The sequence below is a fragment of the Saccopteryx bilineata genome, chromosome 3 (assembly GCF_036850765.1).
Source record: "Saccopteryx bilineata isolate mSacBil1 chromosome 3, mSacBil1_pri_phased_curated, whole genome shotgun sequence".
In the NCBI taxonomy this organism is placed as follows: Eukaryota; Metazoa; Chordata; class Mammalia; order Chiroptera; family Emballonuridae; genus Saccopteryx; species Saccopteryx bilineata.
Genome location: NC_089492.1, coordinates 212875945 through 212936892, shown reverse-complemented (window position 1 = coordinate 212936892; position 60948 = coordinate 212875945). Strand labels below are relative to the sequence as shown.

The window sequence follows — 60948 nt, the reverse complement described above, 5'->3', positions numbered from 1 at the left end:
TGAGCATCAACTCTGTGGTTTGGAGCATGCTTCATGATTTGCTTGAAGCCCCAAATCCAGAGATCAGGGAGAGGCAGGGATAGATGAAAGAGAGGTCAGTGAGGGAACTCACTGCTTAGGACTGCAAGACTGCTTAGGACGTATCTGGTAAATACATGGTCCCTTATCTTCTCCAGGAAATCACGGTTTCCCTGGGGTTGCCAATGCAGCAGCTCCTCCCATATCTTGTAAAGCATATTAATTCTATGACTGTACAGGTACCTCATAATATCCCTGAGGGAATAGAGTGAGGGTATGGGATGCTGCCTAAAAGGGCAGAGTCTGGGCACAAATGACAAAGCCTCTATATTGGGGAAGTTGCCTGTTCAGATTACAACACAAATTATGTGCCATTCTATTTTCATTTCTTTTTTGGGTTTCTGATGAATCCTGGTTACTTTTTCTTTAGAACTATATTTCCTTAAGTCATCATCAACAACTTTTACACTGACCCCCTTCTTCCTCTTAAAAAAAAGAAACAACTTATAATACTATTTACCTTATAAAACAACATTACCTTATGGTAAAGTACATAAATCCATGGGCTCTGGGGTGGAAATGCTGGTTTAGACCCTAGCTCTGCCATTTACTAGCTATGTGATCCTGGCAAGTTACTGAAACTCTGTGTGCCTCAGTTCCCCATACTTAATGAAGATAATATTCACGCTTAACCTTAGAGAGTTGTAGTGAGGATTGAGTGAATCTCTGCCCTGGTTAGCACCAAAAAATATTAAATATGAATATTATTTACATTGCTTTAAGAGAAACCAGCACATTACCAGACTCTTTTTAAAAAATTATTGTAAGGTTGGTGGATAATGGGGGATGGTCATGTGGCCCTCCAGGCCCTCCAGGAAACTTTGGCTAGGACCGCCCACAACCAAGCGTGCCAAAAGAAACTTCCCAGGAATTCTTTGGGAAAGAGTGACACCTCTGTCAAGCCAGTGAGATTTCACCACGTCATATTAGCTCAACCACCCTAGGGACCCTTTAAATATCTCTCACGCGAGTCACCCCTTGCAACTCCTCTGGTCTTTTTCCCCTGGGACCAGAGGACCTCGTCAGGTGGGATGCACTCTGTACTCAATAAAGCCTTTTATTATTCCACACTTTGTGGCTCTGACCCCTTCCTTCTTTCTTGGTGGGGAAAAATACCTTACAATTATTCTATCAGATTTTTTTAAGTGAGATGAGGGGAGATAGTGAGACAGACTCCCAAATGCACCTAGACCAGGATCCACCCAGCAACCCCTCTATGGAGCCAGTGCTAAAAACAACCAAGCTATCCTCAGCACCTGGGGTCAGTGCTCAAACCAACAGAGCCACTGTCTGTGGGAGAGAAAGAGAGAGAGAAGGGGAGAGGTAAGAGGAGAGAAGTAGATGGTCACGTCTCTTGTCTGTCCTGACCAAGAATGGAACCTGGGACATCTGCATGCCAGGCTGACGTTCTATCCACTGAACAAACCAGGCAAGGCTCTATCAGAATTTTTTGATAGGCTTGTATAAAAGTAAATTTCATTCATTCTTTACTGGGTAGGAATTTTATAAAACTTACTCTAGTAACTTCAAGTCTTCCTTAATATCAAAGTATTTAAAGTTTTTAATTTATACTTCAAAGATATTTTACTTAATTTGGTGTTATTTATATTTAGTAATCTTACATTCTCTTCCATTATTGATGCCCTTAGTAAATAATCTAAATAACAATTAAATTGCTTTGTAAAACTGAAAAACATTAACATTATTGTTTCTATTAATTTTATTATGAAATTTTATTAATTTTCACATTTGCATTCTACAGAAAATATAAAGTATATATCCACATTTAGGAAATTAACCAAAATTAGAAAATATAGAAAAAGCTTCCCAAGTTAAAAATTTGGAATTTATTTTATGAAAAGTTCTGATCACTTTTACAGTAATGTACAATAAAATGATTATATAAACTACAGACAAATCTTTTCCCAAATATGTAACTCTGACCTTTGGGCCATAATCAGCCACACCTACAAGGTTTTAGAGTATATAAACATATGAAGAGAGAGGTGATAGCCAACCCTCTTAAACAAAGCAACACTGAGGCCAAGAACAAGTCAAGAGGAACAATGGTGCTATTCAAAAGTTTTGTTTTCCTCTTAGTCCTATACTTGCTACAAGAGTCCAACACTTCTCTTGTTCGACTGAATAGCAATGGCTATGAAGACTTGATTATTGCTATAAACCCAGATGTGCCAGACAATGAAACACTAATTGAAAAAATAAAGGTAAGAAATGAGATTTTTTTCTGTCTGAATTAAAGAGAAGAAAATAAATTAGTTGTTAATAATTATTGTGGAAACTTTTGAACGCTCCAGAAAGTTGAAAAGCAGCATAGTGCAAGGAGGTCAGTGCCAGACTCTCCAGGAGAAATCAGAGGGAGGCTGGAAACGGGACTTCCCCTTGTCTCAACACAAGACCCAAGACAAGGCATGGCCTTCTAGATTCTCAGTTTCTTCTTCTGTAAATGAGCAGTTGGACTTCTCTGGTATTTAAACAATTAATGCCTGCTTATAGCAGGACAACAGTAAGTAAAAGAGTGCCTTCCCTCGTGCAGTGTACATTCTTTTCAGATACAGGTAATAAAAACGTGTACCTGTATAGAGGACAGTTGGTAGTAAGTTGTTATGGGGTAAAATAAATTAGCAAAGGCGGGTAGACTGTGTTGGTGTGGCTAGCGTAAGGGGAGAACATGGGTTACTCTTCCTGTAGGGTAGTCAGAGAAAGCCTCAGCATTGATGTGACATCTAAGCAGAGACCTGAGATGAGTGAGGGAAGAGCCCACTGAGGATTTGGGGAAGGGAATAGAGGAAGCAGCAACATGGAGATGATAGCATGCTTGTTGGGACCAATGAAACAAGTGGAAAGGAGCAAGAGGAAGGGTGAAAGAGCTGAAGTTGTAGAGGTAGCAGGACCCACACCAGTGGAAAGACTTGAGCTTTTAGTCCGAGTGGAATAGGAGTTCATGGGAGGGTTCTGAGCAGTGAAGTAATGTGCTCTTTCATGCATTATCTAGGATCCCACTGACTGCAGTGTCCAGGAAACTGTAGAGGGCTTTCATTTCTCACTAATCCCATATAAACTCTGCACAGCACAGAGGTATAGAAGGAGACCAGGTAGGAAGCTGTTGAAGATAAGAAGTAATGGTGACTAGGAACAGGAATATTTTGGTAGAGATCATGAAAGTGATGAGATTCTGAACATATCCTGAAGCTATAATACAAATTTGTTGAAAGTTTATATGTATGTGGAATAGGCAAAAGTAGGAGGAAGAGATAGGAGTCAAAAAGACTTCAAGGGTTTTGACCTTTGCACTTGGAAAGATGGAATTATCATCAGCTGGGAAGGGGAAGACTGAAGTGATTATTTGGAAGCTGAAATATCAGGTGTTAGTTTAGGACATTTTTGAATTTGTGATGCTTATTAGATACCCTCATAGATGGAGATAGGAATCAGAATTCAGGAGGAAAATCTGGGTGGAGAAGAAAATTGGGACATCATCAGTGTGTAGATGAGATTTAAAGCCATGAGAATAAAAGAGTTCATTAGGTAGTGCAGGCGGTGAAGAGAAAGGCACCAGAACTGAATCAAGACGTATTTTTAAAGTTTCTTTCAGCTGTAACATTCTTTATAACAAAGAGATTGGTTTTGCAGCCCTGTAAATTTGTGTCCTGCCCCTGACATTAACATCTAATTCCTCATATTCAATTCCTCCACTACCTCGCCCTTATGCGTACTGTTTTAGCCTTCTGCATGGGTGTTGTTATTCATCAGAAGCAGATAGATAGGCATGACTTGAGTTGTGAGCAGGTAAATCTGTGGCTCCCATTTATCACTCATTCTGTATAAACTCTTGCAGCATAGTGATGTTCACTTACTGATACCTTTTGAATTCCAGGGGAAGATAAAGATCCCTTTACTAAAGAGTACAGGCTTGGATAGCAGTTAATATAGCTGATTCCAAATGATGGCCTCTTAGTGTCCAGGGACAGTCAGATTCAAATACTACTGAACCTTGGATATCGGCGTTTGGAAGAATTATTTATAGGGGTAAAAAAAATTGCTAAAATAGTCTTCTACTGAAACTACAAGTAAAAATTCAATTGTTATTAGAAATTCCTAGATTATACAATGTTCCTTGACAATCTCTCAGCTTCTTCAAAGTGCTTGTATTTTTTATATCGGACAACTGTGTAAAATACTGTCATCCACATTATAAAGAAGAGAAAACTGGGATTGGAAGAAATTAAAAGATTTTTCAAAGGTTTGCTGAGTAACACAATCAGAGTGGAGAATCAGCACATGGGCTTTGAAAACTCACTTACAAACCAGAGTTTGAGTTCTGGCTTGTATAAGATGACAAAAATCAGTTGTTGTTGTTGTTGTTTTGTAACTGGTGAACCAATGTGTGGATATTACTTTATTTCTGAGATACTATCTGATCGCAATAAACTTTATGATAAATTAATTCGTAATTTGTACCCTAAGATGTCAATTGTCAGCTTTCCTTATTTCTATATTCACGTGTCTTTCTAGTTTGAGAGTACTTTGAAAACATTGATATCTCAACCTGCTCTGATGCAACTAGAATATTACAAGAATTCTGAGAAACAATTTAGAATGAATATATAGCTTGAAAAGCCTGTGGGAACAATTATTAGCCACCCTACTAGGCTCTAGGAGATGACAGTTATCTGATAATAGGGTCTACAAAAAACCTCTATAAAGCCTGACCTGTGGTGGTGCACTGGATAAAGCATCAACCTGGAAACACTGAGGTTGCCGGTTCAAAACCCTGGGCTTGCCTGGTCAAGGCAAATATGGGAGTTGATGCTTCCTGCTCCTCCCCCCTTCTCTCTCTCTCTCTCTCTCTCTCTCTCTCTCTCTCTCTCTCTCTCCCTTCTCTATAATGAATAAATAACATCTTAAAAAAAAAAAAAACCTCTATAACCTGAGAACACACCACTACCCTAGGATGTCCAAAGGGCCATAGAGACACCAAAGTAAATGAAATTTCTTAGACTTATACAATACACAACCCACACAACTGTACACCATCACCGCACTTTTCAAATTGGTACTAGAGTTCAAGCTACTATATATACCTTTTTTAAGTTTTTAAGGCTGACCAGTGGAAGCACAGTGGATAAAGCCTCCACACAGAATGCTGACATCACCAGTTTGAAACCTTGAGGTTGATGGCTCTGAACATGGGCTCATCAGCAGGAGGTTGCTGCCTTGAGCCCAAAGGTCGCTGGCATGAAAAAGCCCAAGGGTCACTGGCTTGAGCAAGGAGACACTGGCATGGTCCCAGTCAAGGCATGTACAAGAAGCTCAATGTACAACTAAAAGGAAAACAACTACAAGTTGATACTTCTCACCCTCTCTCTCTTCCTCTCTCTCACTCTCTCAAAAAATTTTTTGAAATATAATTAACATATGATATTAGTTTTATCTATACAATATAATGACTTGATATCTATCTATATATATATATTACAAAACAACCACCAAAATAAATCTAGTTAACATCCATTACTATATCACAGTTACAAAATTGTTTTACTTATAAGAACTTTTAATTTCAGCAACTTTCAAATATACAAATTGTATTAACTATAGTCACCATGCTGTACATTATATCACCATAACTTATTTATTTTATAACTAGAAGTTTGTACGTCTTGACTGCCTTCACCCACTTAGTGGACCCCCCCCCCTAAAGCTCTGGAAACCACCAACTTGCTCTCTGTATCTATGAGTTCCGTTTTTGTTTTTTTCTTCTCTCTCTTTATTTTTTTGATTTCACATATAAACGAAATTGTTTGTCATTGTTCCTTCTCAGTCTAACTTATTTTACTTAGCATAATGCCCTCGAGGTCCATTATCTTGTCAGAAAAGGCATAATTTCCTTCTTTTTGCAGCTCAGTAATATTCCACTCTTTATATATACTGCATCTTCTTTATCCATTCATCTAACCATAGACAGGATGCTTTCATGTTTTAGCCATTGTAAATAATGCTGCAGTAAACACAGGGACACATATATCTTTTTGAAATAGTGTTTTCATTTCCTTTGAATAAATACCCAGTAGTAGAATTGCTGTATCAAATGCTAGTTTTATTTTTAGTTTTTAAAGAAACCTCCATACTGTTTTCCACAGTGGCTTCTCCAATGTACATTCCCACCAATCCCTTTCCGCATATCCTTGTCAATACTTATTATTCTTATTTTTTACACATATATAATATTATAATGGGTGTGAGGCAATATCTCTTTGTGGTCCTGCTTTGGATTTCCCTGATGATTAGTGATATTGAGCACCCCATTTTTAATATATCAGTTGGCTATTTGTTTGTCTTCTTTGGAAAAATGTCTTTTCAATTCTCAGACCATTTTTTAATTAGATTGTTTGGGAAATTTTTGTTTGTTTTTTGCTATTGCTTTTGCTTTGGTATCAAAAAAATTTTGCCAAGATCAATATCAGGGAGCTTATGTTTTCTTCTGGGAGTTTTATGGTTTCAGGTCTTATGTTCAAGTCTTTAATGCATTTTGAATTAGGTTGTTTTTTTTTTTTCCATAGTGTAAGATAGTGGTCCAGTATCATTCTTTCGCATGGGACCGTCTGGTTTTCCCAACACCATTTATTGAAGAGATAGTCCTTGCTTAATGGTATATTCTTAACTCTTTTGTCATAAATTAATTGATGACTTATGCGTGGGTTTATTTTTGAACTTTCGATTCTGTTCCGTTGAACTATATATGTTTTTATGGCAATACTATACTCTTTTGATTACTACTGTTCTGTAGCATAGTTCAAAATCAGGGAGTGTTATGCCTCCAGCTTTGTTCTTCTTTCTCAAGAATGGTTGGGCTATTCAAGATCTTTTGTGGTTTCATACAAATTTTAAGATTGTTTGTCCTATTTCTGTGCAAAATACAATTGGCTTTTTGATAAGGGTTGCATTGAATCTGTAGATTGTCTTGGCTAGTATGAACAATTGTCTTGGCTAGTATTTAACAATATTGATTTTTCTAAACTACGATCATGAAATATCATTCCATTTATTTCTATCTTCTTTGGTTTCTTTCATTAATGTCTTCTTGTTTTAAGTGTACAGAAATTTCACCTCTTGGTTAAAATTATTCCTAGACATTTTATTCTTTCTGATGTAATTGTAAATAGGATTGTTATCTTAATTTCTCTTTCTGATAGTTCATTATTAGTGTACAGAAATGCAACGTATGTTTTATATTGATTTTGCATCCTGCAACTTTACTGAATTCATTTATGAGTTCTGACAGTTCTTTTTGGTGGATTATTTAGGATTTTCATACATAATGTCATGCCATCTCCAGATAGTGACAGTTTTACTTTGCCATTCTGATCTGGAAGCATTTTATTTCTTTTTCTGGCCTAATTACGCTGGCTAGGGATTCCAATATTGGGTTGAATAAAAGTGGTAAGAATGGGCATCTTTGTCTTGCTCCTGATCATAAAGGAAAAGCTTTCATTTTTTTTTTTACCATTGAGTATGATGTTAACTGTGAGTTTTTCATATATGGCCTTTATTGTGTTATGTTCTTTCTATACCCATTTTCCTGATAGTTTTATCATAAATAGGTGTTGAATTTTGTCAAATGCTTTTTTTGCATCTATTGAGATGATCATATAATATTTATCCTTTGTATTGTTAATGATGTTGATTGATTTGCAAATGTTGAACCATCCTTGCATCCCCGAAATAAATCCCACTTGATCATGGTGTATGACAGGGGTAGTCAACCTTTTTATAGCTACTGCCCACTTTTGTATCTCTGTTAGTAGGAACATTTTCTAACCACCCACTGGTTCCACAGTAATGGTGATTTATAAAGTAGGGAAGTACCTTTACTTTATAAAATTTACAAAGCAGAGTTACAGCAAGTTAAAGCATATAATAATAATTACTTACCAAGTACTTTATGTCAGATTTTTGCTGTTTGGCAGAATAAATCTTTATAAAACATCTTTTTATTTATACTTTGGTTGCTCCACTACCACCAACCATGAAAACTGGAACACCCACTAATGGGCAGTAGGGACTAGGTTGACTACCACTGGTGTATGATCATTTTAATGTATTGTTGAATTCAGTTTGTTAATAGCTTTTTGAGAATTTTTTCATGTATATTCATTAGGAATATTGGCTTGTAATTTTCTTTTTCTTGTGGCATCCTTGTCTGGTTTTGTTTTCAGAATAATGCTGGCTTCATAAAATAAATTTGAAAGCATTCATTCTTCTTTTATTTTGGAATATTTTGAGAAGGGTTGGTATTAATTCTTCTTTGAATGTTTGGTATAATTCACCAGTAAAGCTGTCAGGTCCTGGACAGTTTTTTGGGGGGTCAGGGTTTTGAGGGGATAGGAGGTATTGATCACTGATTTAATATCCTTACTAATAATTGGCCTGTTCATATTTTATGTCTTCATGATTCAGTCTTGATACGTTATATATTTCTAGAATTTTTTTAAAAATTTCTTCTAGGTCATTCAAATTGTTGGCATGTAATTGTTCATAATATTCTCTTATAATCCTTTGTATTTCTGTGGCATCAGTTGTAATATTTCTTCTTTCATTTCTGATTTTATTTATTTCAGTCCTCTCCCTTTTATTCTTGGTGAGTTCAACCACCATATACATTTTTATCTCATAGGCACAGAGAGCCATCACTTCAAGCAAAGGTAACAACCTGTTGAGACCTGAATATCTCAAAACAAAAAGAAAGGGGAGGTATTCTTAGGGAACAAGTAGAGAATTCTTTCATTGCTTTAGGCCAGTGAGGAAATAACCTCCAACCTACCTTGGGAGCTCTTCAAAACCCTTTTCCTGACTTCCAGATTGTCCTCTGGGTCTTTATTTTTTTTTATTTTTATTTTTTTTTTACATTTACATACTGTCTTTACCAGTTATCTTTACTTATTCACTTAGTTTTTGTCTAGTAAAAACTAATACAAACCTCTTATAGGGCAGGTCTGCTAACAATGAATTAGCTGTTTTTATCATAAAATGCTTTTATTTTTTTCTTAAATTTTTAAGATAGTTTTGTTGACTGTGTAATACATAGTCATTAGTCTTTTTCTCACAATATTTTAAAAATGTCCCATCTGTTGCCTTTGGGCTTCCATAGCTTCTGTTGGAAAACAAGCTGTTAATTATACTGATGGTCTCTGGAACATAATGTTGTGGGGTTTTTTTCTTCTTCATGTCTTTTTTTTTCTGATCAGATCTTAATTAAACTAACTGTTCAAGTTCAACTTTGAGTTAGTTCACTGTTTCTTCTACCTGCTCAGATCTGGTGTTGAGCCACTTTAGTAATATATTTATTTTAATTTATGCTATTGTATTTCTTACTCCAGAACATCAATTTTTTTCCATTTTAATGTCTCTAATTATTAATATTTCTATTTGGTGAGACATTCTTATCATACATTCTTTTAAATTTTAGACATGTTTCTTTTAGTTCTTTTAAGGTATTTACAATATATAGTAACAAATAAAATCATGTTTTGTCTACTAGTACAGCCATACTTAAAGACAGTTTTTTTTTTGTTTTTTTGTGTTTTTTTTTAAATAATTTTATTTTTTTAATGGGGTGACATCAATAAATCAGGATACATATATTCAAAGATAACAAGACCAGGGTATCTTGTCGTTCAATTATGATGCATACCCGTCACCCAAAGTCAGATTGTCCTTTGTCACCTTCTATCTTGTTTTCTTTGTGCCCCTCCCCCTCCCCCCTTTCCCTCTCCCATTCCCCCCTCCCCCCCCCCCCGTAACCACCACACTCTTATCAATGTCTCTTAGTTTCACTTTTATGTCCCACCTACGTATGGAATAATGCAGTTCCTGGTTTTTTCTGATTTACTTATTTCGCTTCGTATCATGTTATCTAGATCCCACCATTTTGCTGTAAATGTTTCGATGTCATCATTTCTTATGGCTGAGTAGTATTCCATAGTGTATATGTGCCACATCTTCTTTATCCAGTCATCTATTGACGGGCTTTTTGGTTGTTTCCATGTCCTGGCCACTGTGAACAATGCTGCAATAAACATGGGGCTGCATGTGTCTTTACGTATCAATGTTTCTGAGATTTTGGGGTATATACCCAGTAGAGGGATTGCTGGGTCATAAGGTAGTTCTATTTTCAGTTTTTTGAGGAACCACCATACTTTCTTCCATAATGGTTCTACTACTTTACATTCCCACCAACAGTGTATGAGGGTTCCTTTTTCTCCACAGCCTCTCCAACATTTGCTATTACCTGTCTTGCTAATAATAGCTAATCGAACAGGTGTGAGGTGGTATCTCATTGCTGTTTTGATTTGCATTTCTCTAATAGCTAAAGAAGATGAGCATCTTTTCATATATCTGTTGGCCATTTGTATTTCTTCCTGGGAGAAGTGTCTGTTCATATCCTCTTCCCATTTTTTTATGGGATTGTTTGTTTGTTTGTTGTTGAGTTTTATGAGTTCTTTGTATATTTTGGATATTAGGCCCTTATCTGAGCTGTTGTTTGAAAAAATCATTTCCCATTTAGTTGGCTTTCTGTTTATTTTGTTATCAGTTTCTCTTGCTGAGCAAAAACTTCTTAGTCTGATGTAGTCCCATTCATTAATTTTTGCCTTCACTTCTCTTGCCATTGGAGTCAAATTCATAAAATGCTCTTTAAAACCCAGGTCCATGAGTTGAGTACCTATGTCTTCTTCTATGTACTTAATTGTTTCAGGTCTTATGTTTAGATCTTTGATCCATTTTGAGTTAATTTTAGTACAGGGGGACAAACTGTAGTCCAGTTTCATTCTTTTGCATGTGGCTTTCCAGTTTTCCCAGCACCATTTATTGAAGAGGCTTTCTTTTCTCCATTGTGTGTTGTTGGCCCCTTTATCAAAAATTATTTGACTATATATATGTGGTTTTATTTCTGGACTTTCTATTCTGTTCCATTGGTCTGAGTGTCTATTTTTCTGCCAATACCATGCTGTTTTGAGTGTCGTGGCCCTATAATAGAGTTTGAAGTCAGGTATTGTTATGCCCCCAGCTTCATTCTTTTTCTTTAGGATTGCTTTGGCTATTCGGGGTTTTTTATAGTTCCATATAAATCTGATGATTTTTTGCTCTATTTCTTTAAAAAACGTCATTGGAAGTTTGATGGGAATTGCATTGAATTTGTATATTGCTTTGGGTAATATAGCCATCTTGATTATATTTATTCTTCCTAGCCAAGAACAAGGTATATTCTTCCATCTCATTATATCTTTTTCGATTTCCCTTAACAATGGTTTATAGTTTTCATTATATAAGTCCTTTACATTCTTTGTTATGTTTATTCCTAAGTATTTTATTTTTTTTGTTGCAATCGTGAAGGGGATTATTCTTTTGAGTTCCTTCTCAGTTGTTTCATTGTTGGCATATAGAAAGGCTATTGACTTCTGAATGTTAATTTTGTATCCTGCGACCTTACTGTATTGGCTTATTGTTTCTAGCAGTCTTTTTGTGGATTCTTTGGGGTTTTCGATGTATAGGATCATATCATCTGCAAAAAGTGATACCTTGACTTCTTCTTTTCCGATATGGATGCCTTTTATTTCTTTGTCTTGTCTGATTGCTGTGGCGAGAACCTCTAGTACCACATTAAATAAGAGTGGAGAGAGTGGACAACCCTGTCTTGTTCCTGATTTAAGGGGGAAAGCCTTCAGTTTAGTGCCATTTAATATGATGTTAGCTAATGGTTTATCATATATGGCCTTTATCATGTTGAGATATTTTCCTTCTATACCCATTTTGTTGAGAGTCTTAAACATAAAATTGTGTTGTATTTTATCGAAAGCCTTTTCTGCGTCTATTGATAAGATCATGTGGTTTTTGTTCTTTGTTTTGTTGATATGGTGTATTACGTTAACCGTTTTACGTATGTTGAACCATCCTTGAGATTCTGGGATGAATCCCACTTGATCATGATGTATTATTTTTTTAATATGTTGTTGTATTCGATTTGCTAGTATTTTGTTTAGTATTTTAGCATCTGTATTCATTAGAGATATTGGTCTGTAGTTTTCTTTTTTTGTGCCATCCTTGCCTGGTTTTGGTATGAGGGTTATGTTGGCCTCATAAAATGTGTTTGAGGGTTATGTTGGCCTCATAAAATGTGTTTGGTATGAGGGTTATGTTGGCCTCATAAAATGTGTTTGGAAAAATTCTTCAATTTTTTGGAAGACTTTGAGTAGAATAGGAACCAAGTCTTCTTTGAATGTTTGATAAAATTCGCTGGTATAGCCGTCAGGGCCTGGACTGTTATTTTTAGGGAGGTTTTTAATGGTTTTTTCTATTTCTTCTCTACTGATAGGTCTGTTTAGGCTTTCTGCTTCTTCTTGACTCAGTCTAGGAAGGTTGTATTGTTCTAGGAATTTATCCATTTCTTCTAGGTTGTTGAATTTAGTGGCATAAAGTTTTTCATAGTATTCTACAATAATTCTTTGTATATCTATGGTGTCCGTGGTGATTTCTCCTCTTTCATTTTGGATTTTGTTTATATGAGTTCTTTCTCTTTTTTCCTTGGTAAGTCTTGCCAAGGGTTTGTCAATTTTATTGATCTTTTCAAAGAACCAGCTCCTTGTTCTATTAATTTTTTCTATAGTTTTTCTGTTCTCTAATTCATTTATTTCTGCTCTGATTTTTATTATCTCCTTTCTTCGGCTGCTTTTGGGTTGTCTTTGTTCTTCTTTTTCTAGTTCCTTAAGGTGGGATGTTAAGTGGTTCACTTGGGCTCTCTCTTGTTTGTTCATATATGCCTGAAGTGATATGAACTTCCCTCTTATCACTGCTTTTGCTGCATCCCATAGATTCTGATATGTCGTATTGTCATTTTCATTAGTCTGTATAAATCTTTTGATCTCTGCACTTATTTCTTCTTTGACCCATTCATTTTTTAAAAGTATGTTGTTTAGTTTCCACATTTTTGTGGGATTTTTTTCCTCTTTTTTGCAGTTGAATTCTAGTTTCAAGGCTTTATGATCAGAAAATATGCTTGGTACAACTTCAATTTTTCTGAATTTGCTGATGTTGTTTTTGTGGCCCAACATATGGTCAATTCTTGAGAATGATCCATGTACACTGGAGAAAAATGTATACTCAGTCCCTTTGGGATGAAATGTCCTGTAGATGTCTATCATATCCAGGTGCTCTAGTGTTTTGTTTAAGGCCACTATGTCTTTGTTGATTCTCTGTTTGGATGACCGATCTAGAGCCGTCAGCGGTGTATTGAGGTCTCCAAGTATGATTGTATTTTTGTCAGTTTTTGTTTTAAGGTCAATAAGTAGCTGTCTTATATATTTTGGTGCTCCTTGGTTTGGTGCATATATATTAAGAATTGTTATGTGTTCTTGATTCAGTGTCCCCTTGGCCATTATGAAATGGCCATTTTTATCTCTGAGTACTTTTCCTGTCTTGTAGTCAGCATTATCCGATATGAGTATTGCTACACCTGCTTTTTTTTGGATGTTATTTGCTTGGAGTATTGTTTTCCAGCCTTTCACTTTGAATTTGTTTTTATCCTTGTTGCTTAGATGAGTTTCCTGTAGGCAGCATATAGTTGGATTTTCTTTTTTAATCCATTCTGCTACTCTGTGCCTTTTTATTGGTGAGTTTAATCCGTTTACATTTAGTGTAATTATTTACACTTGTGAGTTCCCTATTGCCATTTTATATCTTGCTTTCTGTTAGTTTTGTGTCTTGTTTGATCCTTCTCTTTCGTTTTTCTATCTTTTGTTTTTATTTGGTTGTATTTCATACATCTCTCCTCTGTTGCTATCTTTTTTATCTCATGTGCTTCTGTGGTGGTTTTTTCAATGGTGGTTACCTTTGAGTAATGAAAAGGGTCCCTACCCTGTTCATTGTAGCAAACTATTTTGTGAGTACTTTTGCACTCCATCGTCCTTTGCTACTGTTAATCTCCATCTTCTCCCCCTCTTTCTTTTTGTTGTTGTCACAGTTTAAATTTGGTTTTATTGTGTTCTTCTTGGAGCTTTTACTTGTGGCTCTGTTTTTTTTTTCTTTGTATCTGATTGGAGAACCCCCTTTAGTAATTCCTGGAGTGGGGGTTTTCTGATGATAAATTCCCTCATCTTTTCTGTATCTGTGAATGTTTTTATTTCTCCTTCATATTTGAAGGATAGCTTTGATGGGTATAGTATTCGTGGCTGAAAGTTTCTCTCTTTCAGGACTTTAAATATTGGGGTCCTCTCTCTTCTAGCTTGTAGAGTTTCTGCTGAGAAATTTGATGATAATCTAATGGGCCTTCCTTTATATGTTGTATTCTTCTTTTCCCTGGCTGCCTTGAGAATTTTTTCTTTGCTGTTGGTTTGTGTCAATTTCATTATGATATGCCTTGGAGTAGGTTTGTTGGGGTTAAGAAAACTCGGTGTTCTGTTTGCTTCTTGAATTTGAGGCTTTAGTTCTTTCCACAGGCTTGGGAAGTTCTCATCTATTATTTGTTTGAGTATATTCTCCATTCCATTTTCTCTCTCTTCTCCCTCTGATATACCTATTATTCTTATGTTATTCTTTTTGATGGAGTCAGATAATTCTTGTAGGACTATCTCATTTTTTTTAATTTTTGAGTCTCTTTCTTCTTCTCTCTGTTGTGCCTCAAGTTGCTTGTCTTCTATTTCACTAATCCTCTCTTCTATCTGACCTGTTCTATTAGCTAAGCTTGTTACTTCGTTTTTCAGCTCGTGAATTGAGTTTTTCATCTCTGTTTGATTTGTTTTTATAGTTTCAATTTCTTTGGACATATATTCTTTGTGTTCATTGAGTTGTTTTCTGAGCTCCCTAAATTGCCTTTCTGTGTTTTCTTGTATATCTCGGAGGATTTTTAGGATTTCTATCTTGAATTCTCTGTCATTTAGCTCCAAGGTTTCCAATATATTAAATGTTTTCTCCATAGATTTTTCCTCATCTAGCTGTTACCTCTCTTTCTTTTGTATCCTTGATATTCAATTTTCTCTTCCTTAATGGCATCTGAGGGTGGTTTTGTTGATAGTACTAATGAGATTTAATAAAGAATAAAAAGTTAAAAAAAGTAAAAAATCAAAGAGTTGTTTTTTTTAAAAAAAATTAATAATGAAATAAAGAAAAATAAAATAATAATTTTTAAAAAAAGGAAATTATTCCCCCCCTCCTTTTTTCCTCTCCTCTCTTCTTTTTCTTGAGAAAATCTTGTGGTGAACTGTGAATTATAACAAACAATGCCTGTGATGGAGGTCCTGAATTGGGGAAAAGTAATAAAGGGGCAAAAAAAAAAAAAAGAAAAAGAAAGGGAAAAAAAAAGGGGGGGGGGCGGTATGGACCCACAAAAAGCAAATAAGGAAAAAATTTGGGTCAAGAATAAAATGATTTGCTTTTAGGTGTTGGTGTTGTCTAAGAGTTATGATGAGAGGAATAAGAGAACAGAAAAATGGGGGGACAAATTAAAAAAATACTATTGTATTTAGTGGAACAAGAACTAGATAAAATGGAGAGCCAGGGATGGGAGCACTGCTAGTGAGTTAAAAAGGTGAAGTAAAAAACCCCCAAAATGCCACAAACATAAGTTTGAGTCCCAGATAAGATAATTTGTTTGTTATTGAGGTTTGAATGAGAGGAGATGTAAAGGAGAAAGGAAGAAACTAATATAGAGGGAGAAAAGAAAGAGAGAGAGAGAAAAAAAGAGGGAACCAGTAAATGAAGAAAAAAGAAAGGAGAGAGAGAGAGTTAAGGGTTTTGGAGTGCAACCCTCATAGAGAGAAAGGAAGAGGAGAAAAAAGATAATGGGAGATGTAACACTTATGGGTAGTGTAGTTCAAGGAGAGGAGAGGGTAAGACCGGCAGAGAGTTAATCGGCCAAATTGGAGGAGGAAAAAAAGTATCAAGAATGAAGATAAGAGAAACAAACGAACAAATATAATAAAATGGGATAGGTTATAAAGCCTGCAGATTATTCTTGATTTTGAGAGGTTCTCTTCTTGTTTTTTCTTTTCTCTCCCTCTTCCTGGTCGGTGACTCTGTACCCCAGGTTCTGCCCCTTTGGCATGCTCAGGTAGAGGTTTGCAGTTGATAAGTCTCTATGGCAATGTCATGTATTGTGCTTTAGTCTCGTTGGGAGTCAAGGCTCATTAGCTTTCATAGGCTCCGACAGTGAGAGAGTCCGTGTTCCTGGAGCCTTTCTCCTAGTCTTTCCTTCCTTAATTAGTAGCCTGATAATCCAGCTATGGGGTTGTTGCTGCCTCTGCCTGGATAGTAAGAGGTTCAAAGAGCTGGCAACTCCCCACTCTATTTCCACTCAGCACAGGGCTCTGGGTAAGGCTCAGTCAGTCAGAGCTGCTAGCATAATCAGGCGGGCTTTCCGCCCACTCAAAGACCTCTGGCTCTGCCACTCTGTCGGGTAACACAGGCGTGCACCCACTTCCGGGGTGCTTGGAGGAAACTCTCATTCACTATCTGCACGCACAGACCAGGATATCCGGCCAGTAGTCTCACGCTTTGAGTGAAACCCCCAACCGCATGGAAATTTGCAGCGCTGGAATTCGCTCTCGCTCCGTCCCCGTGCGCGGCTTTTGCAAGGGGCTGGGGTGGCCCGAGATTCCGCTTTTGCCCACACAAAGGCCCCTGACTCTGCCCCTCTGTGCGATAACACGGGCGCGCCCTGCCGAGGCACTCGGAGGAATTGCTCACTACCTATCTGCGCGCGCACACCAGGATATGAGGCCGGCCGCGTTTCCCTGAGTGAAACCCTCACCAGCACGGAAAATTTCCACCGTTGGAATTAGTTCTCGCTCCCTCCCGTGCTCGGCTTTCCCAGGGCGCTGGGGCTGCCCAGAGATTCTGCTTTCGGCCCATAGAAAGGCCTCTGACCCTGCCTCTCTGTGGGGCAACACGGACACCCACTTCTGGGGCTTAGGAAGAGATCTCTCGCCCACTAACTGCGCACCAACCAGGAGAACGGGTAAAATGGCTGCCCCGCTTGTCTTTCTTTGTTTGGGTTTGGCGCGAGTGTTAGCTTGTATTGCCCGGCTTGCCACAGGAACAGTTTTTCCTCCCCTAGGATCTCCGTGCCACAGCCTGGTTCGGCCTTTTGTGCGCGGCCTGGATGTATTCACCCCCTTTGCCCGCCTCAGTTTCTATATTCACAGTTACCAGAGAAAGCCGCCCTGTTTAGGTTAGTGAGGAAGGCGGAGCATTTCTTACTCCCTATTTCCTTCAGGATTTGGTTATATATTTAGCCAATTTTTCACTCGACCATACCTTCGGGTGTATTGTGAAGCATCTGGAGGCTCCAAGTATAGGTTTTTCTGTTTCTGGTTGAAGATCTTGTTGAGTTTTGGGGGAGATTTATTGGTATTGCTTCCTACTCCGCCATTACTCTGACGTCATCTCTCCCCTCTGGGTCTTTAGATCTCTGAATTCATGGTTCTAAACCCAATCAGTTTTCTGTTCTCTTCAGTGCATATAAGTCATCACACCTGCCTGTCTTCAACAGAACAGAAAAGAGCTGTGAAATTCCTGAAGCAGGACAGTTCTATTTGGGCTTCTGCTAGTTTAGGAATGTCATGGAGAATGAGAACTTGCCTTGAAGAAAACAGCAATCTAGACTGGTATGTTGCAAGCAAGATGAAGAGGTTGACATCATCATCTAGCACCCAGGATCTCCAATTACTCAGTGGGTTTGATCATGCAGATTAGATTACCATAATGTCTTTGTATACATCTGTTTCTCTTATCAATCATTGTATTTTTAGGTTCAGGATACTGAACATTATAGGATGGCATTATTTTCAGCTTGATAACAGAGTAACAAATTCTGACTGTGATTAAAAAGCTCTACCTCTACTATAAATTTTTCATCACCCCACCTCCAGGCTCCAATCCATCCCAGCTGCTTCTACTGGAGGAATGGTTGCATAATGGAAAACCTCTCTATGACACATGCCTACAAACTGCTCTAAGCTTGTATCAACTAAAGCTGTTCTCTATTAGACTTATAAATAGTAATGCTGCTTCCTCATCCACCAGATTTATCACTGTCTACGTGTAGAGTACTTTATAACTCATTTCATGTTTATGACAGCCTTGATAGGTAGTAATAGTCCATCTAAGAAATGAAAAAACCAATCTCTTGAGAGCATTATGTAAAGTGGCCAAGGTCTATCACTAAGAAAGTGCTAGTGCCAGCATTGGAACCAAGAAGATGACTCTAAAGTCTATGCTCTTTATCATGTTAACAATCTGTTAACACAAAATAGAAGCATTTGCTTTTTGAAGAAGAATTATGGAAGACTCAAAACCTTTAAATGTGGCCCTGGCCGGTTGGCTCAGCGGTGGAGCGTCGGCCTGGCGTGAGGGGGACCCAGGTTCGATTCCCAGCCAGGGCACTTAGGAGAGGCACCCATTTGCTTCTCCACCCCCCCCCCCTCCTTCCTCTCTGTCTCTCTCTTCCCCTCCCGCAGCCGAGGCTCCGTTGGAGCAAAGATGGCCTGGGCACCGGGGATGGCTCCTTGGCCTCTGCCCCAGGCGCTAGAGTGGCTCTGGTCGCGGCAGAGCGACGCCCCGGAGGGGCAGAGCGGCACTCCTGGTGGGCGTGCCGGGTGGATCTCGGTCGGGTGCATGCAGGAGTCTGTCTGACTGTCTCTCCCTGTTTCCAGCTTCAGAAAAATACAAAAAAAAACAAAACCTTTAAATGTGCAGGATTAAGTTATAATTTTGGACTGAATGGTGGCAGAGTTGCTTTTTCTATCCATTCTTTCTTCTTCTTCTTCTTCTTCTTCTTCTTCTTCTTCTTCTTCTTCTTCTTCTTCTTCTTTTCTGAAGCTGGAAACGGGGAGAGACAGTCAGACCCCAGCATGCGCCTGACCGGGATCCACCCAGCCAGACGCTCTGCCCACCAGGAGGCGATGCTCTGCCCCTCCGGGGTGTCGCTCTGCCGCGACCAGAGCCACTCTAGCGCCTGGGGCAGAGGCCAAGGAGCCATCCCCAGCGCCCGGGCCATCTTTGCTCCAATGGAGCCTTGGCTGCGGGAGGGGAAGAGAGAAACAGAGAGGAAGGAGGGGGGGGTGGAGAAGCAAATGGGCGCTTCTTCTATGTGCCCTGGCCGGAATCAAACCCTGGTCCCCCGCACACCAGGCCGACGCTCTACCGCTGAGCCAACCAGCCAGGGCTTCTATCCATTCTTAATCCAGAAATGCCTGTGATGAACCTATGCCCATTTAGTTCCCTGTCACTTGGCCATCCTCACATATTTTTTCCTTTTCTAACAGGACATGGTGACTACAGCATCTACTTACCTGTTTGAAGCCACAGAAAAAAGACTATTTTTCAAAACTGTATCAATATTAATTCCCGAGAATTGGAAGGAAAACCCTCAGTACAAGAGGCCAAAACTTGAAAGCTACAAACATGTAAGAATCAAAAAACTTTTCTTTCTCTCATATATATAAAATATATATATATTTCTTAAGTGAGAAGCATGGAGACAGAGAGACAGACTCCCACATGTGCCCCAACCAGGATCCACTCATCAGGCCCCCTACTGCACAATGCTCTGCCCATCTGGGGCTGTTGCTCTGTTGCTCATCAACTGAGTTATTTTAGCACCTGAGGCGAGGCCATGAAGCTATCCTAAGCTCCCAGAGCCAACTTGTTCTAATTGAGCCATGACTGCGAGAGGGGACAAGAAAGGTAGAGAGAAAGAAGTGAAAGAAGTGAGAGGGGGAAGGGTGGAAAAGCAGATAGTCACTTCTCCTGTGTGCAATGAGTGGGAATCAAACTCAGGACATCCACATGCCAGGCAGATGCTCTACCACTGAGCCAACCAACCCAGACCAAAAAACTTCTCTTAAAATATTACATTTTCTGATGTTCCTCCATTGTGTTGCAAATTGACTGTTTCAGAGGTTTTTAGACTAAATGCTAGCATTTCTATTTCTGATGTTTTAAAAATCTTTTTAAACATTCTCAGGCTGACGTTATAGTTACATTACCTGCCCTGCAAGGTAGAGATGAACCATACACGAAGCAGTTTAAACCCTGTGAAGGAAGAGGAGAATATATTCATTTCACCCCTGACTTCATACTTGGAAAAAAACAAAATGAATATGGACCAACAGGTAGGAATTTCAGTTAACATATATTTTGCAATGATCCCAATAAGTCGCTCTGTACCCAAGTTAAGTATACAAGCCTTAGAGCCAAGAACTGTCTCTATAGGTTCAAATCCTGACTCCCTTAATTACCAGCTCTGTGTTTTACTGGACAATGAGCAAGCCTCTCTGTGTTTATTTCCTGTGAAATTGTGAATAGAGGAGTTCCTACTTTATAGAATTGTTGTAAATATTAAATAACATAATCCATATAACTGTACTCAGTAGAGTATCTACAGAAATTTGAACATAGGGCAACAATAATTAATCTTTTTCTTAAGGTATACTTTTCAAATCTTAATTTTCCAGCCTGACCAGATGGTGGTGCAGTAGATAGAGCATCAGACTGGGACTCAGAGGACCCAGGTTCAAAATCCTGAGGTTGCTGGCTTGAGCAATGGGCTCATCGTGCTTGAGAGCAGGCTCACCAGCTTGAGCGCAGGGTCACTGGCTTGAGCGTGAAATCATAGACATGACCCCATGATCGCTGGATTGAACCCAAAGGTTGCTAGTGTGAGCCCAAGGTCTCTGGCTAGAGCAAGGAGTCACTTGCTCTATTATAGCCCCCTGGTCAAAGTACATATGAGAAATTAATCAATGAACAACTAAAGAGCAGCAACAAAGAGCCACAACAAAAAGTTGATGCTTCTCATCTCTCCCTTCCTGTCTGTCTGTCCCTATCTGTTCCTCTCTCTGTCTCTCTCTCTGTTAAAATAAAAATTTTAATTTTCCAGTTTTCCACAGCTAGATAGATATTACACATATGCCGTCTAGATGGAAGGCAGATGCGTGAAAAGCTCTTTTCAGCATCACGATGACCATTCCTGGCCAAGAGAAAACACTCATGGCCTGTAGTTGCTGAGATTATTATTCAACTTATTTGGTTGAACTAAATGTGCTTGTATATTAGTGAGTATTTTTACCTATTAAAAAATAGCAATTTCATCTAGTTCAAGCTAAAAGTTAAGATTATTGGTTTAAATGAACTAAGGCATATTATTTCACACAAGAAAAACATTCCTGAATCCTCATACCCCAAGATCACTTTCTCTTCTTCCATTGTCCCTTCAGTGGGCACTCATTAAGTCTCTTGTTTCTGTCAAACATTCAGTTAACCCTGGTTTTCATCATTACCTGAACCTGCTCCCCACCCTGGTCTTGAAAGTTCCACCATCTTATCCCATTTCAGACTTAACTCTCCCCTGTACCTTAGTCTGATCATGTTTGGTCTACTAAGCACCTTTAATCTTTTGCTCCCTTCTAGCTATAACTTTTTATCTACCTGGCAGGTCCAGCAAAGTATAAATAGCTCAATTCCCTTACCACTCTTATTTTTATGTTTCATTCCACTTGCCAAATGCTCTCTCCTGCATTTGCAGCCGGTTTCCTTTAGCTTCTAATGTTTCCAAGATTGTGAAAGAAATTTAAAAAATGAATGGATATCATTACAAAAACACCTTTTTCAATCTTAGTGAGCCCTCAAAGCTACTCAGCCATGTTGAACTTGCCTCTTCTCAACTCCCTTTACCATGCCCCAGTAGCTGTTCTAACACTTTTATCATTTTTCTCAAGATCTCTAGCCACTTTTTCAATCCCATTAATCAATAGATGCCTTGACTTGGAGAACAGAACCCCTACCTTCTTCTTCTCTACTTCCAAACTCATGCCCACCTTCACCTACCTTAGATGAGGAGGATTTTCTCCAATTTTTCAAGTCAGCATCCCCAACTGAGCTCTTGTTCTTTCCCTACACCCCCACTTCAGCCTCATTCCATAATTGACAGTCCTTATGCCATGCTTAGACAGGAGTTTCTCCTATAATATGATACATGTGTTTGTGAAAAACTCACGTTTTGAAAAATAATGTTCTAAAAACAACATGGCTCTTGAAAAATAAAGTTAAGAAAAGAGTCTTTAAATGTATGCAATTTGTAATAAAAATGATAACAATAATAATAGGCACCTGGAAAGATCATTTGAACCATCTTGATAGTAGCTCAGTTTGGCTGAAAACTGCCATCACAGTAGATATTAAAAGTACACACACACACACATACACACACACAGAGCGAAATGCTATTACAAATGAGAATCTGGTTAGTGGAAACTAGGACAATGATATAGATGGAAATGGAATTCTAAGTCAGAGGGGCTGCTTTTCTGGCAATAAAAGTTGTATACTTTTAAGATGTGCAAGATGATGATTTGCTATTCTTACTGAATAGTAAAATGATTACTACAGTCAAACCAACTCCATATCATCTCAAGCATGCACACGTGTGTGTGTGTGTGTGTGTGTGTGTGTGTGTGAAGACCTGAAATCTACTTTCTTAACTAACTTAGGTGGGTATGAAAAGCAGGACAACCTACCACGAGCTGAGCATAAAGCAAGTCTAAGAGTGGACCACTGTAAAAAGGGAGTCACAGGCGCCATACTAAATTTTCTTAAAATTAAACAAATTCCTATGATATGAGGAGTTTAACTGATATGAGGGATTTTTCCTTCTATACCAAAGGTTATATATAATCCTACAATTGCTCATCTGACTCCATATGCCTAGGAAGTCGTAGACCAGTGTTTTTCAAGTATAATGTGTGAAGGAGTAATTTAGGGATTCGATTCTGATGCAGGAGGTTTAGAGTAGACCTAAGATTGTGCATTTGTTGTTATCTCCCAGGTAATGCTGACACTACTGGGTCAAGGAACACATTTGGAATAGTAAGGACTTAAAGAAGAAACATGAGTTTTGCATAGTACTGACATTTTCTTCCTATTTTAAGATCTCATGAGTTAATTTGAGTTAGATAAATACATTGTAGCAGAATAGACTGTTCCCAACTTCCCCTTCCCTATTTTTACTCTCTTTGAAGTATTTTCTAATGTTGTTAGAACAAAAATTCTTCTTGGTATTTTTTTTGGGTTTTTTTGTTTTGTTTTGTTTTTTGTTTTTTGTATTTTTCTGAAGCTAGAAACAGGGAGAGACAGTCAGACAGACTCCCGCATGTGCCCGACCGGGATCCACCCGGCATGCCCACCAGGGGGCGACGCTCTGCCCACCAGGGGGCGATGCTCTGCCCCTCCGGGGCGTCGCTCTATTGTGACCAGAGCCACTCTAGCGCCTGGGGCAGAGGCCAAGGAGCCATCCACAGCGCCCGGGCCATCTTTGCTCAATGGAGCCTCGGCTGCGGGAGGGGAAGAGAGAGACAGAGAGGAAGAAGAGGGGGAGGGGTGGAGAAGCAGATGAGCGCTTCTACTGTGTGCCCTGGCCGGGAATCGAACCTGGGACTTCTGCACACCAGGCTGACGCTCTACCACTGAGCCAACCGGCTAGGGCCTCTTCTTGTGTTTTTCCCTCCTGCATGTCAAGCTGTGGATTTACCCTTATTCTTCCATTTACCCTGAAATTCTTAGATAAAATAATATTTTTATTTTGACTCCTCTCTAAGCTTATCCTAGTAAAGGAATATATCTCATTCATCTTTATCTTTCCTAGTACCTAGTATGGTTTTGAATATATAATTAATAGCCCTGGCCGGTTGGCTCAGTGGTAGAGCGTCAGCCTGGCGTGCAGAAGTCCCGGGTTCAATTCCCGGCCAGGGCACACAGGAGAAGCGCCCATCTGCTTCTCCCCCCCTCCCCCTCTCCTTCCTCTCTGTCTCTCTCTTTCCCTCCCGCAGCCGAGGCTCTATTGGAGCAAAGATGGCCCGGGCGCTGGGCATGGCTCCTTGGCCTCTGCCCCAGGCGCTAGAGTGGCTCTAGTCGCGGCAGAGCAACGCCCTGGAGGGGCAGAGCATCGCCCCCTGGTGGGCAGAGCGTCGCCCCTGGTGGGCGTGCCGGGTGGATCCCGGACGGGCGCATGCAGGAGTCTGTCTGACTGTCTCTCCCCGTTTCTAGCTTCGGAAAAATACAAAAAAAAGAAAAAGAAAAAAAAAAGAATATATAATTAATAATAATTATTTTCACATAATTAATGCTTGTATGTGTTAAGTAATATAAATAATTCACTTCATTTAGATATCTCCAACATTATATAGGACCTACAGCAATGTTTTTAATCTTTAATTTTTCATTATCAAATCCCTAAGGAACATTTATAGACATTTTTTTAACATTTAATTTTGCTGTCGTGAAATTTTGGTTCCACATGTTTTACATATTTGTTTATGTTGTTAGTAGAAGTGAACTTCATAGAAACAAAAAACATTGTGATAGGTAAGATTCTTTTGCTCCCCACCAGCCAAAACCTGAAGCCCAGTCTAGTCTGTCTATAGCATATACATACATATACGTACATATATACATACATACACACATAAATGTTTCATTGATTTAACATGTTATAGAATAAAAAGATAATATACTACATATCACATTATAATTCAATGCAATGCTATATGCTCTCTTAAAAAACAAAAATGTAGGCCCTGGCTGGTTGGCTCAGTAGTAGAGCGTTGGCCTGGCATGCAGAAGTCCTGGGTTCGATTCCCGGCCAGGGCACACAGGAGAAGCACCCATCTGCTTCTCCACCCCTCCCCCTCTCCTTCCTCTCTGTCTCTTTCTTCCCCTCCTGGAGCAGCGAGGCTCCATTGGAGCAAAGATGGCCCGGGCGCTGGGGATGGCTCCTTGGCCTCTGCCCCAGGCGCTAGAGTGGCTCTGGTCGCGACAGAGCGACCCCCCCGGAGGGGCAGAGCATCGCCCCCTGGTGGGCAGAGCGTCGCCCCCTGGTGGGCGTGCCAGGTGAATCCCAGTTGGGCGCATGCGGGAGTCTGTCTGACTGTCTCTCCCCTTTTCCAGCTTCAGAGAAATAAAAAAAAAAAAATGTAGGCCCTGGCCAGTTGGCTCAGTGATAGAGCATCGGCCTGGCTTGCAGGAGTCCCGGGTTCAATTCCCAGCCAGGGTACACAGGAGAAGCGCCCATCTGCTTCTCCACCCCTCCCCCTCTCCTTCCTCTCTGTCTCTCTCTTCCCCTCCCACAGCCAAGGCTCCATTGAAGCAAAGTTGCCCCGGGCGCTAAGGATGGCTCTATGGGTTCTGCCTCAGGCGCTAGAATGGTTCTGGTTGCAACGGAGCCCCAGATGGGCAGAGCATCGCCCCCTGGTGGGCATGCCGGGTGGATCCTGGTCGGGCGCATGCGGGAGTCTGTCTGACTGCCTCCCTGTTTCCAACTTCAGAAAAATACAAAAAAAAATAAATAAATAAACATTGGCATTTATTTATAAAACAAATATAATTATTTTTATTTAAAAAACATTTCTTAAATATTTGAAGAATAAATTTTGTCACCTGAATTATGATCATGTTTTTAAAATACTTTCCTACAGGTAGACTGTTTGTCCATGAGTGGGCCCATCTCCGCTGGGGAGTGTTTGATGAGTACAATGACGATAAGCCTTTCTACAGCGCTAAGTCAAAAAGAATTGAAGCAACAAGGCATGGCCATTTAAATTTCTTTAAATTTTAATTCAGGATGTACCTTTCTATTTTCTCTAGTTTGATTTATTTGAAATACCAATTATTCATTTTGTTCCAATGCAGATAATAGATGCTATATCACAAAACAGTGCTTTTCTGTTTATTTCTGATTTATTCTAGAAAATATATCACAAAGTAGCTCATCGCCAGTTGAAAATATATATAACTTCAAGAACATTTGGGAGCCAAGTTGACATATTTTTAAATGATTCCGGGACACATTTACACTGAAGCTGTGCTCTGTGTAAAGGGCTGTACTGTATGCTGAAAGATCAAAATTATTTACATTTTACATTACACAGGAATGAAAATAAAACTGTTAATAAATAGTGGTAACTGCTGGCTGAGTAAGAAAATCAAGCAGCTTCAAGGAGCCAAACAGGAATTTCTTGGGATTTATAAAATTCATTTTAAAATGCCAGTATAACATCACAGTTATTAATAGACAATCCTCTTTGTTCTGAGGCAAAGAGAACAGAATGGTTAGAGAAAATCTATCTAAAATTATGTGCCATCAGTTAAATCAACTCTAAATGACCTGCTGGGGCTGGGGACTTATCAAAAATTTACAAACTCAAAGAATACCATTTCAATGAAGACCCTTTATCAGCCCATAGCACCATTTTCAGGACACATATTTTAAAGAGTACTAGATTGGTTCCTTTTGATTATATCATATTCCCCTAAATGTCTCATTTCTACTGCCAAAAATTCATGATTGCTAATATAGATAACATGATTACATTCACTGAGTTCTGAGGCAATAGGAGCATACATATATGTAGGAGATTCCCTAAATGGCTGAATGAAACCTAGCCATTGTTTCTTAAATATGAACTGGAAACACATTGAAAAGACCCCAGCATGTTATAATTACTGCCACCTGTGGCCAATTCCATGCAATAAAACATAGGTCTAAAATGCCTCCACCACTCTTTACTGCCTTAGCAGTACTTCCATGTTTCCTTCAGACCACATTTCACTTTGGACTAAAATTCTCTTTGAATAATCAAAATACTTGTAGTTATGCCACATTCTATTCTTTTGGAGAGCCCTTCTTTGAAAAAACAAAGAACTTTAAGTTAAGGTGTTACCGAGGGTAAATGATTTCACAAGTTGCTTTGTTCAGATGCCTGCAATGCATTTACTACCACACAGCTACCACGAGAGATGGTTGGAAAAGGGGAACCCACAGCCATTTGTGTAAGCAGGTCAGCAGCAACTTTAATCTCAGCAGATAACTCAGCCATTGCATACTGGAGATGCCACTTAAAATTCCCTCTGAAACTTCTTGGGAAAGTGCTCTGGTAGAAATCCTTAACCTTTGTTGTCAAATAAGAATAAAGACCTTGATATAAGGATCATTCTGAATAGAAACACTTAAAATTTTCAAAAAACTGTTAATGGGTAGGTTGCCTCAAAGACTGTCACATATTTTCAGGTGTTCCGCACATATTACTGGTGTGAATAGAGTTCAAACGTGTCAAGGAAACAGCTGTATAACTAAGATGTGCAGACCTGATCCTAAGACAAAACTGTATCAGAAAGAGTGTCAATTTTTCCCTAATAAAGATCAAACTGAAAAGACATCCATAATGTTTATGCAAAGTATCAATTCTGTAAGTATGTCAATTATTTCTTCATATTGTATATTTGAAATCAAAGGACATGTTATCATGTTTAAAAAATACCTGTGCAGGTGACCTGAGGGATTATATGTATTAATACATAGCTCTTTGAACATTGGCACATTGTAAGCACTTAACTAATGTTACTTGTTATTGCTATTATTGAAAATCCACCTTACCATTATATGAATCCTCAATGAATCTTATGTCATTAAATAAATAGTATATTTGCAGAGCAGATTTTCTGTGTTTATCAAATTTTTAGTTGCATTTTTAAGTGTATCATATATAAAACATTTTCTTTCATTTTATTAACCTTTTAGGTTGTTGAATTCTGTAATGAAAAAAACCATAACCGAGAAGCGCCAAGCCTGCAAAACGAGAAATGCAGTTACAAAAGCATATGGGAGGTGATCAGCAATTCTGAGGACATAAAAAACAGCATGCCTATGGTGCAATCACCCCCTTCACCTGTCTTCTCATTGCTGAGGATCGGAGAAAGAATTCTGTGCTTGGTTCTTGATAAATCTGGAAGCATGGTAAGTCAGTCCATGGATCCATATTTCCTAGACATAGTGGCTAACGATGACTGAATGCCTAAGAACATGCTGAACATTATCTTCATCTGGGTTGTTCTAACTTGCTTGGTGGCATAAGTCCCATCACATCTTTGTAATCATGACCTCAGGATAGGCAGTAAATATTGTAATGAAAAAAGAGTGGCACAAAAATTTAAAAGACATAACATGATAGACTTATTTTCAGAAAATGGAGGGTTTTTTGAGTAGGACTTTTAGGCTCATTAGTAAAGATTTAATTTAGAAGATCAGAACAAGAGATAAAAATATAGAAATGTTTTCTCACCTTCCCCATTTATCTACTGGAAATACTTGACGTACAGGAGGACAGAGTGGATTGCTGAAGTCCATTCAGAGTCAGTCTTATTTATCATCTATATAAATACCTCTTTATGATTAAAGATAGAAATGGAAAGCATCACCATAAGGAAGATATAGTCCGATTCAGCCACTCATTCCTCCCCCATCATTTAGTAAATGGTAGACTTTAGGAATAGAGAACCATAGCCTTAAAGCGTTTGCAGCTGCATAGAGAAACTTTCTCTTCCCCATTACTTAGTTAACTCATACTTCTCCTTCAAAATTTGGTACAGGCACCTATCTACTCCAGGAGAGGGGCTGGTCTTCCAGGTTGGGCTAAAGGCCCTTCTGCTGGTCTCTCCTCCTATACTAGGAGCTCCTCTAGTGCTTGAAACCATATCCTCTAGGAACCATGTCCCCTAGGACTTGAAACCATGTCTTATTCATCTTTGTCTCACTTTTGCCAAGAACAAGGTTTACCACATACAGGTGCTCAATAAATAATTATTAAAATAGTGAAATACAAAAGAGAAGATGTAATATGATAAAGCACCCAGAAGGGGGGCACATTTGAGCCAGAACTGAGTATGCTAAAAATCAGAAACAATGTATTTGACAAATAGGGGATTATTTGGTTACTGAAAAGGGTGGAGAATAATTCACAATAGTACAGGGTTTTAGAAAGAACATCAGTGCTAGCCACCGGCACATCCGAGTGTGCTGGGAAGTTTCGGGAAGGAGAGATGACAGTCTATTTAGGTGAACATCTCCTTGGCATTTGAACTGTTGATTGCATTGTGTGCCATAACCCAAAGTCAACTAATAATTAAATTTTTACAAACATATTAAATGAGATTTAATCAAATATTTAGAATTGAGTTGATTCAGCCATATTTAAATAATTTTATTTAAAATGTTGCTGTATTCATGTATTATTTTTATTTTGTCTCTTAATTATAATAGATAATATAAATATTTTTAAAACAAACTCTTAAAATATACAAACTATAATTTAAAAGTTATGTTTGCTTTAACTTACATTTTGATAAAAATATACTCAAATATTAAGCATTTTGAATACAATTGCATTTTATTTGTAACCTTTTTTGTTATTACTGTTAGTTGAACACAAATTACATTAAAATCTTTATTTTAACAACATAATTAGTGTTTTGCCAAAATCAAGAAAATAAAATATTGTGGAATAAAATAATTTCTGAAATATTGGTCTTTTGTTACTCATACAAGATGTTAATAGCTTATCCAAACATGCAAAAACAATTAAATTCAGCCATCTTGATATTTCATCATATAAAGACCAAAGCTTTATTAATGTCTTTTTTATTTTATCATTGATTTGTCAAGATAAAAAGGAAACCATATTTTATTTTAACATTTTTAAACATTTTTAGCAATTTTTGAATGTGAGCGTGTAGGGCACATGGGAGCCCTTCTGTTCCCTGCCTCACCTGCTTCCAGAGGGGCCTAGGTTATCCGAGAAAATCTAAGGGATGAGCTAGGGAGTTTGGGGGGAAGCCCAAATCTTTGCCTTCTCCCCCAAAATAATAAGTCCAGGAATCCTTTGGGCAGCCATACTTCTCTGAGCACACTTAAAATTCACCTAAGAGGGAAAGTAAATCAAGCCCCTAAAACCTTGAAGATGAAGCCATTTCATGAGTCTTTTCCTTGGAGTGAAGGAGTTGGGGCGGGGGGGGGGGACAATGTGCCCAAGTCTCGTCCCAGTTCTACAGACCAAAGCAGAAAAGCTTGCCAGTGGGGGTGAAGGGGGCAGTTCAGCCCCACCTCACAGAGTTCCCTTCAGAGCTGGAGGATGACCTCACCCTCAGGAATGAACCCAGAGAGATGCTGCTGTCCAGTGCTAATTCCAGGTGACCCCCACCCTGGCTGAAGCAGTACAAGCCCCAGGGGACATGTAGGCCAAGAAAGTGGGGACAGGAGTAAGGTCAGAAGCTCTCTCCGGAATCTAGAGCATTGGGCTTAGGCCTTGCTAGCTCCTAAGTCTTTTATGCCAGTAAGAAAACCATATCCCTTTAGACAGATGAAATATAAAAGGTTCCCTTTCCTCCCTGCAGAAGCAGCCCTGGGCCAGGAGCCCAGGGCAAAAGGAGCCAGGTCTGAGTTATAACCAGGGGCCCCCTTTGCTGGGCACCAAGCATAGTGTACAACTTGCATCACCACCATGTATGTAGTTCCAGCCTGGGCAGTGGCGGCCACACAAGAGCAGGAAAGGTGGCCTGACTTCTGCTGGTGGCACATGGGTGGTACAGAGATTCCAAAATTCCGTTCCATGAACCCCTACATTCCATTACCTGCCTGTGACCCCCCAGGCCCAAATGACCCATCAACCACAGCAGCTCCCTGTCATCTGATATGCAGCATAGTTTTGTTCTTGTTTTGTTTTGTTTTGTTTTTGTCTGGAAAAAGAATTGTTAAATTTATTTTTTTAACACCAGACCTAGACCAGCCTTATCATGTTATCAAGGTCTCTGGAGGCAATGGGAAAGAAAGGTTTTTCAGGGACATCAATAGCCACTGGCTTTTGTCCCTATAATAAAAGGTGTGCTTCTCTCTTTGATCCTACCAATTAATGTCCCTTTTAGTTACTTAGAATTTTTCAGGACCTTGAATGGGGAGTCTCTCTGTAAATCCAAATTATTAATCTTTATTAAACTTTCCACAAACCAAATCAGACAAATAATACATCTACATTTTAAAAATCCACATTTGAAAGTCCTTCTAAGTATAATCCACTGTAATATATAGCCAGCAAAGCAACTGTGACGTTCTCTCATTTTTCTTACTAAATTTAGAAGCAAACGTTTTCAGAACATGAAATTAAGCAACAAAGTTCATAAGATAATGAGTAATATACCGTGTATGGTTAATTATTCTTGGTTCTAAAAAAGTCATCTTAGCCTCTTTGTAAAAATTGTGTGTGTAGTTATTGTACTTTGAAATATCATCAGATTACTAGTTTCAAAAAGAAAATGGAAATCCTCAAACTATTTATGTGATACTGAAAGAAAATATTTCTTAAAAGAATGTAATGTTTAACTTTTTACTGCTTCCCTTTGTCCTGGGGCTGGCTTATAACTATGCAATACACAATTCTTTGTGCCATTAAAATGAAGGGTTTCGAGTATTTTTAGTCTTTTTAGGGTGTGGGGGGGGACAATTTAGATTCAGAAAAGATATGATTGTTTCCCAACAGCTACTAAATCTGATGAACCATTACAATTATAAAGCAGATAGAATTACATTTAATCTTTCTTCATGAGGTGATAATCTCTACTTTTAACTCCGAACAGTACTCTGCTTTTATCTACCCTTAATATGGTATTTCAGACTCCAAAAATCAAGCATTTCTGAATACTTGAATGAAAGTCACTTGTCTGCCTAATTTTTATTTCAGCTGTAGTTAAAGCAGGAGATGTAATTCTGAGTGAGTTCATTCTAATACTCCAATTACTGAGAGAAGATGAGTAGCCTCCTCTAGACAGGGTGCAGGCAGAGCCAGGTTTAGAAGTAAATCAAAGTGGCAGAGAGAGCCCTCAAAGATGGGGATGTAGAGGCCTCTCACTGTAATTTGAGTCCAGGCAGAGCAGAAGGAAATTTGGGTATGTGTTAAGAGGAAGTAATACAGATAAGTTGGTGCTAAGGGACTGGAAAAGACAAATGTAAGAAGAGATTTACATCCTGGCCATTCACCTAGTTAAGATGGATGTGAGTCTTAATGAGTACCAGAGAACCAATTCTAATTAATCTATTCATGGAGAAATGGTAGAAGAGGTTAGGAGCAGAAGGGGTAGAAATAGGGCCTCTCAGAATTTAGCTGCAGCTCAAGGAAGTTTTAACTTTTGAGTTGTCTAGTCTCCAGGGACCTAGGGAATGGTCTCATCTTGATACCCTGGGAGTAATAAAGAGTCTATAAGATGTCAGTCACCACCCCTCAATTCCAACACAACCCCCTTAACCTGCACCTCTTATTTGAGTACTTAGCAGCCAAGAATCACTTCTAGTTAAAAGCCTGTGTTCTTTATTATACTTTATATGCTCCATGATACAAAAAAAACATATTTTTAATTTCATCAATTAAAAATTTGCTGTCTTTCATGGACAAGAGTGTGGTGGTTACCAGGGGTGGAGGGAGGGAGGACATGGGAGGGAGGGAGGGAGAGATTTAGGGGGAGGGGGAGGGGCACAAAGAAAACTAGATAGAGGGTGACGGAGGACAATCTGACTCTGGGCGAGGGGTATGCAACATAATTTAATGACAAGATAACCTAGACATGTTTTCTTTGAATATATGTACCCTGAATTATTAATGTCATCCCATTAACATTAATAAAAATTTATAAAAAAATAAAAAATAAATAAAAAAAATTTGCTGTCTTTAATAACACTAATTGCTAGTGATAGAAAATTCTTAACAAATTCTGTTTATCTGTTTTATGTAATCTGCTATTATTTTCCAATCAAAACCACTTTTTTGTTTTTCTTGTTCTTCACTCAGGTTAATGACCGCCTAAATCGAATGAATCAAGCAGCAACACTTTTTCTGCAGCAGATTGTTGAGAATGAAACCTGGGTGGGGATGGTGCACTTTGACAGTACCGCCAGCATTAAAAGTGACCTAGTCCAAATAATAAGCCCCAATGAAAGAAACCAACTCTTGAATAGCTTGCCTACAGTAGCTGATGGAGGAACTTCCATCTGCGCTGGAATTGAATCAGCATTTCAGGTGAAACCCATACTGCATGTATAGTTTGTTTGTTTTTTTATTATTAGGACATTTTTCTATTAGTACTGCTGCATATAATTGCTCAATAATTTTAACATAACTAATTCTAAGAAATACAGAACTAAGAACATAAAAAATTCACTTGATTTTTCTTAATGGACGAATGAATCAATGAATAAACTGATGGGTGGATATATTGTTATAAAAATGCCACTAGAGTATAAGTCCAATGAAGTCAGCAGCTTTGTTTTTTTTTCCCTTGCAACAATGGGTGCTCGATAAACGTTAGTTAAATAAATGAGAATGATTCACCAACAAAAGTCATCAACTTTAAGGCATTGTAAAAGCTTTATGGTATGACTCCACTGTGGGCCAGTTCACATTTCAGTTTTTGTGACATTAGTTAGGACAATCTGATGTTTATCTATTAAAGCAGATGTAGCAAGGACTGGTAGTCATAGAGTAAGGAACTCTGGTGAGGTCACGAGCTTTGACATCGGAGTACTGACTGCTGTTTTCCAGCTATGTGATCTTAGGCATTTTCAGTATCCTTGGACTCTCAATGCCTTAGCTATAAATATAGGCAAATAAGAACATCTACTTCATAGAATTATTATGAGAATTAAATAAAATGATATATTTATATACCTAGAACAATATTTATTATATTACACAGTAAATATTTAATTCACAACTGCTATTATCAATCTTATTTTTTTCCAACTTGTCTTCTTGAGCTTATAATGAATATCAAATGTGTCATTTTCCTGCTTAGAAATCTTCACTCTCTCCTCAGAGTATATAAATTAAGTCTGATTCCTTGGTCTGATATTCTTCAAGCCTCTTACCCTCTGAGTTCCCCTTTTCTGGTGTTCTGTGCTCTAACCAATTCACTGCACACGCTTCTCTCCATGGCTACCATGTAGTAAGAGCTCCGTCCCTTTGCCCAGGCAATTCCTCTGCCTGAAATGTTTCCTTCTTTTTATCTTTGCATGTTAAGATTCTACCAAATCTTCAAAATCCTTGCTCCTTCATGTAGTGTTCCCTGCTATTCACAACACTTATAAACTGTCTCTCATTTATGATTCCATGGCATTTTAGTGTAGCTTTCTAACATGAAGTCTTAGATGAAAACTCCAATGGTCACTTCCTAGCTCTTGGAACCTAAGCATGGTTCTTCATCCACGTAGTCATCAATTAACTCATTGGTGAAATGCGATGATGAAAGCTAGCACACAGAGTTGTTCATGCTTCAGTATATTCAAGATACATTTATTGTAGGAAGTAGGGGGAAAACATATATTTTAATTTATTCAACATATATTCATGTTCCAAGAAATGCTTCTCTGTTCTTGTGATACATGTAGGTTCAATGGGAAGCAGATAATACATATATAAATGAACAAAAACAATAATTGTAGGTTGTGAAGATAGTGTTGCCAAGAAACCAAACAGGATGATGTGACAGAGTAACTGGAAAAGTAGGGGCACTTCCTACCTTAGGTGGAGAGGCCATGAGGTCCTCTCGGAAGGGTAACATTTAAGTTACGATTTGAAGGATGAGAAAGAGCGGTTGGTTCAGGCAGAAAAGAAAGGGCCAGGTCTTGCGTCGGCCTGGCATGCAGAAGTCCTGGGTTCGATTCCCAGCCAGGGCACACAGGAGAAGCGCTCATCTGCTTCTCCACCCCTCCCCCTCTCCTTCCTCTCTGTCTCTCTCTTCCCCTCCCGCAGCCGAGGCTCCATTGGAGCAAAGATGGCCCAGGCACTGGGGATGGCTCCTTGGCCTCTGCCCCAGGCGCTAGAGTGGCTCTGGTCGCAACAGAGCGACCCCCGGGAGGGGCAGAGCATCGCCCCCTGGTGGGCGTGCCGGGTGGACCCCGGTTGGGCACATGTGGGAGTCTGTCTGACTGTCTCTCCCCGTTTCCAGCTTCAGAAAAATACAAAAAAAAAAAAAAAAGAAAAGAAAAGAAAAGAAAAGAAAAGAAAAGAAAAGAAAAGAAAAAAGAAAAGAAAGGGCCAGGTCCCTTAAGAAAGAGGTGGAAAAGGACTGGATTATTCTAAAAATTGATAGAGCTAGTGGCACTGGAATTTGACAAACGAGAAGATATGATATGTAATCAGCAGGCAGACAATGACTAAATCTTTCAAAACTTTAAAAAAAAAAGTAAGAGGTTTTTATTTTATTTTAAGCACAACAGAAAGCTACTGAAGGGTTCTAAGTATCAGACATTGATAATCAATTTATATTTTAAGAAAATGAAATAAATAAATTGCTCTGTATAAAATAAATAAATTGTGCTCTGGCTGGTTTGCTCATTGGATGAAGCATTGGCTGGCATATGAATGTCCTGCGTTCGATTCCTGGTCAGGGCATACAAGAGAAGTGACCATTTGCTTCCCCCCTCTTTCCCCCTTCTTTCCCTCTCCCCTCCCACAACCAGTGGCTCAATTGGTTCCATCGTCGACCCGGACACTGAGGATAACTCAATTGGTCTGAGCACATCAGCCTCAAGCACTAAAAATAGCTCAGTTGATTTGAGCATTGATTAGTCCCAGACAGGAGTTGTCAGGTGGATCCCAGTTGAGGCGCATGTGGGAGTCTGTCTCTCTATATAACCTCCTCTCAGTTATAAAAAAGGAAAAAGAAAGGAAAAATTAATTGTAGGTAGTAAGAGCAGTAGTAGTGTAGTGATCTAGGGACAGATTGGGAGCTTGGACTTGGATTAAATTACACATTGTATAAAATACATTCAACGCCTAGCAAATATTCCAGAAAATGTAGCATTGTGATATTGTGTTGTTTCTCTTGAACTATAGAATATATTATATTTGTCACTTGTCTCTATATCTCAACAAATATTTTTAAATGTAATTCCACTGTTTCCAGGAATGCAGGAACCATGTAATTCCTGTTGAGTCCTCAGAAGCCATGACAGTGACTATCACATCTTCAGTGCTTAATAAATAACTGATACAGGAGAGGAAAGGTGAAGGAAAAAGAAATCTGCTTCATCTTTAGATCTTTATTTTGCAATGAAATATGTGGGGGAACGTCCTGGGGATACTGTATGAAAGCTGTATGTGCATAAAAGCATTTCCTGTTTTTCGGTTTGCTTTTAGTGCCTGGCCCAGACCATATTTCTCCCAAATTGCAATATATGTAATGATCATTATTTGCCTCACAATATGCAAAAATTGAAATTGGGCTGTTCATGTTATTCCCTGATCCCTGTTTATTAAGGATTTCTACATTCTAAACCCTTTTCTGCAAGTCTACACACTCGCTCACTCCCAGTCCATGAAAACCACTGATAAATCTGTCATTTTTTCCCTTTTGGTCTATACTGAATTTCTCAAGGTATACCAAAAAGCCTCTACCAATTACACCTATCAAAGAAGATAAAATATAGTTGCTACCCTGTGACAAATTCTCTTTTTACTTTTACATAGGAGCTTAGATTCAGAAATCTGAGTGTAAACTGTTCAGCTTTAGGAAAAGGCTCAAGCCACAAATATAATTCATCTCAATAAACATAATTCATGTATTCTCTGAGCACCACCAACTTACTTAGTTTTGTGCTTGTTACCTATTTACCTGTATATACAGGTAACAACCACAAAACTAAGGTGGTGGTGCTTAGAGAATATATTTATATATGTGGGGGGAACCTTCTCATGCGTGCCTTGATTGGGGGGCTCCAGCTGAGCCAGTGACCCCTTGCTCAAGCCGGTGACTTGGGCTCAAGCCAGCAACCTTTGGGCTAAAGCCAGTAACCTCAGAATCCCAGGTCAACACTCTGTTTACTCCACCACCATCAGTCAGACTGTGCTTGTTACTTTTAGATGTAAAATAAAAGTTTTATAACAAGATTCCTAACCTTGACGTGCTTAGAACTTTCTTTTTTCTATAAGCAGACTGAGTTGATGGCTCCCTAATTTAGAATCATTAAGTTTTTTTTTAATGTTGAAGTGGTATTTTAATGCATTTAACTGTCTATGCAACAGATTTTATACACTGAAGTTTTGTCAGAGAGAAGTCTGGTCAAAGACGGAAGAGAAATATTCAGTAACACACTCTGCAAATACATCTTTGGTGTCTGATTGACCTGCCTTCCTCAGACTGAGATGCCATTGTTATTTAGTCCAAGAAGGATGTTCAAAAGCCCTGCTCCCACATAACCTCATTTGAGCAAACAGTCCCTATGGCAGATGGACAGAAAAGAGTAATGTTCAAGTTCCTTTAGGGATTGTTGATTTCAAAGTCTGTAATTTTAAAACAGAAGTCATCTCTTCTCTTCTGTACACTTTTATTTTCTCTGTATATCTTTTTCTGTTCTCCTATAAAGTGTACTTGTTCTAGGAACATTTAGTAATTATGCTATGATTATATTTATAGGTAATAAAAAAAAAATACTCCCAACTGGATGGATCCGAAATAGTGCTGCTGACTGATGGGGAGGACAGCTCTGCAATACAGTGTCTTGATAAAGTGAAAGAAAGTGGGGCCATCGTTCATTTCATTGCTTTGGGACCATCTGCTGATGAAGCAGTCAGAGAGATGAGCAATGTAACAGGTAAATAGATTCTAGTCCTTTAATAGAACTGCATACATGCCGAGACTGACAACTCAGTTTCTTGTGAAAATCCGAAGGCCAACATTGTTAAGAACTGTATCATAAATAAAAATGAACAATTTTCCTTAAGGGCTGTGTGAAATCTGGGAGCTTAATATATGGAAGTCTCTTTACTTTTTTTTTTTTTTTTTGATGCTATGATTATTTGATGTGTTTCAACCAGTTGAGATTTCTTTAAGTGAGGTATGAGGGTAGCTTACACTTTCTGGTTATGACTTATATAAGTTAACATTTTAGAGTTAATCTTTACACCAATCTGGTTTGGGTCCCTTTTAATAATATATACTGAAACTATTATTTGTTCACCCTGTTACCTTAAAATTACTAAATTGTGATAAGTACTTATTTTCTAGAAAACAACCCAGTTAATGTATTTACATTTTAGGAGGAAAACATTATTATGCCTCGGATCTGCTTCAGAACAACGGCCTCATTGATGCTTTCGCAGCCCTGGCATCAGAAAACGCTGCTGTTTCCCAGCAGTCTCTGCAGGTCTGAGTTCCCACTCCTTAAGTTTTATGTTTGCATTTAGCCATAACCAAGAAAAATAATTTGGTTATTATAAGTTTTAAGTTCTATATTTTTCTCAAAGTAAATTGTTAATTAAAATCAAAACTTCAGCATGAAATAGAAATTATTCTTTAGATATGGCCAAATTAAGTAGTCAAATAGTGAACTAAGTAGTGAAATAGCCAACATAGTTTTTCTTTTCCTTTTCCCCTAGAGTTTGGTTACAGTATAACATCAAAATGTTAAATTTTTCATACAAAATAGACTGTCTAATAATATAGTATCCATTTTTCTATGACACATAACAATATATCTCATACTTACAAGATTTCTCTCACACTTCACTGCTGTGGAATAAATTAGGTTAGGGTGAACTCAAGACTTGGAAAAGGAAGACAAGTAGTTTGGAAAGAAATTCATTTGGAGAAAAAGAATGAATATTTTTAAAAATTAGGATTTTCTTTATGTCTTTAACCACTCTTTTCACTGGCTTTTATTTTATTCACCTCTCCTCTGAACTCCTTTTTTAATCTGTGTTTAAATAACACACTCTTTCCCTGTTACTTGATTGAAAAACTTGAACTAAACTTCTATTCTTTATTCATACCCCATGTAAAATGCCAACACAGACTATTTTCTTGAAAAATATTTTTTCACAAAATTTTATTTTTGTCCATTTCCATTTCCACAAAGTCTATATCATGTCACCTATGTGAAGACTTGTCTTCCATCTTCTAGTTTTCCAGGTCACTGCCTACATTAAAACTTGACATAATCACCTAAACAAACCTATTTTCCTCTAGTCTCCAATGATGAAGAGCACATACATTACAGGAGGCAGGATTAGGATTATATGTGCAGATTGATCTGGAGATCTGGTTTGTAGCTTCACCTTGCAAACAGATTAAAAATTGATCTGGGGTCTAGCTTGGTAGTGTATATAAAATGAACTGCAAGAGAATAAAACTAATTTCTGAGGGCTTAAATCTGGTTGATTTCGAAAATGATGATACTACTTTCTAATACTGACAAGTAAAGAGAGAGAACTGATTTTGAAGATAATTATTTTGGGTTCTGCTTAAAACCTTAGTAGAATTTAAAGGATGGTGGGACATTAAAATAGAATATTCCAAAAGAATTTTAACTCTAACAGCCGGATACAGAAAGTCAGCCAAAAGAAAGACATTTGCATACAGGAAGTACTCCAAGTTTTAAAAATGGACTTCTTAAACTGTACGAAAGGGGCAGAAAAGTTTTGTTCCCCTCACTTAAATGGTGGAAGGAACACAGAAGAAAGGTTGTTCTCCACTCCTGCCCAGTTATTTTCCCCTAGTACCAAAGCTTTCTAACTTTCTTACAAGTTTCCGGTGCGACGTCTCAAAAAGGCATTCACGTTTAACTGGATAATAATATTTTATCCACTCAAAGACATGTCCACTTAACACAGGACTGAGATTTTTGTCATTGCAATGATGTTTCAATGGTATAATTCACTCTCCTCTCTCAGCACTGATATGGAGGTATTTGGGTTTAGGACTAGGTTGGAGTAGAAATGGAACTTCCCAATATTTCCTGAAATGACACATTGTAGACAGCACCTTCTTGGTCAATAGATAAAGTTTGCTGTACTTGACTAAGAGTCATCTGCAAAGATTTGAAAAACTTTCTTTGAGACTCCTCTCAGAGAAAGGTCTTAACATTCTCTTCTCAAAAGTCCAACCTTCATAAACATCATTTTGTCCTCTTTATATATTTTTTTCAAGTGAGAGGAGGTGAGATAGAGACATAAACTCTAGCATGCACCCCAACCAGGATCCACCCGGCAACTCCTGTCTGGGGCCAATGCTCTGCCCATCTGGGGCCATGGTCCCAACTGAGCTCATACTAAAGTACTGAGGCAGAGGCTTCACAAAGCTATCCTCAGTGCCCAGGGCCAATGCAATCAATCCAATAGAGCCAAGGCTGCAGGAGAGGAAGAGAGATAGAGAAAGGGGAGAAGGGTGGAGAAGCAGATGGTCACTTCTCCTGTGTGCCCTGACCAGCAATGGAACCCAGGATATACAAACCAGGCCAATGCTGTACCACTGAGTTGGTGAGGGCCCTCTTTATACTCTTGTTGGACATGTTTATCATCCAGGACTACTAACTACAGAATATGTGAAGAATTATTTGAAGATTTCACATCAGAAAAATAACCATGAGTGTTTGTCTCTTTATTTGCTCTCTACTCAAATACTGTAGCCACCACCAATAAGTGTTTTCTTTCAGGTCATCACAAAGATGGATAAACTCAGTGTGATTTGCGCGCACGCGCGCGCACACACACACACGCACACGCCTTACAGCTAATTTTTCATCAATGTTGTAGCACCCTTTAATGCTAAAGTCTCATGTGGGCATTTACAAAAACAACTGGGAAAAATAATACAACCATGTCTCCAGCTGTAAAATACATTCTCTTGCTCTAATGCTTTTATTATACTATGTCCTTTTCTCAGCCTCTATATATCCACACTTTCTGACTAATAACTGTCACATCCGAACAAGCCTCAGGTGGTATACCCTTTGTAAGTTTGTTCCCAGGCCAGAAATTAGAAACTATGTTTAAAATAAATAAATAAATAAATAAATAAATAAATAAATAAATAAATAAATAAAATTACTCTTTTCCTCATTCATTAATTTTTAAAAAATATTTATATTTATACAGCTTGAAAGTAAGGGATTAACGCTTAGCAATAATACCTGGATGAATGGAACTGTAATAATTGATAGCACTGTGGGAAAGGACACACTCTTTCTCGTCACATGGGAGAAACAGATTCCCATTATTTCTCTCTGGGATCCCAATGGAAGATCAATGGGAAGTTTCACAGAGAACAGAGTTTCCAAAATGGCCTATCTCAGTATTCCAGGAACTGCAAAGGTAAGCAATCAGCTTTTTTATTTCCACCCAAATTTGTTTCATAGCTAAAAATACATTGTTTAATATCATAAATATGAGTACCAATACTTATCTTCAAAATTAAGATAAAATACAATGTACTTTCTATACCTGTATGGTCCTGGAAATTAGGCTGGCAGGGAAGGTAGGAAAGAACTTATGCATTAGGAGGAAAAAAGAGAAGGGGAAAAATTAGGTAGAGTAACAGTCATTTGGAGGAGGCAATGCAGGAGTCTGTGCAGCTTGGTGTGTAGATAGTCGTTCCTTATTAGCATTACCAGACCATACAGTCTACAAATTCTGAGGTCAAAAATAAGGCCAAGGAAATCTTTTTAAAACTTATTATTCCCAGCTGAGATATCACAATTTGGACACCGTGCATGACAACAGCCAGGGTGCCCTGTCCAAAGTGCCTTGACTCTCATCCTTTTACCTTCAAAAAAGCCTCAAAAATCTCAAAGCCCTGTTTACTCTGCAACACTTTGATAAGGGTTTTTTTAGAGTTGGATAATGGAACTGCAGAAAATAGCTTGATCTTGGATACTTACTATATTTCCATTGAATTTTTAGGCGGGTGTTTGGACGTATAGTCTTAAAGCCAACACAAAGCCAGAAACATTAACTATAACAGTTAATTCTCGGGCAGCAGATGCTTCTGTACCTCCAATCATAGTGAATGCTAAAATGAATAAAGACACAAACAGCTTCCCCAGTCCAATGATTGTTTATGGAGAAGTTATACAAGGGTATTTACCTGTTCTTGGAGCCAAAGTGACTGCATTCATTGAATCAAAAAATGGAAACACAGAAGTTTTGGAACTCTTGGATAATGGTGCAGGTAATTCACAGGTTTTTAAAAAAAAAAAGAATAAGCCCAAGCCCTGGCCAGTTGGTTCAGTGGTAGAGCGTCAGCCCAGCATGCGGATGTCCTGGGTTCAATTCCCAGTCAGGGCACACAGGAGAAGTGCCTATCTGCTTGTCCACCCCTCCCCCTCTCACTCTTCTCTCTCTCTCTCTCCCTCTCTCTCCTCCTCCTTCTAATCCTCCTCCTCCTCCTGCAGCCATGGCTCAATTAAAGCAAGTTATTCCTGGGTGCTAAGTATAGCTTCATGGCCTCTGCCTCAGGTGCTAAAAAATAGCTCTGGCTGTAGTGGAGCAAGGGCCCCACGTGGGCAGAACATCGCCCCCTAGTGGGCTTGCAGAGTGGATCCTGGTCGGGGCACACACAAGAGTCTATCTCTGCTTCCCTTCCTCTCACTAAAAAAAAATTAAAAAAAAATAAGCCTATATTTTCATTTTCATTACCGGGGATGTGTTATGGGTCCTACGGCAGCATGGAGGAGTGAAAGACACCAAGAAAACTGACGCAGATTGTGATGAACAGCAGGCCCAGCAGGAAATTTTATCCAGGTGAAACCTACAAAAAGAATAGCAAATATTTCACACATAGAAACATCCAATTAATGTTATTTAATGTCATTATTATCTGTCACCTAGACAATTAATGTCTACTGCCAAACAGAAAGGTTTCATTCAAGAGACTGAGGACAGCATCAGAAATCCTGAACAAGCAGTTTTTTAGGGCCACATCAGAAAGTCTGGCCAGCGAGAGTGAAGTACAGCAGCCCTAAGGGGCTAAGTGGTAGAACCTGGGCCCCCGGCAGGGAAGGGGCACAGGTAAGAGCAATTCCCAAATTGCAAATATAGTCCTGGGAACTGAGGCCCAAGGGCAGGCGGAACTGCCCCAAGGGAGGAGGCAGCAACACAAGGGCATCAGATACCAGGTCTGCCTGCAGGAAATGAGACGTAGTGGTGACCATGCTGTCTCCCTGGCCTGTCTGTGTGAGTGGTGTTTGAAGACCTTTTTAACAGACTCTGGGTTATTCTGGGAAGTAACCTTATTTTGAGAGGTCAATGAGCCAGGAGAAAACCAATGTGACAGGCATCTGAATTATCACAGATTTCTATCAGTGTCTTATGCAATGTAATTAGTAATTCATTCAGTTTATGACCCTATCGTCAACAAGAATTGGCCCTGTGAATAATTCAGAAGGTAAAAATTCTTTGGTACACCTCAGTGATTTCACCTGATGTGACAGTATTTTCCTCAACTGTCCTCTAACTCTTCCTTTTCCCCCAACCCCCTCCAAGGTACATTAAAACTTACCTTCATCTTGTCGTTTCTCAAGGTTTTACCAGGTAGCTACTTAGCTAATTTGGAATGATTTTACCTGAGAATACATTGATCATAACCAATGACTTGGAGCCGAGGTTCTTACACTTTCGAAAGCAAAGGAATCAGTTGGAGGTCTTCTAATAACACAGAATTCTGGGCCTTTCCTAGGAGGTCTAAGGAATTGTATTCCTAATACAATCCAGAGAAATGCAGATGCTCTGGGTTCAAGAATCTCATTGTAAGAACTTCTGTCTTAGAATGCTAAATGCCCTGAGAAATGGTTTGCAGTTTAGCAAATAACTTCAGTACTCATGATATCAAGAAATGCTTATGATGCAGTATTCCTGAACTCCCCCAATTGCTCATTCTTAAAAATAGACAGGCCTTTTCACTATCAGATCAGGAGGTTAATGGATCATAGAGCAAGAGGTGAGGATTAGAAGAAAAAAAAAGAATGGTTGAAGATTATATAAAAATGTTAATTTGTAGGTGACAATAATGAGAATTAAATCCTATATTAATTTACTTTTTCTCTAGTGGAAATGTTTCTGATTTGAACATAGATATGACATAATTATATGTTTAGATAAAGTAAGAGACTCAGACAGGATTTGGCTGAGAAATGGCAAGAAAGGTATATAATAATCTGCAGATAAGTTGATAATGTGAAGTTATTTATTATATACACATCAGTATCAGTGTGTCATGTGTGTGATATTATATTTATTATAAAATAACATATAACATTATAAATGTATTATACATAAATATATAGATCATAACTCAAGGATATCAATTTAACAAGCTACTGTTGGATAAAGCATAATGGAAATATTCCTCAAAGGGTCAATCACAAAATAGGGAGCCCAATCTAGAAGATATGCTTATAAAGGCCATGTGCTTGATTTAGAAAATGTATAAATTTCTCCTTTTCTTGACATTAATAATTTATTCCTTAATTTCTATGACAAGGTGCTGATACTTTCAAGAATGATGGGGTCTACTCCAGATACTTTACAGCTTATTCAGAAAATGGCAGGTACAGCCTAAAAGTACGGGCTGTTGGAGGAGCAAATGCTGTGACACGGAGCTTACGGCATCCACCAAATAGAGCCAAGTATATACCAGGCTGGGTAGTAGATGGTAAGTAGTTCATGATATCTGCAACCCACTGCTGGCTGGAATAATCATGAGTTGATGTGATTAAGACTTCAAATATTTTGTAACTCATAGTTTTTTTCATCTCTAAAATAAAGTTCTCAGTCATACTGGAGTTTGCCTTCAAATTAACCTATGCTCTGGTACAGCGTTTAGCATCTAGTAGACATTCATGCATGTCAGCCATTATATTTATTTGGAGTACCTTACCTATAGGAACAATTGTATGACACTTTTCCAACTAAGGGTAAAGGAAACAAGTTAATATCTTATGTACCTATGCATAAGCCAATAGCAGTATTTACCCTTTAGGTTACATGTAACGTGAAAGTTACCTAAGTGAGCAAACATTTATTCTGAATTTTTTTTTTAATAAATTTTTATTAATGGTAATGGGATGACATTAATAAATCAGGGTACATATATTCAAAGAAAACATGTCTAGGTTATTTTGTCATTAAATTATGTTGCATACCCCTCGCCCAAAGTCAGATTGTCCTCCGCCACCCTCTATCTAGTTCTCTGTGCCCCTCCCCCTCCCCCAACTCTCTCCCTCCCTCCCTCCCATGTCCTCCCTCCCCCCACCCCTGGTAACCACCACACTCTTGTCCATGTCTCTTAGTCTCATTTTTATGTTCCACCAATGTATGGAATCATGTAGTTCTTGTTTTTTTCTGATTTACTTATTTCACTCCTTATAATGTTATCAAGATCCCACCATTTTGCTGTAAATGATCGATGTCATCATTTCTTATGGCTGAGTAGTATTCCATAGTGTATATGTGCCACATGTTCTTTATCCAGTCTTCTATTGAAGGGCTTTTTGGTCGTTTCCATGTCTTGGCCACTGTGAACAGTGCTGCAATGAACAAGGGGCTACATGTGTCTTCACGTATCAATGTTTCTGAGGTTTTGGGGTATAAACCCAGTAGAGGGATTGCTGGGTCATAAGGTAGTTCTATTTGCAGTTTTTTGAGGAACCACCATACTTTCCTCCATAATGGTTGTACTACTTTACAGTCCCACCAACAGTGAATGAGGGTTCCTTTTTCTCCACAGCCTCTCCAACATTTGCTATTACCTGTCTTGTTGATAATAGCTAATCTAACAGGTGTGAGGTGGTATCTCATTGTAGTTTTGATTTGCATTTCTCTAATAATTAATGAAACTGAGCATCTTTTCATATATCTGTTGGCCATTTGTATCTCTTCCTGGGAGAAGTGTCTGTTCATGTCCTCTTCCCATTTTTTTATTGGATTGTTTGTTTGTTTGTTGTTGAGTTTTATGAGTTCTTTGTAAATTTTGGATATTAGGCCCTTATCTGAGCTGTCGTTTGAAAATATCAGTTCCCATATAGTTGGCTGTCTGTTTATTTTGATATCAGTTTCTCTTGCTGAGCAAAAACTTTTAATTCTGATGTAGTCCCATTCATTTATCTTTGCCTTCACTTCTCTTGCCATTGGAGTCAAGTTCATAAAATGTTCTTTAAAACCCAGGTCCATGATTTTAGTACCTATGTCTTTTTCTATGTACTTTATTGTTTCAGGTCTTATATTTAGGTCTTTGATCCATTTTGAATTAATTTTAGTACACGGGGACAGGCTGTAGTCGAGTTTTATTCTTTTGCATGTGGCTTTCCAGTTTTCCCAACACCATTTGTTGAAGAGGCTTTCTTTTCTCCATTGTGTGTTGTTGGGCCCTTTATCAAAGATTATTTGACCATATATATGTGGTTTTATTTCTGGGCTTTCTATTCTGTTCCATTGGTCTGAGTGTCTATTTTTCTGCCAATACCATGCTGTTTTGATTATCGTGGCCCTATAATATAGTTTAAAGTCAGGTATTGTAATGCCCCCAACTTCATTCTTTTTCCTTAGGATTGTTTTGGCTATTCGGGGTTTTTTATAGTTCCATATAAATCTGATGATTTTTTGTTCCATTTCTTTAAAAAATCTTATAGGGATTTTGATGGGAATTGCATTAAATTTGTATATTGCTTTGGGTAATATGGCCATTTTGATTATATTTATTCTTCCTATCCAAGAACAAGGAATATTTTTCCATCTCATTGTATCTTTTTCGATTTCCCTTAACAATGCTTTGTAATTTTCATTATATAGGTCCTTTACATTCTTTGTTATGTTTATTCCTAGGTATTTTATTTTTTTTGTTGCAATCGTGAAGGGGATTATTTTTTTGAGTTCATTTTCTAATATTTCATTGTTGGCATATAGAAAGGCTATGGACTTTTGTATGTTAATTTTGTATCCTGCGACCTTACTGTATTGGTTTATTGTTTCTAATAATCTTTTTGTGGAGTCCTTCGGGTTTTCGATGTATAGGATCATATCATCAGCAAAAAGTGATAGCTTTACTTCTTCTTTTCCGATATGGATGCCTTTTATTTCTTTGTCTTGTCTGATTGCTCTGGCCAGAACTTCTAGCACCACGTTAAATAAGAGTGGAGAGAGTGGACAACCCTGTCTTGTTCCTGATTTAAGGTAGAAAGTCCTCAGTTTTATGCCGTTTAATAGGATGTTGGCTGATGGTTTATCATATATGGCCTTTATCATGTTGAGTATTTTCCTTCTATACCCATTTTGTTGAGAGTCTTAAACATAAAATTGTGTTGTATTTTATCAAAAGCCTTTTCTGCATCTATTGATAAGATCATGTGGTTTTTGTTCTTTGTTTTGTTGATATGGTGTATTACGTTAACCGTTTTGCATATGTTGAACCATCCTTGAGATTCTGGGATGAATCCCACTTGATCATGATGTATTATTTTTTTAATATGTTGTTGTATTCGGTTTGCCAGTATTTTGTTTAGTATTTTAGCATCTGTATTCATTAGAGATATTGGTCTGTAGTTTTCTTTCTTTGTGCCATCCTTACCAGGTTTTGGTATGAGGGTTATGTTGGCCTCATAAAATGTGTTTGGAAGTATTGCTTCTTCTTCAATTTTTTGGAAGACTTTGAGTAGAATAGGAACCAAGTCTTCTTTGAATGTTTGATAGAATTCACTAGTATAACCGTCTGGGCCTGGACTTTTATTTTTGGGGAGGTTTTTAATAGTTTTTTCTATTTTCTCCCTGCTGATTGGTCTGTTTAGGCTTTCTGCTTCTTCTTGACTCAGTCTAGGAAGGTTGTATTGTTCTAGGAATTTATCCATTTCTTCTAGATTGTTGTATTTGGTGGCATATAATTTTTCAAAGTATTCTACAATAATTCTTTGTATATCTATGATGTCTGTGGTGATCTCTCCTCTTTCATTTTGGATTTTATTTATTTGAGTCCTGTGCCTTTTTTCCTTGGTGAGTCTTGCCAAGGGTTTGTCAATTTTGTTGATCTTTTCAAAGAACCAGCTCTTTGTTTTATTGATTTTTTCTATAGTTTTTCTGTTCTCTATTTCATTTATTTCTGCTCTGATTTTTATTATCTCCTTTCTTGGGCTGGTTTTGGGTTGTCTTTGTTCTTCTTTTTCTAGTTCCTTAAGGTGGGAAGTTAAGTGGTTTACATCGGCTCTCTCTTGTTTGTTCATATAGGCCTGAAGTGATATGAACTTTCCTCTTATTACTGCTTTTGCTGCATCCCAGAGATTCTGATATGTCGTATTTTCATTTTCATTTGTCTGTATATATCTTTTGATTTCTGCGCTTATTTCTTCTTTGACCCATTCATTTTTTAGAAGTATGTTGTTTAGTTTCCACATTTTTGTGGGTTTTTCCCCCTCTTTTTTGCAGTTGAATTCTAGTTTCAAGGCTTTATGATCAGAAAATATGCTTGGTACAACTTCAATTTTTCTGAATTTGCTGATGTTGTTTTTGTGGCCCAACATATGGTCAATTCTTGAGAATGATCCATGTACACTGGAGAAAAATGTATACTCAGTCCCTTTGGGATGAAATGTCCTGTAGATGTCTATCATATCCAGGTGCTCTAGTGTTTTGTTTAAGGGCACTATGTCTTTGTTGATTCTCTGTTTGGATGACCGATCTAGAGCCGTCAGCGGTGTATTGAGGTCTCCAAGTATGATTGTATTTTTGTCAGTTTTTGTTTTAAGGTCAATAAGTAGCTGTCTTATATATTTTGGTGCTCCTTGGTTTGGTGCATATATATTAAGGATTGTTATGTCTTCTTGATTCAACTTCCCCTTAATCATTATGAAATGACCATTTTTGTCTCTGAGTACTTTTTCTGTCTTGTAGTCAGCATTATTAGATATGAGTATTGCTACACCTGCTTTTTTTTGGGTGTTGTTTGCTTGGAGTATTGTTTTCCAGCCTTTCACTTTGAATTTGTTTTTATCCTTGTTGCTTAGATGTGTTTCTTGTAGGCAGCATATAGTTGGATTTTCTTTTTTAATCCATTCTGCTACTCTGTGTCTTTTTATTGGTAAGTTTAATCCATTTACATTTAGTGTAATTATTGACACTTGTGGGTTCCCTACTGCCATTTTATAAATTGCTTTCTGTTAGTTTTGTATCTAGTTTGATTCTTCTCTTTTATTTTTCTATCATTTGTTTTTGTTTGTTTGTGTTCCATACTTCTTTCCTCTGTTGCTACCTTTTTTAAGTCAAGTGTTTTTGTGGTGGTTTTTTTAAGGGTGGTTACCATTAAGTAATGAAAAGGGTACCTACCATATTCATTGTAGTACCCTATCTTATAAGTATTTCTGCACTTCATCATCCTTTGCTACTGTTAATCTCCATCCTCTCCCCCCTTTTTTTCCTTTGTTGTCACAGTTTAAGTTTGGTTTTATTGTGTTCTTGGTGGAGCTGTTACTTGTGGTGTTGTTTTCTTTTGTTCTTTGAATCTGGTTGGAAAACCCCCCTTAGTATTTCCTGGAGTGGGGGCTTTCTGTTGATAAATTCTCTCATCTTTTCTGTATTTGTGAATGTTTTTATATCTCCTTCATACTTGAAGGATAGCTTTGATGGGTATAGTATTCTTGGCTGAAAGTTCCTCTCTTTCAGGGCTTTAAATATTGGGGTCCACTCTCTTCTAGCTTGTAGAGTTTCTGCTGAGAAATCTGATGATAATCTAATAGGCCTTCCTTTATATGTTGTACTCTTCTTTTCCCTGGCTGCCTTGAGAATTTTTTCTTTGTCATTGGTTTGTGTCATCTTTATTATGATGTGCCTTGGAGTGGGTTTGTTGGGGTTAAGAAAACTTGGTGTTCCGTTTGCTTCTTGAATTTGAGGCTTTAGTTCTTTCCACAGGCTTGGGAAGTTCTCGTCTATTATTTGTTTGAGTATATTCTCCATTCCATTTTCTTTCTCTTCTCCCTCTGATATACCTATTATTCTTATGTTATTCTTTCTGATGGAGTCAGACAATTCCTGTAGGGCTTTCTCATTTTTTATTATTTTTGAGTCTCTTTCTTCTTCTCTCTGTTGTGCCTCAAGTTGTCTTCTATTTCACTAATCCTATCTTCAATCTGGGCTGTTCTGTTAGCTAAGCTTGTTACCTCGTTTTTCAGCTCGTGAATTGAGTTTTTCATTTCTGTTTGATTTGTTTTTATAGTTTCAATTTCCTTGGTAATATATTCTTTGTGTTCATTGAGTTGTTTTCTGATCTCCCTATATTGCCTTTCTGTGTTTTCTTGTATATCTCTGAGTATTTTTAAGATTTCTATTTTAAATTCTCTGTCATTTAGCTCCAAGGCTTCCAATATGTTAAGTCTTTTCTCCATAGATTTTTCCACATCTATTTGTGTTACCTCTCTTTCTTTTGTATCCATAATATTCGATTTCCTCTTTATTATTGGCATCTGAGGGTGGTCTTGTTGATAGCACTAATTAGAATTAATAAAGAGTAAAAAGTAAAAAAAAAAAAAAAAGGTAAAACACCCCACAAAAAAAAAACAGTAATAATTTATTATTTCCCCCTTTTTTATTTCTTCTCTTTCCCTCCTCTCCCCTCCTCAGGGAAATATCGTGCCTATAATGGAGGGCCTGATTTGGGGTGAAAAGTTCAAGGGGCAAAAAAAGGGAGTAGGGACCTACTAAATGCAAAAAAAAAAAAAAAGGAAGAAAATCTTAGACAAGCATAAGATGATTTGCTTGTAAGTGATGGTCAACTAAGAGATATAATGAGAGGGATAAGAGGGAACCGGAAAAAAGGACCAAAAAAGAATAATAAAGAAGAAAAAAATAAAAATAATAAGTAAAAATCTGTTGTATTAAGTGGAGCAAAGACTAAATACAATGGAGACCTTGGGTTGGGAGGACCCAAAATGCCACAAAAATAAACAAACAAGAAAAAAACAAAAACAAAAGCAAAAAAGAAAAATAAAGCCAAAAAAAGCCTTGAGTCCCAAATTAACTAATTTGTTAGTGATTGAGGATTAAATGGGAGGAAAGTAAAACGAGAAAAGAAAAAACGAATAGAAAGGAAAAAATAAGAAAAAGAGAAAAACAAAGGAAGAAATAAAAAAGGAAGAGAAAAAAACAAAATAAAGCAAAACAAAAAAAAAAACAAAAGAGGAGAGAGTGAGAGTTAAGTGTTTTGGAGTATAACCTTAAAGGAGGGTGAGGATGAAGAAGAGAAATAAAATGTAACACTCATGGGTAGTGTAGTTCAAGAAAAGGGAAGCATAAGATGGGCAGAGAATAGAAAGACCGAGGTGGAGGAAATAAAGGCAATAAGATAGAAGAAACAAACAACAACAAAAAAAAAATTAGTGGAACAAGTTGTAAAGTCTGTGGATTTTTCTTGATTTTGAGAGGTTAACTTCTTCCTTTTTCTTTTCTCTCCCTCTTCCTGGTCGGTGACTCTGTACCCTAGGCTCTGCCCCTGTGTCACACTTAGGTAGGGATTTGCAGTTGATGGGATTCTATGGCAATGTCATATAATTGGCTTTAGTCTTGCTGGTAGTCAAGGCTTGTTGGCGTTTGCAGGGTCCAACGATGAGAGAGTTTGCTTTCCTGGATTCTCTCTCCTAGTCCCCCCTTCCTGAATTAGCAGCCTGGTGATCCAGCTATAAGGCTGCAACTGCTTCTGCCTGGGGAGTAAGAGGCTCAAAGAGCTGGGAAATCCCCACTCTATCCCCACTCAGTGCAAGGCTTTGGGAAAGGCTCTGGCAGTCAGGGCCTCCAGTGTAATCAGGCGGGGGTGGGAGTCAATTGTTGTCAAGGTGACTGTTCAGTGCCTAGCATTCAGTTGGACCTCTCAACCCAGGCTTTGCACACTTTGTAGCCTGTTTTGGCTGGGAAGAAGAGGCACTAGTCTCTGCTTGCGACTAGTGTAGTATAGATCTTATTATCTGCCAAGTCCTTCTTGTTAGCGTTTATCCCTGAATATGGAGGCTCTATCAATCAGAAGTTGCCCCCGCCCCTTTAGCGAGAGGCACTAAAAAATATCACGCCTCTTGTCTTGGGTCACTGAACTGAGAGAGATCTTATCAATTAGAACCGAGGGTGCGCAGATTTCATGGGTTAAGCTAATTTCAGTGATTGGGTCGCAGCTGTGCTCCCGAAGGTATTTTAGGCTGCCTGCGCGTACCCCTCCCCCAACGCTTGATTGTTAGCTTGAATGGCTGGGTGAGGTGCCCCGCCCACGGAGAGAATCTCCCAAGTAGGGAATACTGCCCTGGTGCCTCTCCCGCTCTCCCCGCTGCTGGCGGCTGGGGCGCACCGGGGGCAGGATGATGGGGCACCCTGGGTGTGCGGGCCAGTAGGGCGCTCTGGGCGCGTGGAATGCCCAGGGCACGCGCGCGCGCGAATGGGGTGCTCCGGGCACCAGTGGCTGGCGACTCTCGCAGTGCACAGGCCGCTGGGAATGTTAGTGGTGCTCGCTCTGCAACCGGACCGGGCACGCCCGCGGCTGCTCGCGGCTCCCGAGTGTGGGCTGACTCACCAGAGGCGCACTCCCTCGCGGCTTGAATGAACGTTGCTGCGGTAGCTTCCTCCACACCCTCCTCTCTCAGATTCAAGTGATAACAGTCCTTTCGCTTTCAGTTTGTGTGGAACTCCGGAATGCTCCGAGGATAAATTTTTCTGTTTCTAGTTGATAAATTTGTTGTGATTTAGGGGAGATCTGTCAGACGTGCTGCTCATGGCGCCATTTCCGTGACGTCACTCCCTGAATATTTTTTTTAAGCAAGAGAGACAGGAACAGACAAAGGCAGACAAGAAGAGAGGAAAATGAGAAGCATCGACTCAAAGAGCACCTTATTTTTTCATTGGTTGCTTTCTCATATGTGCCTTGACATGGAGGCTCCAGCTGAGCCAATGACCCCTTGCTCAAGCCAGTGAGCTTAGGCTCAAGCCAGCAATCTTGGGCTTCAAGCCAATGACCCCGTGCTCAAACTGGTGACCTAGGGGTTTTGACCCTGGGTCCTTAGAGTACCAGGCTGATACTCTATCCACTGTGCCATTGCCTGGTCAGATGTTCAGTTTGAATATTTTTAAGTCGAAATAAAAATGTATTGAGCAAGGTGATAATAAGGATTAAGAATACATTCCTTGTTAATTTTTTTTTGTGTTGTCCCTTATCTTGTGACTTTGGGGAGCCTTCTGTTGACAAGTGGAATATAACCTGAAGTATTATTCCTTAGCACTGGAGTTGTCAACTCTTTTACACATGGTGACCAGTGAAAATAGAAAAATTATTTCAGGAACCATGAACTGAAATCACCCTGAGCATAAGCTATTTGAATACAATCATTGGGTCTACAATCTTCACACAACATCAGGGTGGTTAACTCTGTCACAGACTGGCATGAAATTTCTGAAGGGCTGGTCTGCAGACCGCAGTTAAAAACACTGCTCGTACTTGCAACAGGGAGGAAGGGAAGAACCTGGCACAAGTGGTTAGAAGGAACTGGAGCAACTTCTCCAGGCTTATTCCCAGATAAAGGTAGTTTGAGAAATAAAGAAATTCCCTTTAAAAAAAAAGCTTTTATTAAATTATATAACATTATTCCCATTCAGGGAAGCCTTAATTCCTTAGCAATTCATTATCCAATTTTATCCTACAATATCCACACACACACACACACACACACACACACTGTTTCACAAACTCCCAACTGTAAACCCACTTTTGCCCCACACCTTTTTACATATATAAGAGGAGAGGACAAGTGGAACGGAGATTCCATTGAAAACACTAGTAGAATTGTGCTCATTATAAACAAAGAAATTTTTAACGCAGGGAAAATTGAAGCAAATCCACCAAGACCTGAAATTGATGAGGATACTCAGACAAACTTGGAGAGTTTTACCAGAACAGCATCTGGAGGTGCATTTGTGGTTTCAAATGTTTCATTTCCCTTGCCTGACCTGTACCCACCAAGTCAAATCACAGACCTTGAAGCCACACCTGATGGGGATATGATCAACCTAACGTGGACAGCACCAGGAGATGATTTTGATGTTGGAAAAGGTAAGGATGAAGTGTCATGTGGCATTGAGTATGTGAAAGATGTTCATGCAAAAGCAAAGGTATAAGGGTGGGTGGGAAAAGAGAACAATGTGTAATTGATTCTCACTAAAGTATTAATTTTATAATCTGATACTTTTAAATTTACCATGTTAACCATTTTGTATATTTATTGATTTTTGAGAGATATATGGAGAGGGAGGGGAAAGAGAGAGTGAGATAAACATCAATTTGTTGTTTCACTCATTTCTGCATTTATTGGTTGATTTATTTTTTATTGTGCCCTGATTGGGGGATCAAACCCACAACCATGGCACATGGGGATACATTCTAACAAATTGAGCTACAGGGCCAGAGCTATAATCTGATATTTCTGAATCAATGAAATATGACACATTTTAACTGGTCCCACTTTCAACAGAAAAGGTAGCAAAGGCAAAGTTTAAAAATAAAAATTCAGTTTATATTTAAAAAACCTAGTAAGGCTTTAGATATGAGCATAAACTTGGCATAGCTAAACAATATTTTTGAGGAGAATCAATGAAAAAGAATTGAATATGTATGCTCTTCTAGTTCTAAACTACATGTACCTTTTTTATTTTCTTAGTTCAACAGTATATCATAAGAATAAGTGGGAGCATCCTGGATCTAAGAGACAATTTTGATCGTGCTTTCCAAGTAAACACTACTGATCTGTTACCAAATGATGCCAACTCCAAAGAAACATTTGCATTTAAACAAGGAAATATTGCAGAAGAAAATGCAACCCACATATTCATTGCTATTCGAAGTGTGGATAAAAGCAATTTGGTATCAGAACTATCCAACATTGCACAAGTAGCTTTGTTTATTCCTCAAGCAGATACTGATGACAGTCATCCAAATCCTGATGAAAATTACCCTACTTCTGGAATTAACATTACTTCTTTGGTGTTGATAGTGGTTGGGTCTGTGGTAGCTGTTAGTATTATTGTAAGTGCCACCATTTGTATCTTAAACAAGAAGAAAAATTCGAGCCAACTTACATCAAGGTTTTAAAAATCATCAACAACAGAAGTATAGGATATTTTTGAATATTTAAATTCATCCCGTGTGATCATGAACTCATAAAAATAATTTCAAGAGGTCTAGAAGGGATACCTTAAGTATAAATATCCAGGGGTATTTGAAAAATTGTAAGTCAGTACCAAAATTTAATAAGTGTACTTAGTCATTATTTTGTTTATCAGAAAAAGTAATGAATAAAAACCTTTTTTTTAATATTGATGCCAGTTTGTATATTATTTGATACAAAAGCTGTCTAGAATAAAACTTTAAATTTTATCAAAAAGTTAAAAATTGTCTATGTGAATAGTCAAATACAAGTGTAAGAAAGCAAATAATCTGTATTTGAGAAAAAATGAATTTGGTCTTGAAACTTTTAAATGTAAATGATGTTACTGTATTTGCCCAAAGTTTCCAAATTATATATAATACTACTATATACAATATAAATAAGTTCATGTTTAGTGCAATTCATTGACATGAAAAATACTAACAAAAAAATTAGTTACTACCTTTCAAACCATAGTCTCTCTTATTTTGGTTCAATATAATCATATATATTTCAGATAAAGAAAACTAAAAATTTTTAAATATATTTTAATAATTATCACTGAGTCATAGCCTAGGAGTCACAACCATAGCAATGAGTGAGATCAATTAAAGAGGGAAAGGAGGTTGGGAAGCACAGGTTTACATGCCAGGCCTACCAGAGACCCTAAAGATGCAAACAAAATGAAACAAAAGAGAGCTTAACTATGGGCCTATTAGGGTGCTGAGAGAATTTTTCTTCATAGAATAGGTGGACTTATGAGTCCAAGTTTACAAGCATATGGCTCCCTTGTTCCTCACTTTGCACAGAGTTTACCCCATAGTTCAGTTTCCTGAGGAACTGGACAGGCACAAAGATCAGCATCACCACTTGCCTCCTTATCTATTGTAGCCTTGGCAGGAATTATTAACAGGTTTGCAAGTAAACCAAAATGAAAGTCATATAAACCAAGTTTCGTGGTCACTTTTAACAATCTTTAAACATAGAACAGACTTTTTGATATGACATAATTAATTTGGCATGATTAGCAGGATTGACAAAAAAGGTATTGTGGTTTAAATTGAAAGTAGTAAAGAAGGGACAAGTAGTTACATGGGAGACCCCTAGTCACTGGGAAGGTCTGAGTTACTCTCACAGCAATCTTGGGAAAAGAAGCTGTGTAGCAGGGCATTTAGATATAGTGCTACTGAAGCAGGTCTATCAGCAGTGCAGTGCCCTTAGGGGACCGGTAACCACTCAGCCAGGGAGACGACTGTGGATGTACAGGTGAACCAGTGGTGGGGTCCAGCCGGATCCCACTGGTTCGGCAGAACCTATACCTAATTTTTAGTTGAGTTCAGCAAACCAGTTGTTAAAATGGCACTTGTAATCAGGGTTCTCTCTAAGGTGGGCGCCTGGGCAGCTGCCCAATGTGGAAATCACAAATTTACATTCCTTACTCTTTTTCAATGTTCATCTGTGCAACAGCGTACTTTAAGTGTCCGCAGTAATATTCATTCTGTCCATAGCTGAATAAAAATTGACAGAACTATGCTTGTAATATTTATTTATTCATTTCACAAAACTCATTATGCATTTGATAAAATACTACATTTTATTATCTCACATTTGTTACTTCAGTAACAAACATAAAGAGAAAAAGTGCCAACCAGTGGGTGACAACTTGTATTGTTTTTTGTCAGGCATTATTTAATATTTTTTCATTAATATTTTTAAACTCTTTCTTATAACATAACCTAATTTTGTGTACCTCTTTTATTGTTCTTCTTTAAGTATTAAATACAAGAAATAATAAACTACCCTTTAGTATATATATTTTTATACTTAAAACAATCATTAGGGCAGTGAACCAGTTGTTAAGCTATTTGAATCCCTCCACTGAGGTGAACATAAAAAAAATGTAGAAAATGGGTAAGTGTAGGCCATCTGGCCTTTTGCTGAGTAAATAAAAGCTTGAAATTCTGTGTCAGCAACAGAAATAATACACAATAACTAGACTTTCCCTGTGTCTTTTTCATCCACCCATTCCACAGTTCTGGCAAAGCCTACCAACCTGGTTTTTATTACCCTTCCAGATGCTCTAATGCAGGGGTCGGAAACCTTTTTGGCTGAGAGAGTCATGAACGCCACATATTATAAAATGTAATTTTATGAGAGCCATACAATGACCCATGTACATTATGCATTATCCAATAAAAATTTGGTGGTGTCCCAGAGGACAGCTGAGATTGGCTCCAGCCACCCTCAACCATGAACATGAGCAGTAGGAAATGAATGGATTGTAAAACATGAGAATGTTTTATATTTTTAATGTTATTTTTTTTATTAAAGATTTGTCTGCGAGCCAGATGCAGTCATCAAAAGAGCCACATCTGGCTCATGAGCCATAGGTTCCCGACACCTGCTCTAGTGCAATAGCTATGCTCCATCAGTGGACGAGTGGATTAAAAAGCAGTGGTACATATACACAATAAAATACTATGCAGCTGTGGAAAAGAAGGAAATCTTATCTTTTGCAATAGCGTGGATAGACCTGGAGATTATTATGCTAAGTGAAATAAACCAGGCAGAGAAAGACAAATATCATATGATCTTACTTATTATGTGGAATCTAATGAACAAAGTGAACTAAGAAAGGAATAGAGGTAGAGGTGGGGTCACAGGGAGCAGAGGGACAGCTGTTAGAGGGAAGGGGGATGAAGGGATTAGATCAGAGAAGGTGAAGGGATTAGTGAAATTATATATACATAACACATAGATTCAGATAGCAGGACAGCAAATCCCATAGGGAAGGTGGGGAGGGAGTCAAGGGGAGGAGAGCAAAGGGGTTCTAATAGGGGCATGTTGCTGGGGGTATTATATTGAATGGGACATGTGAATTCACGTTAACAGAATATTTGAAAATTTTAAGGAAAAAAAAAACTATTGGGAAGCCATCAAGTTATCTACAACCAATAAAGATTGTCCAAAAATCTAATTTTTTAAATGTCAAATTTTATCATTAGCAATAAATATTGTTGATTATCTTTCTTGGCCCTGGCTGGTTTTCTCAGTGGTTAGAGCATCAGGCTAGTGTGTGGTCATCTGGGGTTTGATCCCCTGTTAGGGAACACCTGAGAAGTAACCATATGCTTCTTAGCCCCTCCCTCTTCCCCTTCTCTCTCACTTCCCTCTCACAGCCAGTGGCTCAATCAGTTTGAGCGTCAGCCCTGGGCACTGAGGATAGCTCGATCAGTTCAACCATTGGCCTTAGACAGGGTTTGCCAGATGGATCCTGGTCAGGGCACTCGTGGAAGTCTGTCTCTCTACCTCTCATTTCAAAAAAAAAAAAGACATGGTGCTTTTGAAACACTAAGTAGTTCAGCTCACACCTTTTGCCAAGATGGTTTTCCTCAAGTACAAACATTGTACTTTGCTATGCAGCAGGAGTGCTATTTCATCACAAAGAATATAAAAGATGTGTATTCAAGGTTAGAGATTCAATGTCAACATATTAAAAATTACTAGTAATGTTTTAGTATTATTATCAAAATACATTTGACCTTTCTTATGCTCTGAAAAAATGTTGAAGACTTTTAGTGGTCTGCAAACAACACTTTGAGGACCATGGGCTTAGATCAACCTGGATTTACCCTTGAGCTTGAGATGGAAGTGACTTTCATCAATCAATGAGAGTTGATTCAATCATATGAGAGTTGAAGATACAGAACAAAACTGAAGTTCGATAGTGAGAAGGAAAAGTGGATATTGAGGCAACTTACAGAGTGTGCTACAATATACCTGCATTGAGATACGTACAAAATTCATAATAGTAAACTGCATAATAATCAATTGGGACATTCTCTGAATTAAAATAATGCTCCACATTATAGGAAGAGCTACAGAAAATCAGTCAAAATAATTGCTAGCATCCAGGATTCTTGTGACATCAGAAACACTTTGAAGAAGGTAGGGATCGTAACTTAATATTATATACCCGTCTTCCTAGCAGAGTGCCTGACAAATCACAAGTGTCCAGTCATAAATTTTGTTGAATGAGTAAATAAATAAAGGAACAGATCAACAAATTAGAAGAATGAGGAGAATATTCACAAATTCAGAGCATGAGTACAGAATGACATTACAAATGTGACGGCATAAAGAAACAAAGTAAAGCTAGTAAATTCTGACAAGTATCTACATGGAAATTAAGCTACCAGTTCACTGTAGTTCTCAGTTGGTTAATCCCAGCATAATCTCTATAGGAATTAACTATGATGTGTAAGAATGATTGTGCTGGAGCATGACTGGGTGTGTGGGGTTGTGATGGTTCATAAGCCTCTGAATCAGCGTACTGTATATGCTGGTGAGGTCTTAACATTTCCTTCTTCCTACTTCACATTATCAGGATGGCATTTGCTTTCAATTCATTTATATAACTCTTTGAAAGGCAGTGTTAACTGTATAAAAACTGATTTGCTATTACCTCAACACTTGTACTCTTCTAATCTTTCATCTTTCCACAAGGCATCTAGAAAAATATCTTTCAGGAGGAAAAAAACAACATGGAAAGCAAAATAAAATCATGTTCAGTAAAGATCATCTAAAAAAACTTGGTTGAAGATGAAGTTTCTGGAATTTTCTGACTATCATTTTTACTCCTGCTGTCCATTTTAATTTCAGATACAACTTAAGAATGAATTATTGAAAGGTTTTTCTGTCCTCAAAATTATCAAAAATAAATACTTACATTTTGAAAGACCTGTATTGCACTTAACTAAGTTTTCATGGCAAACGGCCAAAAGAATATTTCACTATGTAACCTAAAATTGAACCAAGATTAAAACAAATTATATCGATTCATACAACTTGATTATAGCAATTCACATTCTCTTGGATCTTCTGCTAACTACTAGTCTAAAATAAAAACAAAAATAAACTACTTTCACAGTAATTTTCAAGGCTCACACTGATTCACCTTTTAAGAAGTAGTACATGCCACACATACTTTAAAAACAGACCCCAAAACTGGATGACTTGAGTTCAAATCCTAAATTGTCTCTTCCTGAAAGTGTGATCTAGGGCAAATTAATTAATATTGTGCCTCAGTTTCCTGAAGAATAATGTTTCATTAAAATCTGTTCTGATTCTCTCCATCACATAGAATCTATTACCCACTTTTGGCTGCCTAGCACTGTATTAGTAACTCGCTTATAGAACTTTTCTTACTTTACCTTGTATTTTACTCTTTTGTATTCTAATCTAATTCATGCAATGAGTCCGCAAGTTATTGGGAGGCAGTGCTTGTGTTTTACTCATTTCAATTCTTTTTTTGTTTGTATTTAACATTTTTAGTTGAATTTTATTGGGGCAACACTGGTTAACATAATTGTACAGGTGTCAGAAGCTCAGTTCTGAAACTGTCTCTGTACGATGTATTGTGTGTTGACCCCCCCAAGTCAAGTCTTCATCCATCCCATTTATCATTCCTATACCCTCCTCCACCTCCCTTCAACCTGGCAATCTCCATACTGTTATCTATGGCCATAAGGGTTTTTTTGTCCTTTTTTGCTATAAACTTCCATCCCAATCACCACTCCCCACCCCTGACAGCTGTCAGCCTACTCTGTATGTATGAGACTGTTCTATTTTGCCTGTCAGTTCATTTTGTTCATTAGATCCCACACATAAGTAAAATCATATAGTACTTGTATTATTTAATTTAGCATAGTGTGTTCCAAATCCATCCACACTGTCACAAAAGATAAGATTTCCTTCTTTTTTAAGGCTGACTAGTATTCCACTTTGTAAATGTACCACAGGTGTTTTTTTTTTATTCACTCATGTACTTATGGGCACTTAAACTGCTTCCAGATCTTGGCTATTGTAAATAATGCTGCAATGAACATAAGGGTGCACATATTCTTTTGAATTAGTGTTTTGCGATTGTTAGGATATATTCCCAGAAGCAAGATCACCAGGTCAAAAGGCATTTCCATTTTTAATTTTTTGAGATAACGCTGTAATGCTTT

General features: G+C 38.1%; 1 protein-coding gene across 1 annotated transcript; it reads left to right on the top strand.

Moving 5' to 3' along the window:
- The first annotated feature begins 2092 nt into the window (after positions 1-2092).
- Positions 2093-55183, top strand: CLCA4 (chloride channel accessory 4). The gene is made up of 14 exons (XM_066268740.1): positions 2093-2303; positions 19413-19553; positions 20114-20261; positions 25617-25725; positions 27209-27386; positions 27719-27934; positions 32808-33035; positions 37432-37609; positions 38055-38161; positions 40890-41105; positions 41694-41961; positions 44272-44442; positions 53617-53847; positions 54452-55183. Exons 1-14 carry the CDS (start codon positions 2145-2147, stop codon positions 54880-54882), a joined length of 2781 nt encoding a protein of 926 aa, XP_066124837.1. The 5' UTR covers positions 2093-2144; the 3' UTR covers positions 54883-55183.
- The last annotated feature ends 5765 nt before the right edge of the window (positions 55184-60948 follow it).

Coding starts and splice junctions, on each gene's coding strand:
- CLCA4 (XM_066268740.1), top strand. CDS start 2,145: ATGGTGCTATTCAAAAGTTTTGTTTTCCTCTTAGTCCTATACTTGCTA. Junction 25,726..27,208: donor AAAAGAATTGAAGCAACAAG/GCATGGCCATTT, acceptor ACATATTTTCAG/GTGTTCCGCACATATTACTG. Junction 41,962..44,271: donor ACTCTTGGATAATGGTGCAG/GTAATTCACAGG, acceptor TTCTATGACAAG/GTGCTGATACTTTCAAGAAT.